The sequence below is a fragment of the Vulpes lagopus genome, chromosome 10 (assembly GCF_018345385.1).
Source record: "Vulpes lagopus strain Blue_001 chromosome 10, ASM1834538v1, whole genome shotgun sequence".
Taxonomy (NCBI): Eukaryota; Metazoa; Chordata; class Mammalia; order Carnivora; family Canidae; genus Vulpes; species Vulpes lagopus.
In genome coordinates, this window is record NC_054833.1 from 112846285 (window position 1) to 112918373 (window position 72089).

The window sequence follows — 72089 nt, forward strand, 5'->3', positions numbered from 1 at the left end:
GTACTTGACTTCCCAAATCACCTTTCCTCCCAAGTTTGCCATAATTTCCTTTTCTTCCCAGGCATGTATGGCTTTTCATTGATCTTGGTTTGGTTTTGTTCTTTGCACCTGATGCTCTGCCCATGATTTGTTTCTCCATCTCTTATAGTTTGGTAGTAGGACTCAGCCCAGTTCTTCCTCCACACCTATCTCATTACACTCTCCCTATGAAGAGCATTGCAACTCAATTCGCTTTCATGCCAGGTGTAACTCCTAGGTACTATTTGTTGACAAGTAGAAATAAAATATTTATTCATTAATCGCACATATATTGAGCTCATGTTTTTTTGTCAAGCACCCATATTTTAATGACAGCAGATTCTCTACTTATCTTTAGTTGCACATGCCCCACTCAACTCTCAAAACCTCACGTCAACTTCAGATCAACATGAATTTCCCAAAAACATGCCTTTTCATTTATGTATCCAATAATACATAAGATGTGTCAATGTGAATGAATGCACCTGAGGGCATTAGTATATTTCCTATTGGTCTAAACTTGACACTAAAACTTAGAAATGTCTTGTTTATGATATTACTTGGTTTTGACACAAGCCTTATTATGTGTTCAATACAGTTATGGATGTACAAATTATGGGGGCTTATGAAAAATCAATTTATACAAATTGACTCTATACTGTAGAAAACCCTCTTTTTCACTACATGAGTTATTCCATAATGCATATGCATGTACAAAGACATCTAAAAGGTTTTTTTTTTTTTTCCAACCCCACTTTTCAAGGCACTCAACCGTTACACTCAAAGACAGCTAAGCTCCTGGATGCTTAGGTCTATACAGGTATCGTATTTGTAACATTAATATGCAGACAGGAGATGATTAAATGCAGGCATGATAAAATGTGACACCCCATAATAAATGAGAATGAAAAAATGAATTTGTAACCATAAATCATGTATTAAAATTTATGTCACAGACTTACATTGATGAAGACAATGTAGAAATAAGAAAATATGAGATAGACCTATTTAAAAAATTATAATGAAAGACATTTAAATTTTATGATTTTTTTCAACTCTTTATCTTAGGGAGAAAATTTGACTTCTTGCCCCTGACCATAGAATACTTGAACTTTGTGGTTTAGAATAAGACATTGGACAGTTACCAGTTTCATTATAATGCAAATTTTTAACTTTAGCATTTTAAATATGAGTGCTCTTATGCATCCAAGACAATGTACTCTACCATCTTTGCAAAAAGGAGAAATAAAAAGTATATTTTTAAAGGCGTAAAATTATTGAAGTTTAGTGTTACTGCATACTTTAAAAAGAATTTGACTATACTATTGTATCCCTGTTGTGTACAGTTTTACAATAGTCATAAAACTTTTAATCATAGAATTTTACCTTTCAACTTAAAGAGCAGAACCTCAGAAATTAAATGATATGATCTTTGATTAGAAAACTTAAACGCAAAACTGAAAATTTCTAGGAATCCATAATATAGTCAGAAACCTCATTTAGAAAGCTACAACATCCAGAGCATAATTATAAAATAACAGGACTTAGTATTTCTTTTTTTTTATTTTATTTTTTTATTATTTTTATTTTATTTTATTTTTTTTTAAGACTTAGTATTTCAATAAACCAGCCATAACTTGAGTTTCAGATGGATGCTGTTTCTTCAAAGGTATCCCATTTGGTAGAATGTAAAATTATTCCAGTACTATTAAAACAACTTTGGAAGTCAGTTATACCTGCAATACTTGGATTGTGTTACATTTCAGGAAAAAATGATTGCCTTGTAATTTTGGGAAAGTAAAGAAGTCACTCCTACCATCCATTAATACCTTGCTACATTGTCATTTTTCTATATTTCCTACATCCAAGGGCTGTCTTGTACAATGGAGTAAATTAGGGGTCCATCCAAGGAGCTTTCTTAATATAGGATGATTTTCTGAAATTGCATTGATTGCCTCCTGTTATGAGAAGAATTGTGTCCCACCAAAATAGCTATGTTGGAATCCTAGTACCCAGAAGTACTTCAGAATGTGTCCTTATTTGGAGATAAGGTATTTACAGGAATAACTGAATTAAAGTAAAATCATTAAGATAGTCTCTAATTCAATATGACTGGTGTTTTTATTAAGTGGCATTTTGTCTACAAGGACACAAGGAGGGGATCCCTGGGTGACTCTATACGCAGCGGTTTAGCGCCTGCCTTTGGCCCAGGGCACGATCCTGGAGACCCGGGATCAAATCCCACGTCGGGCTCCCGGTGCATGGAGCCTGCTTCTCCCTCTGCCTATGTCTCTGCCTCTCTCTCTCTCTCTCTGTGACTATCATAAATAAATTTAAAAAAAAAATTAAAAAAAAAAACAAAAAACAAAAAACAAGGTCACAAGGACAGACACATAGAGAAGGAAGGTGTGAAAATACAGAGAGAAGACAGCCATTATACGCCAAGCAGAGAGGCCTGGAACACATCCCTCCCTCACACCTCTCAGAAGAACCAACCCTGCTGACACCTTGATTTTGGACTTCTAGCTTCCAGAACTGAGACAATACATTTCTGTTGCTTCAGCCAACCACACGTGGTACTTTGCTATGACAGGGCTAGCAAACTAGTACTCCCACCGTCATGCAATTATAAACTCTTTAGTCTATATTTTGCTAAAATAGTCACAAGGTTACATGACATCTCTTTGTTTAGTTGAGATCACTCTGTGTTATAAAAGCCCCTTGGAATGACCTCAAGTTTGCCCAGTCGGTCCAATACCACTGGCTAGGAAAGAGTAGATACTCAGGAAATATCTGTTAGACCCAAATGTCAAGTACGTGCCCTGCCCTGGAAAGTCAAATGAATTCTATGAAACACACGGTGTAAACTGCAGGTTACTCTTACCAACTCTCCAGAGATTTAGGGGCTAAGGAAAAGGGGAATGGGGTCAGCTGTAATTCTCCCTTTATTCCTGAGTTCTTGCTTCTGCAGATCAGATACATAGCTTGTCTTGTCTCCATAGTTAGATCTTAATTGTGCCTGGCATTTCCAACAACATAATGTCTTTTCCTAGAATATTCCCCATGATATTACCAGATAAGGCAGTCTTAGAGTTTAAGGCAAAAGAAAAGAATTATGACACACAGAATAGCATAAAGAGCCTCAACCGCTAAGCCACCCAAGCATCCTTGCCCCTCCCATTTAAAGAACAGAAATAGATTTTAGGTTCCCATCATCGTCTTTGCCCCCCCTAATTTCTCTGTGGTTCTGTATCTTTTCTGTATTTTTCCCTGTGTCCATCCCGTTGTGGACTGAATTTTGCCCCCTCCCCAGACTGGTACACTGAAGCCCTAACCCCCAATCTGATGGTATTTGGAGATGGGGCTTTGGTGAGATAATTGGGTTTAGATGAGGTCATGGTGGTGGGCCCTCATGATGAGGTTAGTGCCTTTTTATGGAGAGACATCAGAGAACTTGTTCTCTCTCTTTCTCTCTCCTTGTGCGCACCCATTTAAGACAAGTCCCACACAGAGAGATGGCAGCTGTCCACAGCCAGGGAGAGAGTTCTTACCTAGACCTGACCATACTGCTGCTCTGATCTTGGATGTTCAGCCTCTAAAACTATGAGGAAGAACAACAACAACAAATAAATAAATAAATAAATAAATAAATAAATAAATAAATAAATAAATAAAATAAAACTATGAGGAAGAAAATACTTGTTTAGAAAATCCCAGTCTATTGTGTTTTGCTGAGGAAGCTCCAAGTGACTGAGATAACTCTTTTCTGGGTTTATTGGAAATTCGGTTCCCTTTACTCCATTTTGCTAAGAAACTTAGTTCTGGGGGCATCTGGGTAGCTCAGTCGGTTGAGTGTCGGTGTCTTAACCTCAGCTGAGGTCTTAATCTCAGGGTCATGAATTCAAGCCCTGAGTCGGGCTCCATGCTGGGCATGGAGCCTACTTACTACGCAGACATCAAAAAAGAAAAAGACAGAAAGAAATCTTGCCATTTACAAAGATGTGGATAGAACTGGAGGATATTATGCTAAGTGAAGTAAGTCAATCAGAGAAATACAATTATCACATGATCTCACTCATATGTGGAATTTGTAAAACAAAACAGAGGATCATAGGGGAAGAGAGGAAAAAATAAAACAAGATGACATTAGAGAGGGAGACAAACGTTGAGACTTAATCTAGGAAAGAAACTGAGGGTCACTGGAGGGGTGGGGTGAGGGGACGCGGTAACTGGGTGATGGGCATTAAGGAGGGCATGTGACATAAGGAGCACTGAGTATTATATAAGACTGATGAATCACTGACCTCTACTTTGAAACAAATAATACATTATATGTTAGTTAATTAATTGGATTTAAGTAAAATTAAAAAAAAAGATAAGAGTGAAAACAAACTTAGTCCTGGAGTCATCATTGTACCTGCTTATGCAAATCCAAAAGGCCAAATAAGGAGTTCTACTAAGCAACGGTCATCTATTTTTGGAGTTATCTCTTAGCCAAACAGAAAAGAAAAAAAGACTTCTAGCTTTCTGCATTCACTTCTAATTCTCTATAGGGAAGGTAACTTAGGAGCATCATTTTATATATAAATTGTGCTACTTTGCTTCAAAGTCAGGATTGACTGAGTTAATTTGAGTTTTCAATAGAAACTCTTTATATATTTGTTCAACAGCTACCCTGAAGAAATGAATTAGCAAGTAAATAGTAATGATGATTTAAACGGCAGGTAAATGATAACAGATGGACCCGGATTCAAATTTGAAACATGCTGTTTATCCCCTTTGTAATTTTTGGAGTAACTTTCATCAACCATTTTTTCTCTTTTGTAACATTAGGTTAAACATGTTCCACTCAAAGTGTTGCTGAGAATTTGATAAGCTATCACACTTACTGCTGTTGTCTGACTAGTTATACATGTTCAAAATCAAACAAAAAATAATTATTACTTGTCACAAAAAGTCCAATCTTCACCTTCCTCATTTATATTCACTTTTAGTGCTAATGATGTAAAATCACATAAATGTGCATATGCATACACACACAAATATGCGCACATGCATGTATAAAATGCACATGCATGTGTATATATGCATAAGTAATACACATGCACGCACCATATATATCTATATATACACACTGTTTTCTGTCACTGTTTTTATTTTTATGTGGGACAAAAGGAAGAGAGGTGACGAAAAAAAATAAAATACTTCAACAACATGGGCTCACGCTTCAGACTTGTATGAAGGTATGGGTGGGCGGGCATACGTGCATGGGGAGGTTCATGAAGTTAAAAAAAAAGTAAGGAAGAAAAGAAGATGACATCCTTGCTCTACTGTGTTTACATCTATGCTTTCAAAAACATGATGCTAAAGCTGATATTAGTTGAGCAAAACAATGTTATTTCAGCTACTCTGAAAGCTAGTTGACAATAAGTGGTCCCTTGAGGCAAGATTCTTCCCAGCAGCATTGTTCACTACGATATTTGCTCAAAACTGAGTAGTGATTTGTAAGATCTGTCCCTCCAGGAAAAAAGTGATATCGATGCCATGTAGCTAATGCAGAATCAAAAACAAACAAAAAACCCTAAACCCTCAAACCAGCAAATTGATGAACATATCATCGCTTTCCATTTTTCCTTTGAGTGAAAGATTCATTTTGTAGCATATGAAGTAATTCCCAGTTGAGATAGAAAAAAAAAAGAGTAGAATTTCATAGAAAGAGATGTGTAGTCTTTGTGCACACTTATTATCATTTCAGCCTTTTGAGCTCTCGGGTTTAATCAAATATAGAAGTCCATTAGCACCTGTGCCAAGTCTTGTGTCAGACAATGAAGGAGTCGTGCCAACCGTGCTTTCTGGACATCTCCTGTGTACGGTTTTCCCTGCTCTCCAAAGACAGGGTATTCCCGTGAAACCCCTCATTAGCTAAAATAGTGTAAAGTGAACAAGCGACTACCATTAATTTATAGGTAACATTTTTTTTTTTTTTTTAGCATTCCCAGACCCAAAAAATAGCCTCTCTTAGTCTTTCCTGATATCTCAGGATGCATCTTCCTAAAGGATGCACGAAATCAATCAACATAAAGCGCAGATGCTCACAGACACGGTTCAAAGGAATGGCAGTTTGACCCTGAGCTCCCAGTTGGGAGCTGGGAGGTGCTCTGCCTGCTGGAGGTGCCCACCGCAGTCCCAACACTGAACACTCTTCGCCTTTGCCTTTCGTCATAAGGCTGGAAATCCCCTTGGGGAGGCTTCTGGCTAGCAAAAGCAGGTCTTTTGGCAAAGTGAAGTGGGATAACTCAAACTCTTGAAAAGTGGAGGGTACCAATCCCATGTGCTCAGGCACCTTGTTATTGTTGTCATTTGCATTCCTGCATTCCAGAAGAGAAACCAAGGGTCAGGTCATTTAATTGATGTCCCCGTGGGAAGACCTCTCATAAGGTAGAGACCTGCAGCTTCCTGAGTTACTCTGAGGGTCCTGTGGAAAATAACTGCACGCATGTCCTACTTATTTTTTTTTAACTCGCCAGTTATTTTCCTTTTTCTTTCTTTTTCTACTTAAACATAAAGGCATTGACTGTTTAATTGCATAATTTGGAATGCAATTGATAGCAATAACCAAGGGTCAAGCCATGATTTGATTAGGAGCATTTTCAAAGTAACAGTAAGTTTTTCTTAAAATGATTTAAACCAAAAGTGATTTGTGTGTGATTTAACAGGAAGTCTGTTGGTAGATGACTGCTGACAGCAGCTGACTGGTTTATTGACAATACGTGGTACAGGCTGGCAATTCTGACTCTCTTGGACTTCCCTTGTGTTTGTGCTTCACATAGTCATAATATGACTGTTATGGTTGATGTTCTAAGCTAAAAACAGTGAGGGGATGTTTTATGAAAAGAAGATGGTTTTCCATAAACCCTCACGGATTTCTCTTTACATATCATTGGCCAATACTGTGTCCTGTGGCCTTTCTCATATCTATGAGGGAAAATGGAAAGTTAACCTTAGTATTTCACTTTCTTGAACTCTTTCTCTTTTCAAGAAAGAAGATAGTAATGGTGAGTGATTAGGCAACTGAACATGTCTATTATGATGGTAGGATTTTGTACAAGAACTTGGATTTGGCCCAAGTTTACAGAATAAGTAGTCAAATTTGCAGTGACAACCAAAAAACATGATAGAACTTTTTTTTTTTGAAGATTTTATTTATTTATTCATGAGAGACACACAGAGAGAGTCGGAGAGATAGGCAGAGGGAGAAGCAGGCTCCATGTAGGGAGTCCGATGTGGGACTCGATCCTGGGACTCTGGGATCACGCCCTGGGCCAAAGGCAGACGCTCAACCGCTGAGCCACCCAGGCGTCCCCATGAGAGAACTTCGAAGAAGGAAATCATTTGTAATGCCAGAATCATATAGTGAAAGCTGTATTTTAAAAGCTAGGCTTGAGGTGCCTGGTTGGCTCAGTTGGTTGAGTGGCCAACGTGATCTGAGTCATGAGTTCAAGCCCAAAATGAGCTCCATACCTGACATGGAGTCTACTTCAACCAACCAACTAACCAAATAAATAAATAAAGAAAAGCTTGTGTGAATCTCTACAGATATAAAGTATAGAAAACACAAACCCCCCATGTGCCAATGCTCATCAATTGATAGAAACTGCCTGGATCAATGCAGTCATGAGTGTTCTGAGGTCTCTTGAGGCTCAGAGAGAAAGAGCATTTTGATCCATTATTGATGGCAACCATTGGTGAGGGAGCGATGAGGGATGTTGGTATTATACGTATATAATTGGGGGGTTTTACCTCTATTTAACTGGGAGTCTATTGGCAACGCACTAGCTCAATACTTACAGCAATTGACCATCCGAACACCACCACGAAAAATATAATGCGATGCACTACAAGTTAATACGATGCAACACAGTCATTTTGCTCTGGATTGATCTTCTTGATTTTGAAAATACTGAACATTTTCAGACACATATTCAAAGAAAGCTGCTCTCTTCCTGATTGTGGACATGACAAAGAAGGAGCTAGCAACTATGGCAGATAAGACTTGTCATGTGTAGCCACATGAATGGTTTGGGAAAACATAACCCTGGTGCTCCAGGAAGAGGAGAGAGAGAAGTTTGCACAGTAACTTGGGTAATTGCAAGTCTCAAATGCTTCTCCTCAAAACTCCACCTTAAAATTTGGAAAGATTCTACCTAACCAAGTGCTTCTATCTTTGTTCCTTGGCTATTGTTTCAGCCCCACAGTCGTGTTGCCTGACATGGTTTTTACCAGACCTGTTTGCTGAGGTTGTCCCTGGGCCTGTCCATATCGCTGCAGAGTGTCTCCTCCAAGGCAGGACCCCACCAGAAAAGCCACAAAACCTGGGTTTGTTATGCTGCTGCTAGTTTCTTCGGTTTGAGGATATTTCGATTTAGCACCCAGGACGTCTTAGTCCATTCAGGCTGCTCTAACAGAGTATCATAGAGGACGTGGCTTGTAAGCAACAGAAATTTAGTCCTTATAGTTCTGGAGGCTGGGATGTGCAAGAGCAAGGCAGTAGCAGAAACGGTGTCTGGTGAGGACCCACCTCCTCGTTCCTAGACGGCTATCTGCCTGCTGTGTCCTCGCATAACCGAAGGGACAGGGTTGCTCTCTGAGGTCTCCTTTATGTGAATCCCATTCATGAAGCTCTGTCCTCATGATAATCCTCTCCTGAAGGTCCCATTCATGAAGCTCTGTCCTCGTGATAATCATCTCCTGAAGGTCCCACTTCCTAATGTAATCTCAGTGGGGGTTATGTTTCCACATATGGATGTTGGGAGGACGCTCAGTCCCCAGCACAGGGTCTAGCAGCTCTGTGCCACACACAGTAGAAGGCCTCACAGGACGTACATACTCGAGGAGCAATTTCAGTCTAGACCTCTGAACCCAAAGCATGTTCTCTTTCGATCCGACGTGAGATTTCAAGCCTACAATGTGTGATGGACACACACACGCGCACACGCATACACACAACTATTTATATCTGAGTTTTCATCTGAATTGTAAACTCTTTGATGACAAGAGAAGAATCCTGTTCATGTTTTTATGTCTCAAAATGCCTAACAACATGCTCAATAAATGAACAGTCTCAATAAATAATTCAGTTCTAACGTGTTCCAATGTGCAGTGTAAAAAATCCATACTCTATCTGGTTACATGAGTATGTTCAGTTTGTAAAAATTCATGATACTATGTGCTCATGGGCTGTGCATATAAAGTGTGCCTGTTAAACATCGATCAATGATTTTAGAGGCATTCACATTCTGAAGTCATTTGCATATTAACAATAAGAGTATAATACACCACAAAAAAAGACCAATTTCAGGTTAAGAAACAAACTTCATATCTGCAATGACATGTGCAGAGAAAATGACATTAACTGTGGAGTTCTTAAAATAACAGGCTATGAAGCATAACCAAATCTGTAAAGTTGGGGGAAATTTACATTCTATAAAAACTGTTGAAGTTGTTTTTGCCATAAATATCTATGAATATCTTCAGTAAGACTGATATAAATGTGTCAATTTATCTATTTTGGATTTATATGCCATATACTGCCTCGGAGAACTTGAAACAGTTTACATTGTTAACAATGCATCTCTGAGAATCCTAGCTGTCATTAGCTTGCTCATTAAATCAGCAGAATTCAAGTTTTTGACTATGACCCACAGTTAGAAAATATTCTCTATCTGAACCCAATGCACACGCGTGTGCGCACACACACACACACACACACACACACTCTCCATAGTAACAAATGTTTTGTAAAAACAATAGTTGCTGCTATGTTATATCCTTCTTATCCCTTCTGTTTGTTTCACTTCTTTTCTCTTTTAATTCTTTTCTCCATTTTGTAAGAATGCTGGTCCAAGCCCTCAAAATTAATTTCATGGCTCACAGAAGCAAGAGTTAGCAAACATTGTTCTTTAAAGGGCCAGTGAGTAAATATTACAGGTTTTGCAAGCCATACTAATTTTTGTCAGAACTACTCAACTTTGCTGGAACTGCCCTCGTAGTGTGGAAGCAGCCACACGAATAACTGGGCATGTTTGTGTTCCAATAAAACTTTATTTGCAAAAGCAGACTGTCACTCAGATTTGGCCGACGAACAGTAGTTTTTATGATTGTGACTAAAGGATCATGAGGCTCAGTTTGAAAAATATTGCTCAAAGAGTAGCTATTCTCAAATATTTGGCCTCAGGACACCTTTGTGTTCTAAAAATTATAGAAGCAAACACATTTTTATGTGGGTGATAGCTATTGATATTTATCATATTGGAAATTTAAAAGAGAAATTAAAACAGAAATTTAAAAAGATATTTGTTGATTCATTTAAAAATATTAAATTCCATGCTCATGTAGTGACCTATATTAATGAATGAATAATTATTTTCCCAAGCAAGAAAATTGCTGACAAGAGCATTATGCTTTTATGTTTTCTTTTTAAGGCTTTATTTATGTATATGAGAGACAGAGTGAGAGAGAGGAAACATGCACCTGCTAGCCAGGGCGAGGGGCAAAAGGAGAGAGAGAAAGAGAACATCAAGCCGATTTCCCACAGAACTAAAAGCCCAACACAGGGCTCCATCTCATGATGCTGAGATCGTGACCTGAGCTGAAATTAATAGTAGGTGGCTCAACAGACTGAGCCACCCAGGCATCCCTGCTTTTACATTTTAACAAATCTCTTTAACGTTGGTTTAAAAGAATGGAGCTGAATTCTTATTTCTATTTTTGCACGCAATCTGGTAAAGCATAGCATATTATTTTGGTTGAATTATATGAAGAGATGCAAACCTCACACTGATAATGTGCTAAAAAAGAGAAGAATATTTTAATAGACTTATCAGATAATTATGGATATTCTTTTTTGATACTATACCAAAACTTGATAAGTGGTAGTTTCTTAAATGTTAGTTGTAAGTAAGATTCTTTTTTTTTGTTTTAATTTTATTTATTTATTCATGAGACACACACACACACACAGAGAGAGAGAGAGAGGGAGTGGCAGAGACACAGGCAGAGGGAGAAGCAGGCTCCCTGCAGGGAGCCTGATGCGAGACTCAATCCCGGGACTCCAGGATCACATCCTAGGCTGAAGGCAGACATTCAACCGCTGAGCCACCCAGGTGTCCCCAGATTCTGAAGATCATATCAGTGAACACTGATTAATATCATCACTAATCTCTCCTGAAAAGTCTCTCAATATTGGGAAACTGTCACTCATGGTAGTAGATCCATATTTTCAAAAGTCTAACGTTTGCTTGAAATTCGTATTTTTATTTGGTAACTCATACTGTCAGTTATTTTCCTTGAAGTGACAGGAGAGTGTTACTCATTCTTGAGAAAAGATCTGTCAAATACCCAAGTCAGAATTACCATAGTTTTTTTTTTTTTTCAATGTGTTGGAAAAAAATTTAGCCTGGCCCCAAAAGATATTTGACCTATGTCCTCAGGTTCTTAGAGGTAAAATCCAAGTCCTTGGAATGTCATGTCTATGTGAGTCTCTTTGTTTACCTGGGGGCCTTAAAGTCTACCAGATAATAACAGTGTGATTTAGGGTTGGGGCTTTGGGCTACACAAACAATGTGATTTAGGAGAATTTGAGACATACCACATAAGCTTGACCTTCAGAGGGCTGGACATTGAGTTAATCCATGTGAATAGTCAACCAAGTTTGTGGGACCAAACTCCAAAAAGACTGGATACCAAGGATAGGGTAAGTTTCCCTGGTTAGAAATATTCCATTAATATTGCTGCAAATTGATGCCATAAAGGAATGCTGCTCATGACTCCACAGGGAGGAATTTTGCGTGTGGATTTTTCCTGCTATAAAGCCTCTTCTGTTGGCTGATTTTAATCAGCTACCCCTTGGCTTTAACTGTAACCATGAGCATAACAGCGGTCAGTGCATTCTTAGAGTTCATCTAGTAAATTTTTGAACCCCAGGGTGGTCTTGGGGACTTCTGAACTTGAAACTTGACTTAGAAGCTGAGTGCTCTTGTTCTTTCTAACTTTGCAATTTGTCAGTCATTCTTTCAAGTAAAAAACAGTCTTAAAACATGATAAAACTGCTAGCACAGATCATAGACAATTAATTACACAAGAACTTTTCCTTGGGGCAGTCATCACACTTCAGAATGCAGTAGAAGTGCTTTGTATATCACACAATATATTTTAGAGACCCATGTCCAGTGCTTTTCCTAGAAACTTATCTTTTAAACTCTAGATGAATCGTAACAAAGGCTACATTGGCCACTAATAAAGCTGGGTCTGTGCTAACATTCCAGTAGTATTACCCCTTATTTCTTTTGTGCCATCAGGGCAAGACAATAATAAAAATAAAAAATAAAAAATAAAAAAATAAAAAAATAAAATAAAAAATAAAATAAAAAATAAAATAAAAAATAAAATAAATAAATAAAATAAATATAAATAAATAAATAAATAAATAATAACAAAATAAAATAAGTAAAAAAAGAAGAGAATGATGACTTAATATTATTATGAATATAAATATCAACTCAAAGACACCCTGTAGTAATATCAGGACCCTTAAGCATTTATGTACATTCCTTTGAAAATTATTTCTATAAAAACTGTGCTACATATATTATACATATATCTCAAGAATTCTCTACTTAATATTCAGGATTTCATTTAATTACAAGAGAGAAGCTTAATTGGAAGCACTTCCATTAATTTCATGTTTCTGAACTTCTTCACTACTGGTCTGGGTCTTTCATTTTCTGGAATTTTCTTAACCTGACTCAACACTTTGTACCTCCACTTGCAATGCTCTTCTCTTACCTCCCACAACATTGTGTTTTCATTCATGCATATGTGATCTCATGTGTATACACAGCCTGTCATACCCCAACACATTTCACAGACTTTTTTCCTCTCGTTCTTCATGTCCCCTCTTCACCTTTAAAGAAGTCACTTCCCTAAAGCCTCCTCAAGGAGGCCTTCTGTAATTATCTTACTCCCTTTTTCTTTTATTCATTGCTACATACCCCATTGCCTAGCATGATGCCTGGTAGTCTGGTGCATAAAATCTAATGGACTAAGAAAAACTAGTGATTGATCCGAAGACCCTGATAAATTCAGTTGTTACCTATCATTTTGCAGCCCAGTGAAGTGTTATGAGATCCAGCACACCACTCTCTGATTGGAGCTCTATAGCTTAGGTATTTATGCATAGATAGACAGATAAACTAATACACATATATACCCTTTGGCTGGCACAAAGTGAATATTCATTACAAGATTATTGTATTCATAATACATGTATGCCTCAACCGTCAACAAACATGCTTCTAGAAGATTTTTAGGTATTTCTTGATCTTCTGTCTTATAGAATTGGACTATTCTTAACTCATTTTTGCCTTAAAATACTTAAACAGTCAGGAGTTCACCATCTTTTTTTTTTTTTTAAGATTTTATTTATTTATTCATGAGGGGGGGTGGGAAGTAGGCTCCATGCAGGGAGCCTGATGTGAGACTCAATCCCAGGTCTCCAGGATCAGGCCCTGGACTGAAGGCAGCAGCTTAACCGCTGAGCCACCCGGGCTGCCCCAGGAGTCCATCTTCTTATATAGACTACAGACTTCCTTTACTTTGAGAATTAACTCCTAGTTAGCAAAATTCTTGCCTTTAGCCTTTCTTTTTTGGAATAAGTGTGGGAGGGAGGAGGTATGGAAAAGTGTGGGTTATTGGAGTTGAAGAAACAAATGGATAGAATGGTCAAACATCAGACATCATCAGATCTGTAAAAACAAAAAGCAAAATCAATAGAGGGATCACAGGGCATATAAAGGTAGGGACACCTTTACAGGTTATCTAATCTAAGTCCCTAACTTTATAGTTGGTGACACTGAGGCCCGAAAGAAAATAAGTCCACTCAGAAAGAGATAAAACCCATGTCTTTGATGCCTCATCAGAGCTAGTATTTAGTACTAATGGTCTCATGTGCTGCATTTGTTATACTAACTTCATTTCTACATGAATTTTCATGTGATAGTTTTTTTGTTTTTTGTTTTTCCTGAGGCCCTGAGTCCTGGCTGCCTTGGGATGAAGCTCCAGTGTAGCAGGTAAAGACATGCGCTATCCATCCTCTAAACTTTCCCTAAGCTGACTATAGTGGAGAGAGCCATCCCGGGGATGCCTGGCATGAGACAGAAGACAGCCGGTGGCCCTCTATTTTTCCATGTGAGAAGGAAGCCAGAGAACCAGGTTCGGAGGAGACACAGGACGACGTAATTAATGCGTGAAGTCTAGGTTTCTCTGACACCTCTCCACCAGCTCTTGGGATGTCTTGCCATGAAAATAAAATAAAAATCTCCTGTTACAGGAGAGACGGAAAGGTAAAAATTTCCAAGAATCTGTCTACCGCTGGAAAGCTGTTTTGTTGTCCAATTTTTATCTTCAGATGAGTAATTTAAAGCCCAACATTATGTAGCCAACCTAGTACCCGATTTTTTCATTCCTGGAAGAGTGCGCTTTTCACTTACCCCAACCTGTTGATGTGTGATCAAAGACTTGGACTTTGATCTGTTGAAGAAGCGTATTCCTCAAGTTCTTTCTTACTTTGTAATCTCTACAACCCTCTATTACCCAGAAAGGGCAAAACCTTGCATTTCGGATAATAGTATTTTAAGTTTAAGTCAAGTTTTTATTCCCATCTCAATTAAAAAACTGAGGCAAATCTGGGCACCTGGGTGGCTCAGCCAGTTAACATCTGACTCTTGATTTTGGCTCAGGTCATGATCTCAGGGTCCTAGGATTGAGACCCTTGTCATCAGGCTCCAAGTTTAGGAGGGAGTCTGCTCGAGGATTCTCTTTCTTGCTTTCCCTCTGTCTCTTCCTTTTTTTTTTTATTAATTTTTATTTATTTATGATAGTCACAGAGAGAGAGAGAGGCAGAGACACAGGTGGAGGGAGAAGCAGGCTCCATGCACTGGGAGCCTGATATGGGATTCGATCCCGGGTCTCCAGGATCGCGCCCTGGGCCAAAGGCAGGCGCCAAACTGCTGCGCCACCCAGGGATCCCTCCCTCTGTCTCTTCCCTTGCTCACATGTGCTCGCTCTCTCTCTCAAATAAATAAATCTTTTTTGAAAAATTGAAAAAAAATCAAAATCTTTAAATTGCAATCTATAGCCATCTGCTTTGAACTTTTTTCCTTTTTTTTTTTTTTTTGCTTTGAACATTCTTATCCTGATTAAGTATGTTATTATATGTTCTGGGACTTACTTATGGACAAATAAAATACATGGACCTGTTTGCAATTTTTTTCATATTTCTTGTCTTGATTTCCTCTTAGTTTTACTTATTTGTGACACTTCCAAAATACTTTGTCAGTAGCACCTACATAACGCGAGTTTCATCCCTTGCAAACAAACACACACAACTTTCACATCCTGCTTCTTTGCACCATAAACTCCAAAGGAATCTCAAAGTTTATTTGTTTCTTCTATAAAAGTTGTGCAAACAATGATAATTTCTATAAAAATAATGCAAAGGATCCTCAAGTCTAAGAAAACCACTGCTAGAAGTAGATGCTCCGAATTTATATAGGGGTCTCTGTCTCATTTTAGCTAGTTCTACCCTTATAAAATTACCTCTCTTCTGATGTCTTCTTGGGTGATAATCACTCTTTCTATGAATTGTGAGAAGTGGGGATTTTCAGCATAAGTCTCTGCATATACCTTATCAAGTCTAATATGCAGAAAGATGGGTATTTAATTTATTCTCTCTTTGTGACTGTTATATAGCTCAGCCCAGCTATCAGATGTGAATGCATCCAATGATCTTGCTAATAGTTAACAGAATTTTATTTTCCTCCTCTGTTGGCACATTTGTGAATTATTCTAACAAATTTGCTGTTACCACATATAACTTATTAAGAATTTAAAGAGAGTTGGTATTGCAGCCAAATGTATCTGTAGTTCATTACTATATATATCCTTAAGTTTCTGTGACATGAATATTCATGTCTGGTTGTTATTGCCAGAAACTGTGTGGTCACTGGGGGTGCTGTCCATGGTGCTGAGGTCAAGATATCAGAAGTCCCAAGACTGCAGAGAACAAGGTAGTGTGTGTGTGTGTGTGTGTGATATGTATGTATATATCCCCTAGAAAACCTGATGTAACAGGAAAGCCTAGGCTATGGATAAAGAGGTATCTAACATCTGCAGGGAGACATTCTAAACACCACGCTGGAAGGTGGTGTGCTAGATATCTTCCTTTCAGGGCAGTTGCAGGATTTACTGAGAAGCAGGAGAGAATGGGATGAAAGAAATCATACAGGGACGGTGGTTCAGAACTAAATACAGCACCAGAGGGCCGGTGTCTCCCTTTTTCTGTATTGCCTGAGAAGAGGTCCAGACTATTATGCAGGACAACTGAAAGCTACCCAAGTGGCCTGGACAAGTATATCTGGGAAGGGATGCTTGTGACAAATTCCCAAGAAAAACGTTAAAAGGATCTCTGTTTTCCAAGAACTTGCAGTTATGAACACAGAAAGGAATCGAATCATATGGTCTTGTCATCTCTATCCCTTGCTGAGTGGATTCAGCTTGATTTATTTTATTTTTCCAATACTGAGCAGCCATTTCGTGTGGGCTCCATTTGGCTTAAGATCATTTCCTTGGCCCGTGGATGGATGATGTCACCAAACAGCTTCTAAACCAGTCGTCTCTAAACGCTACCCCACTCTGGTGGGAAATAATTCTCATCATTCCTGTTAAGGTACTTTGGGGCCTCCCCAAATCTGCCTACCAATCTGAGCTCTGTGTATCATGATTTTAGATTGCTGGAAAAGGACAACTCCTTCAGCAGGCAAACAATAATGTAATATACTGAAATGGAGCTTTGGGGTAGAGAAATTTCCATAACTGTTGAAGTGATCAGACAGGGAACAATAAACTGAGCAGTTTAGGCTGGATGGTGTGCTGTATTGGATGATCTATTCCCCGTTCTCCCACCATGCCTGCCCCATTAGCTGTGGCCATGAAAGTGTAGGGAGCCCTCAGGAGTTTCATGGTTTTGCATTTATTGCAGCTTGTCTTTATGAATTGTATTTTGTTTGTTAAAAATGAAAAGAAACAAAATATATCCTAAATGTAAACAAGGCTTACAGTGAACGGTTCTGGCTGGCAGTATTATAAGTATTTTTATATTTGTGTATTATCTGCTTTCTAAGATTTTTTTTCCCTAAGATTTCTAAAATGAAAATGCGTTACTCTAATGCCCAAGAGTAAAATGAATAAAATTGAAAACAAAATTAATCAAGACAAAACTTCAAAGCAGAACTTTGGTGTTTGAGTAAAGTCGTTGTCGACACGGTGTGTCCCACTCCCAAAATGAATATACTCACATAGAACCCTGGTCTGTAAAACTGATTATCCGTTATAAGCTGAGGTAGTGCCTGAAACTATTGTGAGGGGTTTTAAGTTTTCTTGTGTTGACGTAAATTAGATAAATGCCTCTTTCATGTATTTATTTTTGAGAGGGATGATTCCCCTTTCCAATGCTGTTTGAAAGAATACACTATGGCAGCACAGGGTGCCCTGAGATCAGGCTGGCCCGTGGGTGGCAAGGGGGCACCTCAAGGGCTGTACATTAGACTGTTGCCTTGAACTTCTCTTCCTAGACTCATCACTTCACTTCACTTGTCAACCCAGTAACTTTTAGAAAACTTCTTAATATCCTTCCTTCTCGAATCTATCATTTGAAATGAGAAAAAATATTTGCAATGCATGCAGCAAAGAATTAGCACATTTTCATATGTATGTATGTGTGTGTGCATGTATGACTACCTATGCATGTATGATTATGTTATTTTTTTTAAGATTGTATTTATTTATGAGAGACACAGAGAGAGAGAGAGAGAGAGAGAGAGGCCAAGACACAGGCAGAGGGAGAAGCAGGCTCCATGCAGGGAGCCCAACGTCAGACTCAATCCCGGGTCTCCAGAATCACGCCCTGGGGTGAAGGCGGCGCTAAACCACTGAGCCACCTGGGCTGCCCTATATGATTATTTTAAAAGACATAACATTCAGTACCAGAAAAAAGTGCAGAAAGGAAATGGAAGGATCCATAAAACGAAAGGATGTTAACTTCCTTGGTGTGATAGATTTGCACACCAAAGGAGTCCACTTTGTTTGGCTCATATGTTGGGTAGATTGCAAATTTGTTGCAACATTTGGATGATTCATTTCTGTGTATGATAGGCTTAAAATAATACCTAACATTAAAAAAAGTGGTTTGATAAGTGATTTATCCCTTTCAGAAGCCTTTGCGAAGAGGATCTATATTGTCCAACCAGTATTAATGGGCCCAGCGGTGGGAGTCTGACTCTTGAGAAGAAGAGAATGGGTTGTTGGCAGGGGGCAGTGGGAGGGTGATGTGCACATTTTGGTTTCCAGGACAGGACTCTTGGGAGCTCCGCAGAGTCTGAAACCAAGACAGAAGTCCAGTTTATACAGTGATTCATCAAAGTATAAGTTCATGTCCTAGTACATTAATAAATACACATCTTTTTTCCATCTCTTTTCCTTCTTTACCATTGCGCCCTCCCCATTCCGTCTCATGATTATCCATATATTTTCCTCATATTACCTTTAATCGTGTACCTTATTCTTTGACTTGTACTGCATATTCGGCCACAGTAGTTAGATTGATGGATCTATTGATCTGCCTGTATCAGCTATCTTGCAAGAAATATAATCATAGAAATATAATCAAGATTATCTTGCAAGAAATATAATCATGAAGTCACAGTCCAGAGTGGTTAATCCGGCTTCTTGAAGTCACTCAGTAAAAAACAGCGTATTAAAATCTTAATATTTCTGGGGATCCCTGGGTGGCTCAGCAGTTTAGCACCTGCCTTTGGCCCAGGGCATGATCCTGGAGTCCCGGGATTGACGCCCACGTCAGACTACCTGCATGGAGCCTGCTTCTCCCTCTGCCTGTCTCTCTCTCTCTCTCTTTCTATGTGTATCATGAAAAAATAAAAAATAAAATAAAATAAAAAAATAAAATAAAATCTTAATATTTCTGATACTAAAGAAAATTATTTTAGGTTGGAGAAAACAATGTGGCTCATCCCCAAACCCCCATAGCAGTGGGACTCAGTGCAGAACCCAGCCACAGGGGAGAAGGGACATCCTGTTACACGTCAGACTTATTTCAGGAATAGGATGCATCAGGGGCCTACTCTGGTTTCGGGGGTAGAGTGAGGGGGCCCCTTGGGCACACTAGAAATCTCAGCCCTCTGCCAGCTGCAGACTTTCTCAACTTCTGGGAGGAAGGTGGAATTTTTATTATGTTCTTCTTCAGGAACTTAACAAATCTTTGTATTCTTTCTTGGACATATGTAAACTGATTCTTCGAACCTGTAAGCGAGCCTGGGTAAATACTTACAGAGTAGCAAGCAGAAAGCAAAGAAAAGGGGAAAATGTCAATCCCTTACATATGAAAAATAAATTTAAAAAAATCTTTTAAGACATTATAAAATGTTGCCATATTAGCAGCTCTCAAAACTGGAGTTAGTTCCGTTAACCTATGCATGCAGAACTGGAAACATATTTCCTGTGGTGCCTTCCTGCTGTTCAATGGCAGGAGGAAAGGGGAGAAAGCATCTCACTTACGAGTTTGCAGTGGGAATTATTTTTAACTTAAAAAAGTATGCTATTGATAAAATTCTAAATTTTCTTTCATTTTTATGCACGCCCCCCACGTACCCTCTGCTCGAGCCACAGACTATTTCTTACCATTCCCCAAACACGCCAGACTCTTTCATAGTCCATGATTTTGCACATGTTGGTTTTTTTTTCTAACACAGATACCCTGAAAATGAGTTTTGCCTACTGCAGACTTCAAAGGCAGCTGAAATGTCTCTTCCTCTGTCAGACCTTCCCAAAGAGCCTCAGGACACTGGACGTACTTCCCTCTGGTCCCCCCTCTGCTGCAGCATGTGTGTGTTCATCTTTACAGCAGACACAGTTCAGTTAAATCTCACTCCTTAGCCTGAGCCAAAGAGGGTGATTCTCAAGCCTGAGAAGTCCGTCTTCTAGGTTGTCCGTCTTCGGGGGCCGACACTGGTGTGAACTCCATGTACGCACACACACGCACACACAGATGGGCTCTCACAGATAATCCTCAGCTCCCCCCCTTCCTTGCTTTCTATTCAGGAAACAATTATATCTTATAAGATTGTCGTTGTGAGCCAAGCTCCTTCACAGAAAGTGGGAGGACCTCAAAGTACAAGGAAAAAAAAAAAGTCATTCCACTGTGTTTGCAATCTCAGAAAGAGGGGACCCTCTTGCCACCCACGAAAGGTAATAACACCGTCCTGATTCCACAGATTATTGTTACTCTTCACAGCTGTGAGTTCCAGTCCTACTTCTGGTCTTGGAAGCTGTGGGAGCCTGGCTGGTTCACCTCTCTCCCCTGACGTCTAAGATCTTCATCTATAAATTGGGAGTGGCTGTGCTTATATCAGAGAGGTTCTGTGAGGATGAATGGGCACTTGGTACACGGCAGGAGGGGAACACATGGCAGCCAGTAGTGTTGCTGGCACATTCAAACCCTTGGCTTCGCCACTAAGTCCTGGAATTGGGCACATGCTGATGAATCCCGTGATTAGCGTCCCCGGAGGAGCGGTGTCTGGTACCACCGATCAGGCTGCACAGTGGTATATCTAAAGAGCACTGGATTAGGAGTTAAAGGTAGCTGCTCCACCTGACAACAAAAGGGAAAGGGTCTTTCACAAAGCTTTGAGCATATGAGCATTTATTTTTTTTATTTTTTAATAATAAATTTATTTTGTATTGGTGTTCAATTTGCCAACATACAGGATAACAATGGGTGATGGGCACTGAGGGGGGCATACGAGCATTTAGATTCTAGACCAGCCTTCTCAGAAACCACAGTGTGATCTTGGGCAAATGAGCTCTCCTTAATGTGTCTATTTCCCCACTTGTTAAATGACAATCATAATATCACACTCCCAGCGATTTTTTTTTTTTTTGTTCATTAAATCATATTGTTATCATGTTGTTTACTGATTGTCTTCTGCATGTCAGACACAAGGTTAAGCACCGGGCGTGAATCATCCCATTTAATATCACAAAAAGTCTATGAAGCAGATGCTCCTCTCTCTTTCCCCAGGAGGAGATTAAGCCTTCGTGGAACGGGAGTCACATGTTCAGGGAAACACGGCCGGTTTACCTGTATTCAAAGTGCATGCTCGCACCTACTAAGCTGTCTTATTTTCCCTTAAATTTATTTTACTCTGGACTTACAAAGGGGAGGACATGGAAGTTACAGGAAAAGCAAAGTCTCTGCTTTCGTGGAAGTTGCATTCTAATGGAAAGAAACAGAGAAAATCACCCAGTTTCCATTAGTGATAATGCATTTGAAGGAAGAAAAAAAAAAAAAAAAGGCAGGAAGATGTGGTGGCCAGATGAGACAGGAGGAGCCCTTTAGGTGTCATGGCCAGGGGAGGCCTCCCTGGTCGGGAACATTTACTATTGGACCTGACTAGTAGAGGGCTGTGTGTGCTGAAGGGATTCAGTAGCATCTGGGGCCCAGCTCAACAAACGTGTGCTCAGTGTAAGCAGGAATCAGTCAATGAATCAATCAGCTCGTCTGCCAGTCAGCCAGGCCCGGCTACACTCGGCCCTTCTGCTACTGGACCGTAAGACCTAGCAGGGCTGCAGCAGAGGACTTGCAAAAGCACCAGTGTCCCAGGGCTTCTGGCTCACCTGGTCTAGGGTGGGGCCCAGGTTCCTTCATGTCTACAGATTCCTCAGGTGATTCCGATAATCATCACTGGTTAAGAATCACCGGTCTCAGGAAATACATTTTCCATCTTCAAGCCTCGTTTTCTTCATCTGAAAGATGAGAAGGGGGAAAAATATGAGCAGTCTCCAGTAGAGCGGAGACCTGTGCTGTTCAAAGCGTGGTCCTGGGTTGGGCAACGCCTGCCTCACTCACTAGGGATTCAGGCCGTGAGTCTCCGACCACATCCAGATCCGGGGAACTACAGTCTGGATTTTGGCAAGACTCCCAGGTGAGTTCTGAGCACACCCAAACTTCAGGTGTGCTGGACTAGATTTTGCCATAAACTAAAGCTGCCAGATAACCAGCGAGAGGGGCAGAGTCAAAAACGCTTGTCCCGAAATCGAGGACACACGTGGCCCGCCTCTGTATTGTCACCGTGGCCTTCTCCTATGATAAAGCCAGGAGAGCTTCCACGGGTTGCCCTGAGACTAGATGAGTCCTTCTGGGTTCCAGAATTCCTTCTCACGTGTACCAGGACAGGCTTGGTATAGATTTGATTTTCATGCTTCAAGATACTGCTTTGAACTTTAACCAAAACTCTCCTAACTTAAAGATTAAATTATCAATAAGGTCATAAATCTCATTAAAATCTAATATTCAGCAAAAGCTGCCTGGTGTGTATACTATGGGAAATTGGATTTCGCCGTGACTGGAGCCCTACGTACAATATTGCGAGCTAATTACAGAGGTTAGTTTTTCAACCCGTAATGATGGCTTACACAGGCTCAGCCTCTGCGCTCCTATCGGAATTTAAGTGCCCTTAAGAGACCAAATTTAATAATTGCTCACCTATTCAGGTTCACAAGACTGAGCATCCCCTGAATAAATAGCAATTTACATCTTTTTGGCCCAGATGGAGCTAACAGGTTAATCAAGCCTTGGTGCGCACAGCCAGACAAAGGAAACGGTGCTTCTTCCCAGGTACGTTCAGGTGGGCTCAGATGAGCTGCTCTCACCGTGTGCTTAGCCGATCATCTAAAGGGTTGGAAATCTTGCCATTCCTTGTTGCCCAGGTGGTCCCTTGGGGTGTCTGCACACCCCTGACTCGCAAACGGTGACTTCACCTGTATTATCTGAGGTGATGACATCATCACAGTAATCGCATTGTCTATGCAGAGCACAGTCGAAATTGTGAAGAGTCATGGGGCGGGCATGAAGGGATCGTGCTTGTTTTGTCCTTTCTGAAGGGACCTGAACGGTGTTTTCCTCTTAAGAGGCAGCACCTGTAATGCCCTGGACACGCGGAGAAAGGCTCTCGGGTGTGCACCCGCACCCGCACCCGCACCCGCACACAGGCTCCCAGACACCTCCCTGCTTCCCTTGGCGGGGGAGAGCACCAAGTGACAGAGTGCTGCGTCTATGTTCTGTTTCCTCGGCTAAATAAGTTTTCGGTTCCCGTTAAATCAATATACTAAAGGATAATTTAATGAAAAGAAGACACAAATTACGTTTTCTTGTTTCTCTGAAATAAATTAATTCACAGGGTGCTTTATCTTGTTTAGAAGTTGTCTTAACCCAGGAGATATCACTGAATAATCTTTAATGTAGAAAAATAAACTCGGCACAGTGCAGATATACATTTAAATAGCATTGATAAATCAAATTTAAACATCGATACTTGTTAGCATTTCTTTAAATGTGCTCTCCTTCCAGCTAATGAAAACCGAGGAGAGACTCCAAGGGCCCCACCGCTATTGATTCCTGAGACTTCTAATTTCCCTCCTGAGATTGTGCTTTGGCCAAAACTTTCACATTCATATTTTCCAACCAAAGAAAGTAATAATTATAAATTAATGATATCAATCCTATTGAAATGCAATTACTGCAGTTTCGCTGAGGGGAGGTAAAAAAGAAAAAAAAGAAATTTTAGCTTTTGCAAAGTTTCAATCAACATCTTGATTCCACAGACTCATTTTGTATTCATGGCGAAATGGACTTGGAGCTATCGGAGATGTGCACCTGGCTTCTCCAGTTCATCCCACTAGTTTTGCTTACCAGTGGTAGAAATATTAATGGGTTCCTTCTGAAGTCATAATGAGAGATTAGGCAGTTGCTGGTTTAAATAATAAATAAAGAAGCTAATGTAATATCATGTCCTTAGGCAATTGTGCAAAAAGCCACCATTAGCGTGTGTGTGTGAGTGTGCGTGTTTTTTAAGATAAGAGGCAGACGGTTTTGACATAAGAGTAGAGCATCACTTAGTCTCCTGCTCGAATCCTGGCTCTGCACATTCTGGCTCTGTCCATGCAAGACCTCCTTTCCGGGGAACACGGTTTGCACTTCGTCAGTGTTTCTAGATCTTTCACGTGTGCATTCTAAGTGGACATTCTGAGAAGTCAGAACTATTATTTTCCAAATCCAAAAATTCATCTGCTGTGCTCTTCAGGTACAAAGTTCCTTCAAGCACTTTCAATCTACAAAGACATTCAGCCTTATTTAGCCTCAAATCCAATTTTTAAGGATCCTCTAAAGTCAATATGAATATGTTAATTTAGTTTTATCATCATAACCACATAAGTGCTTATAAATATCTGCAGGATCCACGTGTAAGCATACATATTTTAACATTATCGAAAGCCTTCTGAAGTTGTCGAGTTCTTAGAATTGATTATAGTTTCCAAAGAACTCTGAATTATGCACAGAAAAAAAAAAACCCACAATCTATTAGAATTCAATGTTCTCCAAACTATAATTATTATGCTATTAGTAGCAGTTTATGTATTTAATGTGGGGCTAATAATTCTATTAATATGGCACCATATATTATTACACTATTGCAGATTGCAATGTTTTATTTGGTAACATTTTTTTTTTCTGAGTATCACAAATTCTGTAAACCCATTTTAAAATAATTTAGATTTTTGGATGCATCCGTCATTCCAAGTTTATCTTTTAACAACTTTCCTCTTTGAAATAACCAATGCCTTTAAGAATTAAAAGATATGCTAAAAATCTTCCCGGAATTCTTTTGCTTTTAAGCAAACCCGATGAAAAGGGAAGAAACCCCAACTTGTGTATTCCGCTTACACTTTAGGGCAGTATGACTTTCGTGACATATGTTTACACTTTAAGACACCATAGCATGTCAATTAGCAAACATGCTTATGAAAATGCCCATTTAAAGGAACATTCCTACAATGTACACAGTCTTGTAAATCTCAAGATGCTGACAACATGATATGCCAGCTGCAGACAGAGAAACTGATGAAAACGCAGTAATTCTGAATTTTAATATAATATAAACCATGTCAGCAACATTTTGAAGAGCAGCTGCCAAGATTTCAATCCAACTGAATGGATAATGTTATTTTTATATTCTGTTCTCTTCTGGCAAATTAGACCTTCCCCCGTTTTTCCTCATGAGAAGCTTCAACTTATCAACAACAACAAAACTTCTGACTGAATATCATGCAACGAATTATCACTGTGTTTAAGATGAAAGACTAATTATAGTGATGAAAAATAGAGAGACCACAACATTGCCAAGGAGAGAGACTGCAACAAAATATTATTTGTTATTTGAAATTTGATATATTCCATTGCAAGGAGAAGTAACATTTACCAAAAAAAAAAAAAAAATCTGTTTTCTGTTCAAATTCAAATTGCAATACATGGCATCTTGCTTACTAACTCAATTTCTTGTAAACCCAAGTGAAAAATAAATTTGACAGAATATTTTGTGTTGAGTCAGATTTCCCCAGTGTTAAGCCAGTCTCCTGGGAATGTCTAAAAATGAAAAATAAATGGACTGTGGCACCACAGATCTGGCCGAAGTATTTGCCACAGCTATCAGGCTGTCAGGTTGTGCGGTGTCTCCGCACAACCCCACCAGCTGACCTGGGCCCCATGCAAGCGGAGCGGACAAGTCCTACTGGGTGGTGATTAGTGATAATGACTCTGCTCATCCTCACCCCTCCACTCCACCCTCCACGGTGCTGCTGCCATGATCTTCCCAGATCACAGGCAGGTGCCACACACCTGTTTAGAGCTAACCTTCATAGACTTTGTAAGAAAATCGAAATCCCTTAGTTCTTCATAATTTGGCCTCCGCCTACCTTTCATCCCAATTTCTGTTGCATTACCCTGAATTACCAACAGCTATACTCTCACTGCAAGGAACGCTTTTCAATTTCTAAAATTCACTTTTCTCTCCTGCATCTCTGTTTCGTTGCACAAGCCTCTCTTCTGGAAAAATCCTTCTATGTTATACATTTTTAAAATTCATCTTTTCCTGATGCAGCGTCCCCACAAACAGGATGTGAGAATCATGCCCCAGCGGCCTAGGTGCACCAGTGTGATAAGACTGGCCCCTCCCACAAATTTCCTTCTTGCCCTCCCTTGACTATGGCTCAGTGGCACTCAAAAAACTGGCGAAATCCCCCCATGCCTTAGACGTGTGTATCCTCTTCTGATCTCCCATAAAGGCACTTGCTTGGGGTTAGACATATGCTTGGTAAATCCTGCTTCCTTGGTGCTCTGCTCCTCCATTACGGCCCCCGATGTGGAGTGTCATGCCTCCCCCTCTCCTAGGATTTGTGAGTATAATAAATCCTTCAATTTCATATGCCTCTCCACATGGAACTTCCAAGGCCATATGGAATGATCCTTATAGACCACACAAGGGAACTTAACTCCCCTATTTATAACATACCTTCCCTTGATTTCCTAGAATCCTCTCCTCAGGCAAGCCTCTCTTGAATGTCAGGCTGGATCCGTTCCAAGTACCATAGATCCCACCGTTTCCTCTGTTAGGGCACCTTTCGCATCCTGTTGCTCATATTGATTACTATGTGGGAGTTCTGTGGTTAAGCACGTAGGGTAGGGTTTCCACATGTCTTTGCCATATACCAGCCTGTAGCCTTAGCAAAACCATTTAAACTGTCTAAACCACATTTTTTTCTTATCAGAAAGGAAAAAAAAAAAAGAGGTTAGGGATCCCTGCGTGGCGCAGCGGTTTGGCGCCTGCCTTTGGCCCAGGGCATGATCCTGGAGACCCGGGATCGAATCCCACATCAGGCTCCCGGTGCATGGAGCCTGCTTCTCCCTCTGCCTGTGTCTCTGCCTCTCTCTCTTTCTCTCTGTATGACTATCATAAAAAAAAAAAAAGAGGTTAAAACTATCTTCCTTGATGTCGTTATTGGGGTGACAAAGATTGAGATCATCCCCGTAAAGCCTATGCCAACTGGTAGAGTAAATGATCCCATACTTTGGGGTCAAGCTATTGCCTATTTCATCAAAACCTGACATTCTATGTAAAAATATTTTCACACTTTAAAAAAAAAATCAGATTGTTTCAGACTGCTTTTTTGGGAATTGGCATGAGTGGGTAAAAGAAAGCATAATTATAGGTGGCGGATATAGATATATACATACGTACTCAAATACATAAACCCAAACACAAAACTAATATGGAAATCCATGGGGCACCTGGGTTAAGCATTAGACTCTTGATTTCAGCTCAGGTCATGATCTCAAGGTTGTGAGATTGAGCCCCATGTTGGGCTCCACACTCGGCAGGGATTCTACTTCTCTCCCTCTCTCTCTCTCCCTGCCCCTGCTCATGCTCTTCTATCTCTGAAATAAATAAATCTTTTTTTTTAAACTAACTTGGAGTTCCAATAATGACATATAGCCATGTTAACTTGAGCAAGTTATTGTATTTTATGGACTTTATTTTTCTTTTCTGAAGGTAATGGTCAATCTAAAGATTACTTGCCTATGTTTCAACTCTGTCATGAGACCAGAGTAGTGAATTCAACATATAAGCCTCCCAGGGTGCACGGGCGGCTCATTTGGTCAGTGTCTGATCCTTGGTTTCAGCTCAGGTTATGATCTCATGGGCCGTGGAGTCGAGCCTCCTGGTAGGCTCTGCACACAGTGGGGAGTCCACTTTCAGATTCTCTCCCTCTGCCCTTCCCTATATAGGTCTTCCAATTACTGATCTGAAAAGCTTTGAATTTCTTACTATTTAATTTGTGATAATTTGCAGAGGGTAAAAATTACTGCTCTTTTTTTTTTTTTTTTCAAATTTACCATGAGCAATTTTGATTTAACAAAAAATAAGGCATTATTTTCATCCTTACGAAGGGTATATTTTAGTAGAGTGGCAAATCTGTTCAAGTTTCCTCATGTTGAGAATAGCAGCATGTTGGGTCTGGAAGTGGGCAGTTTTTAAGAATCCATAGGATTGTGTATCTCAACGGCTTTCATTGTGGCTGTTTTGCCCTTCATCCAGGAGGGCAGGAGAAAACTGGTTTTGAATACAATTTAAGACGACTTCTAATAACAGCTCGGCTGTTTTGAAGGGCATTTATTGTGCCTGTAGCACTGAGCGAGAAGGCCCATCCCAAAGAGCCTTGTATGATGTTCCAGTTCCCAGTGCTCTTAAAGAGACAGCCTCCTCCCACATTAAACCTAAGAAACGAATCATTCCAGATTGCATGTTAAAATGCATAAGAGCTTCTGCTGATAGATGCTTTTCCTTTGGAGCCCAAGCCTCTAATTTTACTCTCAGATGTTCACTCGTACATCAATCACTTACAGCAAGCAGGCCTTGAGTCTCCTTCCACCTGTAGAGTTGCCTCCGTGTGTCTTTTCCAAGTTCAAACCCAGCCTTTCAATTAATGGAGTAGGTAGGTATTCCAGGTTTCTGGATTGAGATATTTCCATTCCATCAACAAAATGAAGGAACAGATTGTATGATACCTCCTTTTTTTTTTTTTTCCAGAACTGGTTGGTTGTTTCAGTTCAGTTCAATTTGATTTGGCCAAACTCTGATTTTTTTTTTTTAATATATATACATAATCTGCTAGTCTGGTATCAACTGTAAATAATTGAGGAAATATACACCATCCACAAACAAAGCAAAAATACAAACACAATTTGATCACAATGTCATATCTTCATATGTAGTTTATGTACCTGGTGCTACAAGAAAACAGAGGGATGAGGTAGCGATATAAACTGGCAGTTTTGTATATTCAGATTGGGATTAGGGCATGTAGAGTTTGCTTCAATAAAGACGTTACTGTCTGGGCCTTGACTACCTCTTCATCCCCATCTCTGCCTTCCCTTGCCCTCTGTGCTGTTGTTACAGTGAACATTCAGAGTTCTCTGAAATCGCCCTATTTTTAATGTCATGAAGCCTTTATGTATAGTCCTCTCTCTACTGGATTGCACACTCTTAGTCATCCATTAGACACACTCCTCCCCAAAGGCTAAGACCCCGGTTAAATGTTTTCTTGATTGATACAGAGATCTGCCTCCCACCAAAATTGCGAAGGTGAATCATACTGCATTCATTCCTAGGAGTCTACAACCAACAGGTTGCCTGGGAGCACGTAGGCATGCAGTGATAACCTTTTTGTAGTGAATGGTTGAATAAATGAAGAGCATTGATTGAAGGGAAGAAGAACAAGGATGCTCAGCCTGAGGGGTAGGACGGTGGGGAAAAACGGTGTGAGAATAGGTGGGTCTCTTACACAGAAATGGACGGGAACACAACTGACAAAATTGGTGTGCAAGGCTGACGACACACAGCGGGAGACACGTTCGTAGGGCCTTTGGGGGAAGTGAAGCTGCATTTAGGATTAATGTATTGAATTCTGGATACTCAAAGAGGATTCTTGAGCAGGTAAAAGACAATAAATGAAACATTATTATTTACGGGGAACCCATTGTTCTACTCTAACAAAGCCCTTGACACTACAAAGAAAATCAGACTTGTTTAATCTAATCTGAAATGGGACGATAAGAAAATAGTAGGGTTGATATCACATGACACTCGCCTTAGTCCTGTTGCACGTAGAGGGTGACGCCTGCTTTCAAGGGGTTCTCTATAAAATGTTAACCCCGAGACCTGGATGAGTGACTGTCACTGGCAGGCCACAGAGGCTGCACTCTCAGACTCTGTCTCATTATGGCAGATAACAGAGCAATGAAGGAAGTACAGAAACGTTCGGCTCCTGGAAGTCAAAGTTCACCAGCAAAATGCCTTCATGTGTTTGTCGCTGCACATTTGCATTTTATATATCATTTTATTTTCCACTGTGCTTTAATAATCATTTTGGCTATTTACCTTTACCCATGCAAAATTCACAATTTGCATCTGCAAATATCTACTCCTAGATACATCTGCCCACCTGCAGCATAATTAACTAACTGAAATTCTTTGACATTCTGAGATGTAAACAGTTTCCTAGCCCTGATGTTGGTGAGTTGGCAAATATTACAAGTTGGTGTATGATCGTTCCTTCCTTCCTTCCTTCCTTCCTTCCTTCCTTCCTTCCTTCCTTCTTTCCTTCCCTCCCTCCCTCCCTCCCTCCCATCTTCCTTCTTCCTCTCCTCCTTCTTCTCTCCTTATTTTAAAGATACAACATTATCTCTGCCACTTGAACACTTAAGAACAAATTTTCTGGTTGTGGTTGCAAATCTGAAGACATTTAGGAAGTGCACTGGGTGCTCCCATGTACAGTCTAGATCTTTCCCTCATCGTGGAAGCTCTCCTTGCACCAGCTGATGGCAGATTGCTGACTGACAGCCTGTAGCTAAGTCCCTTCAAAAAATCGCTCCCAGATGACTTATCCAAGTTTGTGGCATCTTCCCAAGGTCACACCTTTTGCCCAGGGTCATCTTGTATCTCATCACTGTTGGATGAAGTAGATAAAATCTTTGCTCCCCGTCTCGGTTCAAGCTGCTCTAACAACAAACATACAGTGAGGGATGGCTTCAACAACAGACATTAAGTTCTCATAGTTTTGGAGGCTGAGACATCCCAGCTGACGGTGTAGGGAGACTGGTTATCTGGTAAGGGCCTGCTTCCTGGCTCGCGGAGCTCATCTTCCTGCTGTGTCCTCACATGACTGAAAGAGAGCTGGAGAGCTCTCCGGGGTCTCTTTTATAAGGGCACCAGTCCCATTTATGAAGGCTTCACCCTTATGACCCAGTTACATCCCAAAGGCACCACCTCCTAACCTGATCACATTGGGAGTTAGAATTTCAACATACGGATTATACGGGGACACATCCAGTCCCTTGGGCTCCCTTTGCTCCAATCCAGGGTAATTCCGCAGGAACAGCCCAGCCCCACAGCTTTCTACTGTAAAGACTAAGGCCTTGTCTGAGTGTGCAGTGCAACCCTTGTTCTGCCCTGAATCCTGATTCCCTTTACTTCCCACGTTTGTGGGGAAGTGAGAAAACACTACCTCCCGTGACCTACATACTAATCTTCATGTCAGAGTCTATCTCCAGAGGAACTGAACCTTCTATGGGAAAAAAGTAAGGATATGTCAAATCATCCTAAAGGATTTTAATCTTAAAAAATCTTGCATGCTGACTTCATGCACCACAAGTCTCACGTGAAGGCTGCCCGTCCCTCCATCCCTCCATAGGGGTAATCAATGTAAGCTAAATTGTCATTGCTAGTGGCTTAAAAGGACTCTGAGGAGTGTCTTACGGCACAGTCATAATGGTCATTGCTTGTGTCCCTATTCCCACTTTTGTGCATTTATTTTAGGGGACACTGAACAATATGACATTTTATCATCTCTGGTGTTTACACGCAGTACAATCAAAACTGTTAAAGATTACACAACTATCTTTTAAAAAATAGGCATTTTCTAGATTAGACAACTAGATCACACTTTTTCACATCTGCATGACACTTTTCAAAACGCTTCTTCTTATGTGATACCCCATTAGATCTGTAACTGTGAGATGTAGGCAAGATGAGTGTCCCTCTCCATTGTACTGATTAATAGAAATATTTGCAAAAGTAAATTATTTTCCCCAGGTAAGTGGATGAGTAAATGCTAACCTGTGGTGATTCAAGCCTTTAGTGATATGAATTGATATGTAAGATGATCAGTAAAAAATTAAAGAAACATAACAAGTCTCAGATGAAGCACTTCTTCCTACTTCAGGGATATCGTTTGCCGATCTTCCCATATGTGCAACATTCACTTGCTTTTTAGGTGGTGCGCTGCCCACCAAAACCTAGCACAAGGGAAGGGCCTTTCCTGCAGCCAGGAGCTAAAGGGTACAGCCGAGCCCAGGATGCCTTTCTTTGCAACTGCTTGCATCTCATTAAAATGCAAAAAGAGAAGCTGACTAACTTTAAAATGAATTTTGTAAAGACTGAGCACCGCCCTCACCTGTAACTATTTTTGCCTCCAAGACCTCTGAACCTATTTAGCTAGTGTGAAGGATTAACTGTTTCTGGATCATGTGTGCCACTAGTTAGGGTGGCCAGAATCTGATCTGGGTAAACCTCATTTCACTCATAAGCAGGGAGAAATTTATTTATTCTTTTTTTTTTTTTCTCTAAATTCAGAGAAATCAGAGTTAGGGTAATTACCAGCTGTAGTGATCATCAGCGTATCCAACTCTGCTTTTTTAAAAAGACATTTTTTAATTTTTTTAAAATTTTTATTTATTTATGATAGTCACACAGAGAGAGAGAGGCAGAGACATAGGCAGAGGGAGAAGCAGGCTCCATGCGCCAGGAGCCTGAGGTGGGATTCGATCCTGGGTCTCCAGGATCACACCCTGGGCCAAAGGCAGGTGCTAAACCACTGCACCACCCAGGGATCCCTAAAAAGGCATTTTGTAACAGATACCAGTACTCACACATCGTAAAAAGAAGAGATGAAAGGAACAGGATGGAAAAAAGAAAAGAAAGAAAAAAAGAAAAGAAAAAAGAAAAGAAGAAAAGAAAGAAAAGAAAAGAAAGAAAAGAAAAGAAAAGAAAAGAAAGGAAAAAGGAAAAGAAAAGAAAAGAAAAGAAAGAAAAGAAAGAAAGAAAGAAAAGAAAAGAAAAGAAAAGAAAAAGAAAAAAGGGATTTGCTTAAGCATGAGGTAGAGAACTTTACTCTGACTTGCTGCTGTTTTCCAAAGACAAGGAAGTCATCCCACATTTTTTTTTTATTTTGTTTTGTTTTTTTGTGGAGGTCCAGGTGTGCCCGTGCACCTGGAGCCCCCCCATCCCACATTTTTGGAAATCATTTCTCTCCAAATAAGGAAGCGTAGTAGACAGCCTCTGTCTTCCCACCTACTAACTTCCCTTTTCCTAATTTGATCAATCATCAAATTATTTTTCTACAATGTGGGGACAAGAGTAGAGCATATCAGTTCAGTCAGGGTCAGTCAGGAAGAAACAAACCATTCTACGTATTCCAAATAGAGGAATTTAATCTGGAGAGAAGAAAGGCGAAAGAAAATCCAGTAGAAACCTAAACTTGCTGAGCCTTGGATTATGTGCCCCACCCCTTCCGCTTCCATAGAGCGTGCCATTAATGCACTGAGTTCATAACACACGTTTTCTTCTATTTTTGACTTTTTAGTTTAAATCCCAAAGAAGCATTATGTAAGACTCTTTTTTTTTTTTTTTTTGGTAGCACTAGGGTTTATTAAACTGCCCCAGTACAGGCTCTGGGGCTCGCCCCTGGGGCTCTTAATGCCTAGACATACCTAATCCTCCTCACACAGTGATTGGCGGCTAAGTACATGCACTCGAGCTCATCGTCTGGCATCTCATGGCCAACAGCCACCGCCAGACCCGACACCTGCTTCCCTGGAATTTGATCATGGACTTCACTTCATCCACGTTGGCCACCATGCTCTCTGGTGGGTCAGCAAGGAAGGACCTTGCCAGGTTTATTCAGGCCTGGGCCCAGGATTCCTGGGACCTGCTGAGCAGAGATTCTGAAGCCAAAGAAAGCATCATCCTTCTTGGCCAGCTTCTTGACTAATGTTTTATTCTTGTTGAGTTTCTTCAGCTCCTCAATGTCCGTGTGCAGAAGAGCTGCAGCCTTGGCCTCACCACAACACCGCTGGTCCCCCAAGCACGTGTGGAGAACCTGGGGCGGGCAGTGGACTCAAGCCTTAAGGTGTCGGGAAGAGTCTGTCCTCCTGAAGGTCGGAGTTCTCCAGGCAGGTGTGCAGCTCCTCCATCTCCAAAACCTCCCGGCGCTCGTGCAGGAAGGGTCTGGGCCAGGACTCCCCTGCACCACCGCATCCACGGTGTCACTCGACACTTCGCTGCTCATGCTTGCTCAGGCTGCAGTAACGGGAAAGAGCCATTTAGGACTTTTTAAATTGTAAATCACATTGTGAATTTTTGTCGCAAGCAACAGCAACATCTCGGTGGCATGCAAGAATAACCATTCATTCCTCCCCTTAGAGCGTGGCCTGGTCAGGACTCCGACCCAGGCCACAGTCCCATCAGGTGGAGGCCCCTGCCCCGTTCTGAGGCTTCCCCTGGACAGACAGCAGCTGCGGGGGGCACGGTGCCCTCGTGACAGCAGGGGGCCCTCCCCGTGGTGCAGACAGAGACACGGGTACCCTCAAGTCCACATGTGAGACAGGCGCACTGTCCCTCCCGCCTTCACTGGGCCGGCCCTCGTCACCTCGCCAGTCCCAGCATCTCAGGGGTGGACAGGGAGAGGGAATGTTTGCAGAAAGAGCAATCCGTCCACTATAAGGAAACAGGGGCCTAGAAAAGGCCACAGCTAGGGGCACCCGGGGGGCTCAGGGGTTGAGCGTCTGCCTGTGGCCCAGGTCGTGACCCCGGGGTCCCCAGACTGAGTCCCACATCGGGCTCCCTGCATGAAGCCTGCTTCTCCCTCTGCCTGTATCCTTGCCCCTCTCTGTGTCTCTCAATAAATAAATAAATAAATAAATAAATAAATAAATAAATAGCTCACACATAGAAGAAAAGAAAAAACGAGAGCCAAGTAATCATAAGTGGAACACTCCAGAACCTGGAGACTCTGCTCCGAGACACAGCAGCTGACGCCCTGCTGGAGGGTCTTGTTCCCACGCTCCCTGTGCCCTCTGGTCCCCGTGGCCCCTCGGGGCACCTGTGGCCCCCACGCACTGATCCCTTTGCTGCCTCAGCTTCCACCGCCACACAGTTTCCATTCACTGCTTCTCTCTGACGGTCATTTTGCTTATTCTCTTGATTGACCTTGGTTTCTTTACATGTTGTTTCTCAAACTGGCTGAAAATGAGAATATTATTGGTTTAGCTTATCATCAGTGTTAACACTGGGCGAAGCTCGGAGACTGCTAACCCCCTGAGGACAATCTGCCCTTCGGTGCTTACCTGTGGCCCAGCCTGCTGTATACTGGGGGGTGGTCCCATCATCTGGGGGACGGAGGGGGTCTGGGATAGCGGGAGTGAAAATTTCTCCCATCACTTACCTTCCTTACTTAATTTTATGTCGCTTGAGTCTTTGTCCCTCTCTCCTGTTCTCCTGGACACTTACATACTTAATATATACTTATTTTGGGGACCCTTCCCGTATTTGAGAAACCTAAGGAGAGAAAGGTTTGAACCTCAAAGGATCCAAACAATGTATTTAGACAAAATATCAACAGTGAAACATCTGGAATCCTCAGGCTGAGGCTTTCTCCAGATAGTGGCTGCCTTTCTGCTCCTGATTTTCCAGATCTCCAATTCCTTTCGGTTCTTCGCCGACAATACACATTGTTTCTCTCAGTGCCTGTTGACTGCAATTCTGATTCCTGGTCCAACATGGGTCTCTTTTTCTCTGCATTTTCATAATTCTGTAGCTGCTTTTTAGACCCGTCCATCTGTCACTGAAGCAACTATTTGGCCCCAGATGCTGTCTTGCAGGACTTAAGATGAACATCGTAAACGAGGATAAACAAAGCCAAAATCATTGCTATTTAACAATAAACAAAATGTGAATGCGATGTCCCATTTATCTGAAAATTCTGGAATTATCTGCCATAAACAAATCGCCAAATTTCAAATATAGACATATTTAAACACATCTTGTTTGTAAAATAACAAGATTATGCTCATTTCCAATAATAAAGGCAATAAAGACTGTGTATGAATGGGTGGTTTATATGTGCCAGGAACTATGCTTGCTGTTCTGGTACATGATCCTATTTAATCATCACGTGATACGTGGCAGTAACTGTAATTCTCATCCTAAAGATCCTGTAACTGAAACAAGGTCAAGTCCAAAACTACGTCAGGTCTACTAGGTGGTAAGGCTGGGAACATGTGGGTGTTTGATTATCACTTGCATTTAACAGATGATCGAATAAGTGAATAAAGGAATTCTCGAGTACGCCTGAAACACAGGGTTTGAGGAGGCAGGCGCTGGCATGTATACCTGAGAGAATTCTGGGGGTCTTCACTGTGACTCTATTGAATCTTTTATCATTGTTAGACAGCGTAGTAGGAAGTTTTTGAGCAGTGACGTGGCAACCTCAACATTTCTTTTCTGAATAACCAGAGAGCATTGCAGTCTATGTCCTGAAAGGAAGAGAGACTTGAGCCAGTGGAGTCAGCTGGGAGAGTCTTTCAAAAATCAACCCAACAGTAAGGGTCAGAAAGGGTAAGGTCACCGTGAGAATTCCGCACAGCGTTGTTCATGTCCAGACCTGGGTAAATAACCCGTCAGATGCAGCAGCTAAGGGAGATGAAGGAGTTAACAGCACTAAAACTGCCTTTTGCGTAAAAAAAAGCATTTCAGAATGTTCTATCGCTGTAGGGCCATAATTTTGAATATTAATTTGTTACACTGTAGGGCATTTGCTTATCTGGCAAGAAAATATCCAAATGCCTGTAAACTCTTGATTTGGCCAGGGCCAACTGAGTTTTTTGTATATTAATTTATATTTCAATATGTTATCTTTTGGGGGAAAAAAGTCTTCATGCTTACAGTGCCATATACATATTATTACTTTCCCAACTCCCTACTCCTGACCCAGTGATCACCCCGACAAAATGTACTCCATGAATAATTGTTCAAATGAAGGAGCAAGGAGATCTCAACAAGTACACAGCTCTCTGAGAAAGGTGAAAACTTGAGCTTTCTTTTATTACAGAGGAGATAGTTTGAACAAGTTGCTCGTGTTTTTGTTTGTTTGTTTGTTTTTTTCCCTGCTCAGCAGGGAACCCACCAGGAATTCAACCCAGGTAGCTTCCTCTGAATTAAAGTTTCGCTTAAGTGCATTATGATGTGTGATTAATCTGAAGGAAACCTTCACTAAACCACTAATAAAAATGAACTTTTTTTTTTTAATTCAGTCAGATAAAACAGGGAAAAGAAGACAAGCAGAGGCAGTGCTCTAGGGCTCAAGTATTCATCTCATGTAGGTGTAAAACATGCTGCTGCACCTCACGCTGTTTTGCGGGGATGAGAACAGTGGGCGACGCGTCCCCCTGCGCTCTGACAGGTCGGGGCAGGTGTTCACCTGGGTACCCTCCAGGTGAGGACCTTAACACCTGCAGCCGGAGAGACGCAGAGCAGCCCGCTGAGGCTTACAGCCACTTCTCCGCCTGAGGGGACGGCTGCCTGCGTGTCAATTCAGAAGCAGAGGAGCCGCAGCAGCGTGTGTCTAATAGGGAACCGTCCACATTAAAGAATCTTTCTTTGAAAATAATGAAATTCCACAACCCACAACCTGTCCTCAGATGCCTTGTGTTTACCATTGTGCTCTTTGGAACAGACATTCAAAACAACAACAAAAAATCTGTGTTCCTAGAGCCGTGATCATATTATAGGGAGGGAATAGGATGCAAGGCCTATAGACCCTGATTGCCTCTAGAGCTGATTACGTGCAGAGCTGATTGCTTCTAGAGCTAATTGCTCCTGGAGCTGATTGCTCCCGCCATCCATTAATGGCTGTGTGGTTTTAGTTGTATCTTAATATTTTTGAGCCATGCTTCCATATCTGTAAGTCGAGGACAGCAAAACGAGATTATTTCTGCTCATTTTCTTCTTAAGATGTTCTGATTCTGACTCAAAGATTAATTATTTATTCTGTTGATCGAGGGCTTGGCGCTTAATGCAAGATGGAAAAGGATACTAGATACAGAAGAAGTGCTAATATGCAATTGTGCAATTAAAATAACTGAATGAGGGAACCCCGGGTGGCACAGCGGTTTAGCGCCTGCCTTTGGCCCAGGGCGCGATCCCTGGCTCCCGGTGCATGGAGCCTGCTTCTCCCTCTGCCTATGTCTCTGCCTCTCTGTCTCTGTGTGTGACTATCATAAATAAAAATAAATAAATAAATAAATAAATAAATAAATAAATAAATAAAATAAAATAACTGAATGAGCATTATAGCAAAGTCAGCAAGGGAATAAAAGGTGTTACGTCTTCAAATACTCCATTTACCTCCTTGCCCCTACCCAGTAGATTCTCTCTCTCTCTTTCTCTCTCTGTCCGTCACTCATTCATTCACCATGGCTCTATCTGGATCAGAAGTGGAATGAACTTTAAACGCAACAATACCACTAGAAAGCCACCCAACTGTCTTATGCTATGGCATAAACAATTAAATATTTATTGCACAATCTGGGATGGTTACTACCCTCAAGTTCCTTCCAGGTCAGAAAGATGTAAAAACATGTGAATAACGCCAAAAGCGTAGATAAGTGATGCCAGTTAAGAAATCGTGTCGTTTTAAAAATCAATTCCCTTACGTTATAACATCAGAACAAATGAGTCCCGTGGCCTTGCCAATGACAATTGTCCTTTTGCAGTTAGTTGGTACTCGGTGGAAGCTAATCTACTTGCAAATTATTCAAGTTGGTCATAGTTGCCAGAAGAGGGAATAGAAGAAATTAGAGGATTTTAGTTACTTGGAGAGCTTATGAATGATTGAGCCCAACTTCGAATTCTATGCCCGTAACCCCGGCACGCGTGGCCTCAGCCCCAGCTGTACCAAGAGTCAGCATCTGTCATTTCTCCTTTCGAGTTGGTCCCCAAACACGTAAACTCGGCAACAACATAGCATTTGCTGAAAGCTTCTACTGGAGGACCAGCCCTACTTAGATTGTTGTTACTTTAGCAAATGTACTGCAATCAAGGCAATTAAGCAGACAGACCGAGCCGTGCAGCCAACCACCCTGGAGGGCTTCTCCTATTGAGCTTATAATAACATCAGAATCACTTAACTAAACTCCAACATGCTTGGACATTTTTACATAAAGAAGGTGTAATTAGGACAGCCTTCCTAACAGCCTGCTAGATGGAAGATTCGAGAGGGTAGACCTTCTATATAATCTTTAGTGCATATCAATTTTTTTTTCTTCTTATTTACCATCTGGTGAACTGTAAAGAAGAGGAAAAAACTGAATGTTTTGATGAACCCAACAACCTCTGGACTTCTGTGACATCGCATAGGTGGAATAGATCAGTCAGTATTAAGCCGGGACACTTTGTGAAACATAATCCTTTGAATATGCATGAGTTTTGCCCAGGAAGATAAAGGCTTTGTTAGAAACAATGCACCTTGAAAATCTGTCTAATTGTGATTTTAATAAACTAAAAAAAGATTAAGCAATTCATTTAGCTATAATGGCGAGTCTGCTCTAAGAAAATAAATGGTAGTTTCAAAGACTTTACCTAAGGTTTCCGGGTTCTAAGTAATGCATAATAAATCACACACCTTTTAAGGAAAACTGTGATTTCCAAATTAACACTAAAGCCTTGTCAGCTTGGACTGAAACTGCAATAAAGGAACTTTTGAATAAAATTGAACAGAAGAAGATCCAGGATAAAAGTATAGTCAGATACAATATTACAGGGCAAACAAATATTCAGACTAACTTTATTCCTTGATACATATTCTTTTAACATGCGTACCATGGCCGTCTTCTCAAGAGCCCCAGTGGACTGTTTTAGAAATAGCACTCTAAAAATACGGCGTTTAGCAGTAATAATAGTTTCCGCACTTACTGAGCATTTACTATATGTCAGGCAGTGTGCTCTGGGACATGGTCACATTAAAGATCACATGACTCTCGAGAGTGGATATTCTGATTTTATAGTTTTATAGGTTGGAGACACTAAACTTTGCAAAGTATAACACAGTGTATGTAGGTGGTGCCGCCGGGACCTGGGGTCAGTGCTGACCTGCCCCGAATACCGAGCTGTCGTTCTCAGGCCTGCCAGCACAGCCTTCTTACTAGATGGCGTTTCGGCTTTCCCTGCTGGAGGGAGCTGATTTGCTATTGGACTCTACCACCAGGGAAAGCTCAACTTGTTTTTCTGACCTAGCAAATCACCTGCTACCTGGAGCCATGAGCGACGTAAGGAGCCACCCAAATGCCCAGCGGGCCTTCAGGCCATTCTTGAACTCTCGGGGACTCCGAGACAACAACCACCCTGCCCACTCTGCCGTCGTGCCCACTGTGCCAACACTTAGACTTTCTCCAATGGCACAATCGGAAAAGTGAGCCTGAAAATGCGAACCTTTCTGTGTGAAGTGGGCCCTGGTTTAGAGTTCAGGTCACCTGAGTCCTAATCCCAGACTAGTATGTGACCCTGAGCATGTCGATTCTTTCTCCGACCTCCCGTGGTGTTCCAGAGAAGACTTTTACAGGCTCTTGGGTGCAGATCGTGTGCATCTCTTTCCAACTCTGCTCTCATTGATTCATGTGGGTAACTTGGGATCTTGCCATCCTGAGAGTATCTGCATCACAGAAATTGCCGAATGATACAGAGGAGTCCACCTTCCCCTCTTCAACCAGTTGGTAAATGTTGGCAAGCGCATCTCTCATCGGCTTCCTTGTTAGAAAGAGATTTGCCCGGGTGCCTGGGTGGCTCAGTCGGTTAAGCATCTGCCTTCACTAGGGTCATGATCCCGGGGTCCTGGGATCGAGCCCCGCATCAGGCTCCCTTCCTGGTGGGAAGCCTGCTTCTCCCTCTCCTTCCCATTCATGCTCTTTGTCTCCATCTCTGTCTCTCTCTGTCTAATAAATAAAATCTTTAAAAAAAAGAGTTTTGCCCTAAATTAGAGGTGACAATCAACCTACAATTCTAAGGTAAACTCAGTTTTTTCTGGTGTTGGTGACCAGATTCAAATAAGAAAGAAAGAAATGCAATTAAGTAATAATATTTGCCAAAAGAAGAGATCTGTCTTCTCCGTCTACCAGCAGTGAGGTTTGCTGCCGAGGCCTGTGTCGCTCTGTAACCAGGAGGTAGTTGTCACAAGGCTAATGACAGAACCACAGTTCTATGTCAAAATCTTTCTGCAAATGGTGCCGTTGCTGCTAAAATCATTGGCATCAATTTCTGCGAAAGTGTAACAAAACCGAGGTTCCTGCCCTGCTTCTTCCCAAGAGTGGGAGAAGCTGACCTGAGTTACTATTTAAACAACTATATTTATTCTCTGCTTCAACAAATTTGTCGAATGGTGAAAGTGCTCATTATCTATCCTCTGTAATCTGTACACTGCTACTCAAACCACAGTCCCAATGTTTTTTTTTTTAAAGGGCACATCTACATCAGAGAAACCTTAGTTCAGATTCTGACTCATATCACTTACTACTGGTTTAACCTTGGAGAAGTTAATTAACATCTATAAATTTTAGTTTATTACTCAGCCGTAGTAAAAAATGATGATATTGACTCTCCGTGTATTTTGGGAATTAAGTAAGGGAGTTCTTAAAGATACTCAGCAATATCTGCCATAATAAAAATTTTATCATTACTATTATTATTAATTTATTTGATAGGAAATACTTCAACATTTCATCAAATATATTAATAAAAAGGAGGAATTTATGGGGGTGGAAATGGCTGAGGGAGTTTACAGTATACATGAGTCATGTATAATATCAAGTTTTTACCTGACTTTATTTTCTCTTCTAATCTCAGTATGACACCAAGCCTTTAGTAAAATTTTTCTATGTACAACAATTTGTATTAATGCTGCCTTGGAAAGTAAGGGAAGATATTTGGGGGTGGGGGGTGTGGCAACATGGGCAGAAAGCAGATAGCAGCCACTATGAGGTGAACCGAACGACCCTGGTAATATAAGGTACTTTGAAAACACACTCTCCACACGGAGACATCCTTAGAAATATTGATTGCTCGATTGACTTCTAGCAGTCAACAGCATGGAGTTATGAGCCATTTTCATTGAATATTAAAGCAAATGATGATTCCAGAGAGCTGAAATAGTTGGGGTTGCCAGTGCAACAGGAATGTTGGTTGAAAAGCTGCCCATACACACACATTCTGGAATCCTATAGTCAATACACTCGAAATGTACCTCATATGAATAACAGAACACAGATTCTTTCAAGATTATAGACTTTCAACACGGGAAAGAAAGGAGGGGAGTTAGAGCAATCAAGGACTTACTTCATAATTTTGCTGAGTTCATTCACCCTGTTCTTTTTCTTAATGTTTGGCCATTTGCTATTTCCTTTCTCCTCCCCTCCCCTAAGTCTGGGAGTGGGACAACAGTTCGTGATTATTTATTTTTCTGAGAAATGGCAAAGGGACATAATGACCTAGATGACCACAGTGGGTCTGGGTAGGAGGTTGGGTGCTCTTTGATAAGGCAAAGATAATTATAGAAGCTTAATGATTTGCTCAGGTTATAAATGTGGGGGATGCTCTTTGTTGACCTCGCTATTTTATTTTGGATTTGAAAATAATGAATAATTTGTTTTAGGGCATCAAAGGGTTTAAATGTCAAATCGAAGACTCTGACCCTGTCATTTTTAAGTGCCTGGTTAGATAGAATAATCATTGCTGAGGCCAGTGGGCACTTTCCTTAAATTAAAAGGTTTTCAGAATATGTTCAAACTTGATAATATTTCCATAATTGTTGTGTGAGAAATATTTTAAAGAATTATTGTTTTAATAAATGTTAAAGATGAAATTAAAATGTGCATTCTTATGCAAACTGAACACTATGGTAAATTCTGTCTTATAAATGTCACTTTTAATGGAGTATTCTGTTGAAAAAGTGTAGTTGTGATTACATAAATACTCTGGTTGCAAAGGTGTTGCATTTATCCATGTTTGTTTCATGTCATTGGATAAATATATGTCCTTACTGTTAATTTTTTTAATTATTCATTCAGTCTACTTAAAGAAAAGATTTGAAGTGACTCACAATGTAAAAGAAAAAAGACAGTAAAAGCAGGCCTTTGAAATAATGAGAAAAAAGGCAAACGTGTACAGTTGGAAAGCCGGGAAACTGGGGGCCATAATTATAACAGAAATTTTTTCCGAGGATGTTGACAGCTAAGAAATTAACACAAAATTTATGACAGCCAAAGACAAACGGAAAACGTGCTGGTTGTTGTGTTTTCTGTTGTTTCAAGCAAAACAAAACAAAACAAGACCAGATTTTCAAATAAGGTTTCTATATTCTGAGCTCTAAGACGTTTTGTTGCGCATCCTCTTACGTAAGGGATACAGCAGTTAATGCTGACATTCGGTCCAGAACCTTCTTTACAAACTGGTACCCCCAACCCGGAGCTTCCTCTACCTGCATCTGTCTGAGGGATTTCCTGTTGCCGCTGAGAATCATATAGCCCAGAAGGTCACAGGGGGTGTGATGTTAACTTCTTCTGAAATAGTTCATGAAAAGTAACAGCCTGATAAAATATATAAAACCCCAGCCCCCTCCCTGCCTCTTAGTAGGGATTTTGTGGAACAATTCACAATCCAGAATCCCTTGTGAGACCAGACTGAGGCTCTCGGTATGTTGAAACTCCATGTGTCCCCCCTTCTTCCCTCCTGCCCAGTCCTATTTCCTCTACTTTCCACAATGGTCTCTCTCGAGAATACTCTGTCAATAAGTCATTTGTCCACGAACCACCCCCCACCCACACACAAGACAAAGTAAAATCAATTTAAAAAATAAAAGGGAAGAAAATCTTTTTCAATAAAATATTGTTTACAAAATTGAAAGAAGCATTTTCTTTCAATGGTCGATTCTTGACTCTTCCTTAATAAAACCTGAGGGAATAATAGTAATTCATAATTTATCAAAATCTTGGCAGCAAATACCCTTACTCTTGTTTCTAATTCTTAGATTTATTCTACTTTTTTTTTTTTTTTTACATAGTCCTCAACATGATATTTTCTGGCTTTGACCAAAGGGAAGATTGATTAGCATTTGTCCAGAATGAAGATAATCTGAATATAGAAATCCAATAAAAGCGAAAAAAGAACCAGGGTAAGATAGTTTATTAGAGAGTTTGAAGAAGGCAGGGGATTTTAAAGGAAAATAAGTGTAAGGAGATCTCTAGACCTGTGTTTAATCTCAGGAATCCTCTCCATATGGCACATGACTTTCAACAAATAAAATAATCTCTGTGTAGTTCATTTTCTCCATCATTAAACCAGGTGATAATAACACTTGCCTGCTTGGATTGTAGTGAAGATTAAAATGTATTTAGAGTCTCTCCCAGTGTGAGTGATGAATTGGCTGATTAATAGATATCAGTTTAATTATTTCCGCAAATGCCGCTTCTTCAAGTGAACACACGTAATATTAAAGAACATAGGGGATGGTTGCAAAAGGGGTTTCTGAGATAGAAAAACCCGTATGTGGGATATGTGTCTTAGAGGAAGGAAAAGCAAAGCATGTTGGCGGGGAGAGAGATGAAGTCTAGAATGAGTTCATAATGGCTCTTGATTATATTTGTTTAAAGGTTCAGAGATAATAGAAGCGACTAAAGCGATGAGGTAGCTATTATTTAGTAAAAAATATTCCACACAAAGAATAGCAACATTAGGGAAAGAAGGGGCGAAAGTCATGTTTCTAATTAATAAAACATAGCACAGGGGACATAGATATTTCACTCATGGCTCCCTAAAAAGTGTCTTAACAATTAGCTGTTTCCTAAGTTAACAATTAAACAAATCTCTTACGAGCTATTTTGAGTGAAATAGTTGGTAAGGTATTTGTTTAGTAAACAAGAATACTTATATCTAGTGCTAAGCAGAAAGGTTCGGATAAAGAAGCCAAGTAGTTGGATATTGAAGGAAAAGCCATTCATTGCCTGGCTTTGAATTAAGCCACAGCAGTGGCACAGATGATGTTGTGCGTAAAAAGCACTTGGTCCGATAGCTTGTCAAGAGCTCAGAAAGAATTACGAATTCAACAATTCCTGGAGTGTGTCTCACGAGATGGTTTTTTGTGTGTGTGTGTGTGTGTGTGGGTTGTTGTTGTTGTTGTTGTTGTTTTAAAGGGGGCTCCATGATGAGACCCTTGGAACCTCAGGACTGTTTATTTGGAGGTTTGCGATGCATGTGAGAGCCCACGCCAGCATTTTGAAGGCTGTGAGAAGATACTCTGTATTAAAGGCCAATTGTAACTGGAGCTTTCTTTATTGCTCTGATTGCAGATCACACCTTCCCTCACTCTGTGCTTCCTTATGGACCCAAGATTTTTGAGAGCTTAGAAAGCATCCAGCCTCGGTATAGGCTGCATCTCACTCTCGGTATAGCACGTAGGTACATGGGTGCAGAAGGGGGCCCTTGTGCAAAGTAGAGCTTGAAGGAAGGAAATGGGCAATCCCAGACCCTGGCTCCCACAGCAACCTCGGTGTTTGTTAGACGTTGCCAGGTACTGTCATAGAGGCCGGTAGTTCTCGTCGATAAAAGTTCAAGAGCTTGTCAGCTATCTAGTTAAGCTCTTTCAGTTCCCTCCCTTACTATTTCCAAAGATATATTTGCTGCCTTCGCATAAGGACAGCACCTCAGGCTTTATATCCATTGTCCTCAAAATTCTGCTACGGGGATGCTTGGTGCATAGGATCCAGACTGAGGAGCGCTGAATCCCCCACTGTGGGGCCACAGGGGCTCAGAAAGCCAGTGGCAGGTGATTGTCTCTGGTGGAGCACACGGGGCTGCTCAGCCCAATGTCAGGGGTTACGCTCTCCAGCAGGTCATGGCCTACCAAGCTCTGAAGATCTGAGCATACCCCTGAGCTACTCCTACCAGAAGGCTGACGGTGGTGGACCAAGCCGGGAGCTGCTTTGCCCTGCCATAGTGAGGGCCTCTGAGTGGCAACTGAGGGGAAATGTTACCGTCCTTCAGAAGCGCTTCATGCACCAACACCTAAATTCCAAATATTATAGCTCTTTGTCCTCAGCATTTTGAATTCACATATAAAACTACTTTTTTTTAAGTGCCACCCAGCCCTGAGAGTGCCTCTGTCCTCATACTAGGGTCAACTATTTCACAGACCCAAAACACCCCCTCCCCACCCCCCCCCCACACACCCATTTATTGCTCCCTCATGACCAAATTCTGCAAGGTAAGAATCGTCCTTTTTATTTTGTTCTTTGTTAATCGCCTAGAAGATTCTTTTCGGCACTGTTATCTTAGGTGGGTGAAGCCAACTAAACTTGTACTCAAATATCTAAGAAAAGCCAATTCGCTTATTATTTGGAAAAACAGGAAGTCTGTTTTAAGGGTATTTTCTATCCTTGCCCTTCTGTGAAGACTTGACAACTCCTCTAGCTAAGAGAGATTTAAAAAAATAATAATCTAGCATATCTTTTTTTAGGACCCCCCACATTAGAATTTAATTATATTTAAACTAGAGTTTTCCAAACTTATTTTGGCCCTTTTAATATCCCTTCAAGATGCGGTTCTGCAGAGCGTAATCTTTTAAGTGCTTGGCTGCGAGGTGCATTATTTGGTATTTGCATCTTATAAAACTATGTAAAATAGAAAAATGAGAGCAGATAACTAAACTTTCCCATGCCTCATTTCCCCCATCTCCTAAATTGAATTAATAGAATCTGTCATATTTCTTTCTGTCTGTGACCTTGGGGAGTTTCCAGTTGAAATGGCCTATAAAAAGTTTTTATATTTTGTATATTCAGTTACTCTTTCAGACAGGCAAGTAAGGTAAAACAAAACAAAAAAAAACCAATGTATTTTACTTATGAAGCTTCTTTAACCCTTATTAAATCCTGAATATTTCAGACAGCTTTTTAGAAGCATGATTTTGTCAGGGAAACTGAGGCACCGAGTATTTGTATGCTCAACCCAAACTCCTAGCCGACAGAGAATGAATCGACACAATATCATAATTCCCTGCCGATTGCTGAAGGCCAAGTGTCGGTGTCATTTGAAGTACACCTAGAAATGAAAACAAACATGAAACAAAACATATTTGCCAAAGAAACGTTTAAAGACTGTGTTGCTTATCTGATTTATCCATTCAAGTAGCAGAATTGTGACAGAAAAGATTCCTCTGTCCACACACCTGCACACCTTAATGGCCCTGAGGCTCATTCTGCCTCAGCAACGGAGCCTCACCTCCTAGGCCTCTGTCCTGCTTAAGAGCAGTCTGTCTCTCGGAGTTTCCGGAGCTCTGTAACTCAGCGTTCTCTAATTCTCTCTCCTTCTTGATTCGTGCAAGCTCTACTCAGAGCAGCGGAGACCCAGGCATTAAAGGAAAGGCCTGGGAAGGCCACCCTGGCCGTCGCACTCACTTCCCTGAGTTTCAGGAATGTGCAAACAGGTGGTGATAGGAGATGGTTCCCTTTCCGTGTCTCTCCGTATGCGCTTGCTCAATCTTGGAGGCACCATGGAAGATCCTAGCAGAGCTGCTTCTCGTGTCTAAGTGCTCAGCAATAGAAGGGTTTGGAGACTTCTACTTGGTCCAAAAAAAAAAAAAAAAAAAAAGACCATACTTTTGTTGGCTATTAAACAATAACATGAGACCGTAGTACAGGGTTTGGGTTCAAGTTAGGGTCTGGAGGGGAGAAGGGTGCCTGGACTTTGATGAATAAACCAAGGCAAATAAAACCGTCCAGAAGAAGGAAGGGTGATGGAGGATAGGTCGCAGTTTATTTTGCAAACACTCCCTTCAACCAGGAACATTTTATCCCATGATTATGATAGAGATCCTACCTACTCTTCATCTGGTCTTGATCAGGGATCATTCAAGTCGTAGGTTGAGATAAAGTTCGTGATACCTATGATTATTTAGAATTTAAGCAGTTAGACATCGATTCTTATCATCATTAGGAGTGAATTTTGTACCTGGAATCAGTGTACTACATGCAGTTATCAAAATAATGCTTGTGAAGAGAAGAACGTTTATGTCTTTCATATTAGATTTGTGCTACTCAATTTTAATGTTCTGCAAGGTGGCGTTGTTGATAAGGAGCAAAGGGCAAGATATTCAAATGATTGATTAGATTGAAGCTTAAAAACCGCCAAGTATTTTTACTTTTTATTTTTTTTGGTTATTGTTTTTCTTGCCTGTTTTGTATTGCAGAGCACAGGTTAGTCTGTGTAACCTAAATGAGCGGTAGCACGAGTAGTTCCGTGTGTCTGTACAAAATAGAGTGACTGTCATACGGAGAGCTCACAGATCATGCATTCTAGGTAATAAAATTCCTGGGACGGTCTAAGTATTACGTCTTTGGACTTCTTACATTTTAGTCTCGATTTTCTTTTTCTTGTGATATAAGCTTAAGCTCTTATAGGGACCCATGTTAAAGCCTTGTCCCTTTTCCACCATCTCCAAAATGAAGTTCCCAGGATCACCCACAGTTCATTCTTTTCTATTAAAACACAGACATGAAAGTCTACCTCTCAGTATCTCTGGTTCTGAAATAAGCCTTGCCATTGTGCTGGAGCCTGATGGGAGAGATCCTTGAACAGCTGTTTGTCTTCCAATTATTCCTGTTTATCTCCCAACATCGAATCATTTAAATCTAACGTAACACTGCTTGTTTGAACTCGCTTTATTCTGGTCTGTCTTCAGCTATTTTGAATTTGAATTTCAATTTGGACACATTCCCACGGATGTGACATGAAAAGTTTCTGGAATTAGCTACGTCTTTTTTTTTTTTTTTTTGTACCGTTCCTTAGTTGCGATTTTACAAATCTACCTAGATCTTATCCTTTACAGATGGGTCTTACCATTCAGGATGTGAGCTAGAGACGTAGGTGGGGACAAGACTCTGAACATCTTCATATATCTTGCTAAAAGAGCACCTCATAAAAAAGAGGTCGCAGGGTTTGGATATCACGACAGACCAAACTACTACGATGACAAGGATTGCCCACTATGAAAACGGTTTCAGGAGATATCCGTGCTATGGCACACTCCGCGTGCCTCCTACATGTGGCATACTTGATGCTATATCCTCTTTCCCACCTACTTTTGAGAATCTAGAGGCTGTGGATTAGTCTTGAAAAAAATATATAGCAAAGGGAATCCTAGTTTCATGAATGGAACCGAGGGGTGCTTACTTACCTTTTTTTCTTTCCTTTTTTTTTTTAATGATGTTTTTTCTCTTATCAAAGAATCAAGACCTGTGTCCACGGAGTTTTCTGTAGACACTTCCAACATGGTTCTAACCTACCACCCTTATCCCAAAGTACACTTCTATTAAATAAGAGTTGATTCACACTGTTTTGCAAGGTGTATAAATGCACATTCCTTGGGCATAACTGTCTGATGAAATGGAAGAATGTGTGAGCGGAAAGACCACAGGAGGCAAATCTTTATAGTTTTCTGCAGTGTTATATACCTAGTAAATCCTCATCACAGTATTATCCAAATGAATTTAAGAGAAAAAATCATTTTTACTTTAGGTTTTTAAATTAGATTTGCGATTGTCACCTAAACTCTACTTCCTACTGGAAAACATTACATTTTCTTTTCTTTTTTGGAAAACAATTAGTCATTAAGAATATCAAGCCCCCAAGGGCAGGAAAAAATTATTTAAACCTCACCACATGTGGTTTGAAACAGGATTTTCTAACTGGGGAGACTAATCAAGCACATTGAATATTCTAAATGTATTTTCTATTAAACAGGGACTGCTGTAAGGCCAACTGCTTCACACCCGTGTCTTTAGACTCATTAATTAACTAGCTGCTGTGAGAAATTCACTCTAAAGAAATAAGTTAACATAATCCAGAAATGAATTCTGTTAGGAATGCAGCCCTTGCATTCTCGCCCTAGGTCCACATTGTGAGGCCGTAGGAGAACCTGTAAAATTAGTGTTTTGTGGACATATATATGACCGAGACTGTCTATCTTTTGTGATGCTTACTTCATCTAACACAGATTTTACCTTTTTGATTCAATTCAATTCAATTCTTGGTTCAATCAAAATTTCCAAGTTGTTTTCCTTACTTAAGTAGATGATTAAGTCATTTAAAAATGTTGGAACCAACTCTGCAATATGAATTTCAGTGAGTGATTCCAAAGAAAAATACTAATTGTGCCTGAGATTGCCTGTGTATTTCCTCTTGTGCAATATTTCAGTCCTTGTCTTGTTTCCCTATTTTATAGATGATATAGATTCATAAGTAGAGGTGCTAATGAGTGTACCTTCTCATAGACATACACACGAAAGCCAACTTTCATGTCAAATCTGATCAGAATAGAATATTCGACAGTAGTCTTCCCCTTACCATCTAGAAGAACTGGAGACGAAGCCACTACGCCATGTACTCGTAGACAGCACAGAGAGACATCGCCCTGGGGTGGCTCCTTCTGCTCCCCTAGCCCTCAAGTCACAGGACCATTTTTCTCTCTTCCTCTATCTTCCATATCATTCTGATCTGCACTGTTTCTTGACCCTGGCACCAGTCCCTAAACCAAAGTTCTCTTATCTTTAACTTTGTTGACTGAGATTTCAGTAGCTCTTATTATAATGAATCCAATAAGATTCCAGTGTGTATGCGTGTGGTGGGGCGCAGTGGAGGAGGAGTATATCTGGATGTGCAGAGATGTAAGGAGATTAGAGATTTAATTGGACTCCTTGTGTCGCCATTCCTGGAGTCCTACCGTGAGGGAAGCGAAAACTATGTCCTAAAAGTTTTTGTTGGCGCTCTCAGATGATACCTCGTGGTAATGTAGCTTGCTTGATGCTATATCCAGAAACTGGCATAGCTGCCAGTTGCAGAGCTGCTTTTACTAGGTTACCACCTTAGAATTTGCATATGATATATCCATGAGAATAAACGTTGTAGCTAGTCTTGATATCATCCTGTTTCCTTTCCTTGGATCGCAATTTCCAATACTGGGGGCTTTCAAAATCTTACTATTCAAGATGAAGAAAAATAAAGTCATAACAGAACATATATATGCAATACCAGATGGGATGCACTTTCCAATATGGTAACTTTCTTTTCATTCTTTGTCCTCACACTGGCATTTAACTCTCCTAGACACAGAGGTGTGAATCACCATCACCATGTGCTATCTGCCTGAGGCAAGTGTAAGCTGCTTTTACATACATTAACTCATTTACAGGAGACTATACCAAGTATTATGTAGGTCTTTCTGCGTGGATTGTCTCATTCATCTGTAGACTACAACGCGCTTTTATATGCAAGATATCCCTAATCGCAGGAAATCTTGGTTAGACTTTTCCATTCATTTTCCATATGTCTGCATCACTCAGATGCCCCTCTATTGCGTTCAGGAAATGCTACTTTAGAAGTACGGAGAGTAACAAAAGGGAGTTGGAATAACAGAAGGACAGAAATTATCTGGAACAAAGCAAAGAACGCAAAATAAGTAGGGGCAAAGAGGTGAGTGTTTGGGGCAATAGAAGTGATTATTTCTTAATGCTGTTCCAAATGTGGTTAGCAAATTTGAGCCTAAGTCACTTATTAAAGTAAAAGGTCTCATTCATGACAGTTTCTCCATTATTGCTCATCTAAGAAGGAAGTGCCACAATCATTTAAGAAAATAATATATTCTACATGAATATCAGCATAACTCCTGATTTGATACACATCTATGCACACCTATGCATGTGTGCACAAGCACACATATACCCCACTTTCTTCTTCAAGGATTTTTTTAAATCTTATCATAGAAATATATGTATTTTAAAGATTTTACTTATTTATTCATGAGAGACACAGAGAGAGGCAGAGACATAGCAGAGGGAGAAGCAGGCTCCATGCAGGGAGCCCGACGTGGGGCTCGATCCCCGGACTCCAGGATCACGACCTGAGCCGAAGGCAGATGCTCAACCACTGAGCCACCCAGGCGTCCCTCATAGAAATATTTTGATAGCAGGTTTTCTATGTTTGAAAAGTGACAATGTTCCTTTTTTGCCCCACATTCTTCAGTGGTTCCCAAATGAAAGACAGTATTTAATATCCTTCAAGATGTTCTATTTTTAAAAACTGTATTTAAATTCAATTAATTAACATATAATGTAGTATCAGTTTCAGAGGTCAGAGCTTCATCTGTCTCATATAACACCCAGTGCTCGTCACATCCTGTGCCCTCCTCCCATCAACCAGCTTCTCCATCCCCCACCCCCCACAGCAACCCTCAGTTTGTTTCCTGTGATTAAGAGTTTCTTATGCTTTGTCTCCCTCTTTGATTTTGTCTTGTTTTATGATCTTCAAGCTCACTATTCATCCAGCCTCTCCTCCTGAACCTACTCCTTTGTCCACATCTCACTTCAAACATTTGTATCCAGCTATGCTGAATACATTTCTGTGTAACTGAACAAAGATCTGCTCCCTACCTCTACACTTTTTGGTAAACTTCCCTGTACCTAAAATACTTTTTCTCTTCTTGTCCAGGTAGAAAATTCCTACCTACTTTCAAAACGCTATTCAAATGCTACTTCTACTTTAAATCTACTTGATACTTTCAAGATTACGTGCTCCTATTTTGCAATAGGTCTATTTTAACCAATTACCCGGTATTTGCTGTGGTTTTAACATTTGCATCTCTGCCTCCCCATGAAAACCTAATCCTGAATAATGACACTGACTTCTTATCTTTGAATCTCTAGGGTCTGATACTGTCTCTAGCATATCATAAATGATTTATGACTTATTTTTATTTAAATAAATGAAAAATGGATGGATGGATGGATAGATGGATGGATAGATCATGGCTTTAAACATACAAAATAGGTGGGCCTATTCAACAGGAGAGTTTTGTAGAATAGGAGATTATTGTATTTGTTATCAAAAATGGACAGACCTGTGGAATAGTTATAAAATTTCTAAACTTGACAAGATTGCAAAAATCATAGATTTCAACATTATGAGAAAGAAGAAAAGACAGGGATAGCAAGTATTTTCTCCGTCATAGCAATCCCTTGCAATTAAATTTAATGCTATATAATTCTATCATACTAGAAAAGGAAGATATTGGGCACTTAAATCTTAATTTCAAATTATTTTTTTCTATATCTGAACTGAGAGCATATATCTTCACTAAAAGTATTTATTATTTATTTATTTATTTATTTATTTATTTATTTATTTTACTAAAAGTATTTTTAAAACAACATGGCAAGAAGTGTTAAATAGCATGTGACTCTTTCCTTGAAATCAGTAATGTATCTGAAAATGTAATTAATACTAAAAATTATGGTAGGGATGTTCATTTTAAATCATGATAATGCACACTGCAATCAAGATTTTCTCTTTTTTTTTCTCTCAACAAAATTTTGTTTCATTGCCTCTTTGGCCAAAAAAAAAAAAGTAAAGTGCTCATTTTCCTATGATTCTTAATTAGTTTGCTTTGAAAAACCTTTTTAAAATAAGCATTCTAGCTGTTTGCAATAAGTATACACAGAAAATGCATGTGAAGGTCATTCTCCAACATCTGGAGATGGAAACAGAAATTTTTGTTAATTAGGATAATTTACAGATGAAACAAAATCTACTTTGTAAGCAGGTATTTGATAGTGGTGTGGGATCAGGGGAGGGGTAGAGAGGAGAGGATATAAAAGCGTGAGAGAGAAGGGGGTAAGGAGATCCTTAATCTGGGTGGTTTACCAAAAAAAGGCAATCTTCAAAACCCTGGTTTTGGATAGAGTGGGCGATGTTTTTTGAAAACGCTGTCCTCCCAATGACCCTTTCCCCCTGGAGACACGGCTACGTGTGTGATAACACTGCATACCCAGGAGGACCTGGGTGTCGCAGACTGTCTTGCTGATGCAAGGGCGTCAGCCAATCCTTCTGCAGGAGACTCAAGGTAACAGGAGCCCACTAGTCCTCCTTCAGTCAGTGACTTTGCTCCGAGGGCCTGCGGCAAGCCTGGATTCGCAGTCACTAACAGGGGTGTGTGTCACTCCTGGGGTGCACTCTGCCTCTAGCCCAGCAGCTGTTGTTTTCTGATAGATCAGTGAAGCAAAACATTATGCAGTGATGAAAAATAGATCTTGAGTCACTGGTCTCATTCCTACCCCTTTGTTCTACATTAGCAGCCAACCTCTGGGATTCGGTTAGCTGTAATCATTTGTTACCGAGGGGCAACTGTCTCTTAGACAATGATGAGGGAGTCACCTTTGAAACCACTGCAAATGAGGAGAAATCATTTTCCAATATACCCTCCTAGGATTGCTTTTGATAAAACGGCGCTTATTCAGAGATGCTGCCCAGAATGTAGATTTTATTCATCAGTAACAAATGAGAAATGTTGCCATCTTTGCTCTCTTTTTTTTTTTTTTTTTTTAATTCTCCATCCCCAGGAAGTTAATTGGCTTATCTTCTGGAATTTCTAATAAGATTTAATTCAGGAGATAAGGGATCTGGAATAAGTCACAGATGCTTGAAGTTTCAAGAGGTTCTCTGATAGTGAAGTCCTAATATATTTTCTGAGACCTTTTTTTTAAATTTTGCTTTATTATAGTTACATTGAGGGGGAATCCTGGTTAAAGCTTATGCAATGCACTGAAAATACAAGTTTTGACTATGGTGTTCTAATTCCCTTAGGTCAGTTGTTTGCAAATTTAATAGGAATATTTCCCCTATGCTCATGCAACTCTCTTAAAAAGTCCGTGACTTTGGCACAATTTTTTGGATCTTAATATAAGCAATTTCCAACTCAGCCTTGGAATGACAATCAATATTTTGTGATTTCTTTCACATAATTTAATCCATTACATTTATTGGCAGTGCCAATGCCAAACATCAAACCTTTAATAAAAATGAAGATTAATATTTGGGTAAGTAACCTCAAATCAACATATGTCTGAAGCATTTGTGTTTCCTGCATTGAACATTGATTTTTCTAGCCTGAAAATAATCTCGCACAGTGGAGAACACTTGCCTGAATCATATTGCTTTTCACATGAGTTGGGGGAAAGCGCTTTGCAACAGGCATGAGGGAGCAGGGTCTCTCTGGATCTCAGCGATGCCTAATGGTGCAATCCCAGGTTATAAGGTTACTTTATATCTCACATATGTGATCCCTTTTTCTCCCAAAATATCTCATTGAGTTAGTTAAAGCAGACATGATTTTGTTCTAACTTGCTTTATCATGAAGAAAAATATAAATATGTATGCACATATATTTTATATATTAAATATAAAGAATAGGGATCCCTGGGTGGCGCAGTGGTTTGGCGCCTGCCTTTGGCCCAGGGCGCGATCCTGGAGACCCGGGATCGAATCCCACGTCGGGCTCCCGGTGCATGGAGCCTGCTTCTCCCTCTGGCTGTGTCTCTGCTTCTCTCTCTCTCTCTGTGACTATCATAAATAAATAAAGAAAAAAATATTAAAAAAAATATAAAGAATATTATATATATTTACTAATTTTAAGTGTACAATTGGATGGGTTTTGACAAATTAGACAGTGGTGTAACCACTACAGCAACCATGATATAGACATAATTTCCATCACCCCCGACTGTCTCATCCTGTCCCATTTGCAAGGTGTCTCATCATGTCTCCAATAACCTGGGCCGTGACAAGGAGTGCTGTCCTTTATATCACTATAGTTTCACCTGTCTAGAATTTCATATAAATGGAATCATGCAGAATTTGATATTTGTGTCTGGTTTTGTCCACTTAGTAAAAATACCTTTAAGATTCACCTATGTGGTTGCACATCTCAGGAGTTTCTTTGTTTTATTGCTGAGCAATGTTCTTTTACATGGATGTACCACCGTGTTTTTACCCACTCTCCAGCTGATGACATTTTGAGTGGTACCACGCTTTAGCTACTACAAAGAAAGCTGTTATGAATACAAGTATTCATAGGGTTTTAAAATGTCTTTGGGTAGCTACCCAACTTTTTGTATTTTTTTTTATCTTTATTTTTGTAGCTTTACTGAACTCACTCGTAAATTCTAGTACAAATTTTGGATTCCCTAGCATTTTCTACATAAATATTTTCTACATAAAACATGTCATTTGTGAGTAAAGACAGCTTTTGTGCTTGATATCAAATATTCTCTTTATTTTTTTTTCCTATGCTTGCTAGGGTGTTTAGCACAATGTTGAGTAGAAGAGATAAAAAGAGGTACCCACTGTATTTCTTGATTATAGGAAGATTGGATAAAATCTCCCACCATTAAAATGATGTTAATGGTTGATTTTTCAGGATTACCTTTAATCAAGTTAAAGAATCTTATTTTTTAGCCCTTTGGTGAGTTATGCCAGCTTTTTTTTTTTGCATTAATTGAGATAATCACATTCTTTAGCATGTGAATATGGCAAATTACATTGATTTTAAATATTAATTTGTTCTTCTTTGGAGTAACTGAATTGTTCATGATTTATCTTTTTGCTATACTACTGGATTTGGTTTGCTTAAATTTTGTTTAAATTTTCTTCTTTGGGGTGCCTGGGTGGCTCAGTCAGTTAAGTGTCTGCCATGATCTCAGGGTCCAAGGATGGATCCCGCATCAGGCTCCTGCTCAGCATACAGTCTGCTTCTCCATCTCCTTCTGCCCCTCCCCCTGCTCATGTTCACTCTCTCTCTCTCAAATCAATAAAATCTTTTTAAAAATGTGTTTTCTTTTGTATTAGCAAGGGATATTGATCTCAAACTATCTTAAAATTATTTTGCCTAATCATGGTATCAGAGTGACCATATCATAAAAACGGTTGAGCAATGCATCTTCTTCTAGACTCTGGAAGAGTTAGTGTACAGTTGGCACTAGTATTCCTTACATATGTAGTAGAATTTGCCACAAGTTTAATCTCTGGGAAAGTTGTGGGTAGCGATTTAGTTTGCTTAACAGATATAGGGCTATTTCGATTATATCTTCTTGAGTTAGGTTTGGCAGTTTGTGTCTCTTCAGAATTTTCCATTTCATCTAAGTCACTGAATGCGCTCGCAGCCATTTATTCACAGCATCCCCGTGGTGGCCTTTGAATGTCTGTAGCATCTGTGGTTGTATGTGTGCTTTTATTCCCGATACTGGTCACTTGTGTCTTCTCTTTTTTATTATCTTGTATTATGGTTCAAACTATGGTGCATCTTGGTGAATGTTCTATGTGCAATTGAAAAGAATGGACATTTAGCTTTTTGAGGTGCTATGTTTTTAAAATGTCACTTAGGTCAATTGGACTGATGCAGTTGATTAGGTCTTTGAAATCCTGATTTTCTGTTTATTTATTTTACCAACCGCTGCCAGAAGAGCACTGCGATTTCCACTTAAAGTCACGGATTTATCATCCCTCTTTTCAGGTCTGTCATGTTCTGCTTCCTGTTCCCTGATGCTTTATCACTAGCTGCATACATATTTAGGTTTGTTCTCTTCTCTTGATGAATGCACTTTTTATTTTATCATTATGAAATATCATTCTTTATTCTTGATAATGTTTCTTGTTCTGAAATCTACTGTTATTAATGTAGACACTCCAGCTTTCTCTTGTATTCATATTTGTGTGGTACAGCTTGTTCATCCTTTCATTTTAACCTATTTGTGTTAAAAGTGGTTTAAAGTAGATGTTTTTGCAGACATCATGTTATTTGGTCTTGCTTCTTTATCAAATCTGATCATCTCTGTTTTCATGTGACCATTTATGTTCATATTCTTACCAGTTGATTTTAAATCTGTCATTTTGCTTCCCCCCCTCCCCATTTATTCTCTCTTCTTTCATGCATCTTCTTTATGTGTCTCTTTGCTTCTTTGGTTCCAAAAGAAGGAAAAAAATATCCAGGTGACTCTAGTCCTTCCTTTTTGTGGATTAATACTATATTTTTATTCCATTTTATCTCTGCTATTCACTTTTTAGCCATAACTATTTTGTTTTGTTTTTAATTGTTTCTCTAGAGTACACATCATACCTCTTCAATTTATCATAATTTCCCTTTAGAAAATATTGTACCATTTGGTATGCGGAATAAAAACTCAGCAGAGCAGACTCCATTGTTAACTCACAAGCATGCAGAGATTAGTACGCAGCCAAATCCTTCTTTCTCATAGCTTCTGGCCAGTAGTTTCCTATCCTAGGCCTTGCCTTGCCACAGGACTCACTTCTGTGTCTCAACTCAATGAAACTTCTAGACTTTGTATGAGTTCACACTATACCTATGCTTTGGCCTATAAATTCTCTCCCAGCATTAAGCTGGGACAACTGTAGGGCTTGCCTCTTTGTTTCCCTTCCCTAAGTGTCATTGTTTATGCTCCTCGATGTATAATGCCTAAAAATATTTGTTTCACATATTTCATTAACCAGGTTTCTCACTTCTGTAATTCGATGCTTTAACATTGGACTTACATGCACATATTGGACATGCCTTGTTGTGGACAACTTAATAGTATGCCTCGTTTACCTTGCCTTGACCTCCTAACTACCTTGCTACCTCCTGCCTCTCCTGAGAGGAGTCCTCCTTCCAGGGGTTCATTTTTCAAGTAGAATCCAACCAATGCAGAAGTCACATTCCAACCCCCTCCTACTATTGTCTCTTACTTTCTGGGCCAGTATCCACCTGTCCTAATAACCTAGATTCACTTACTAGACAACTAGGAACAACTCTTAGGTCTCAGAGCCCACAAAAATCATCCAAACCTGCAAATTCTAAGCCTGCTTATCCCATTCCACCTGTTTCTTTCTGAAGAAACCACCATAAAGGCTCTTGTCCACAGTTCCTCCTCTATGGCTGCCACCAAGAACTCTTGGTCTTGCTATTCCTTAAAATTTTTCATTAACGCATTATATTTCAAAACATATTTTTTGAGTTTTATAACTCTTTAAAAACTTTAAAAATTTTTATTTTATTTTTTATTTTTTTTTATGGTAGTCACATAGAGAAGAGAGAGAGGCAGAGACACAGGCAGAGGGAGGAGCAGGCTCCATGCACCGGGAGCCCGACATGGGATTCGATCCCGGGTCTCCAGGATCACTCCCTGGGCCAAAGGCAGGCGCCAAACCACTGCGCCACCCAGGGATCCCAAAAACTTTAAAAATTTTTAACAGATTTTATTTATTTATCATGAAAGAGAGAGAGAGAGAGAGAGAGAGAGAGAGGGGCAGAGACACAGGCGGAGGGAGAAGCAGGCTCCACGCAAGGAGCCCGACATGGGACTCGATCCTGGGTCTCCAGGATCATGCCCTGGGCTGAAGGCAGATGCTCAACCACTGAGCCACCCAGGCACCCCCCCCCCCCCCAGTTTTCTAGCTTTTAAGGAAGGAAGGCAAATCCAGTTACTCTGTCATGGCTAGAAGAGAGAAAAGACACTACTTTGCTATCATTTTAGGGTTAAAGAAAACGCTATTCAGAGAATTTGTCAACTACCATAGCCTCACAATGAACTCAGAAAACTCAATATGTTTGGTCAGTGTTCTTATTAAAAATATATATATCTACCATAGATTAGGTTGTATTATCGTGTTAGTTTCCTGAGGATGCTGTAGCAAATTACTCTGAACTTGTGGTTTCAACAGCCCACATTTACTCTTTTATGGTTCTGGAGGACAGAAGTTTGAAAGTAGTATCACTGGGCCAAAGTCAAGGTGTGGGCAGGGACACTCCCAAAGGAGGCTCCAGAGGACAGTCTCTTCCTTGCCTCTTCCAGATTTGGTGGCTGTCAGCATTCCTGGGCTTGTGGTTGAACCATCCCAATATTTGAGGTTGGGATTTTCAATTCACTCTACTGTGTCTGCTCAACCTTTGTGTGTATAGTCAATGTCTCTCTGTCTCTTTCTTATAAGGACTCTTCTGTTGCAGTTAGAGCTCACCCTGATAACCCAGGATAATATAATCTCAAATTCCTTAACTTAATCACATCTAAAAACACCTTCTTTTGTCCTATAAGGATAACATTCACAGGTGCAAGGGATTTTTTTGGAGGACTCATTTTTTCAGCCTAGCACAATTGCTTTGTTCTTATGTTTTGTTTCCTTTTGGCAGCGTTTCATCTTGCCCACAGTCACCATCAAGTACAGAATAAAACATACCCTCCCCTGAACAGGCATACTGCTCAGTAGATAAATCTCTGGAGATTTGAAAAGAATAAGGTAACAGTTGAAAATATTAAGAATTCCCCAATAGATTAGAGTAACAAATTCAAACCACTTCAGCTTCCATTTCTCAGTTTTCTAAGTTCCAAGCTCTCAGCTTCCTGTCTGTGGCTATGGGAGAGGATGGAGGGGACAAAGTAAGTTGTTCAGTTTAATAACAATGGCAAAAAAAAAAAACACCTTAGAGTTCCTTCTCAAATTTGGAAGACTATGTGAAGGAGAGAATCCTTGAGTAACAAAACTATATGCAAAAATCTATGTTAATATCATGTGTTTTCAGTAAAATGAGAGCCTAGTACAAAGTAAGCACTTAATAAATATACGCTTTGAGAAAAGGAGCGCATGATCTAATATGTAAATGACCAAAGCAAGATATTGCTTCCTATAAAGAATATGTCTGATATGTCTATCATTCATAGGCACATGTGGGTAATTACATAATAAATATTTCCCTAACGCTGGGACTCTAGCATGTGATTACAAAATTTTCCTGGTAAACTCATGATTTACCTGCAAAATTTTCAAGATATTTGCAAACAGACTTGTGATTTACTCTTTCAAAAAAAGTGAACATTCTTGAAAAGAATGCAAATGTTTTCCAATTAGCTGCCTCTGTGGTTTTCTTTCAGCAACATTATAGCTATATACAAAAGTGTACAGCACTGAGAACAAATTTAATCATTCTCCCCAAATTGCTACCATAGGCATATAACTAATTGTGCATTTTGACATTCACAGATTCTAGGAACCAGAAAAGATGAGCCCAAATATGACATAACTAGTCAATTCATGCTCGGGAATTACAATGCGATGGCAACATCTCCCTTTACCTAGCATGGCTTAGAGATACGACTTTGTGGTGGGCTCTAGGACCTGACCGCTAGGCCCCACACACACAGACACTTGTTGGACATGTGACTTTGACACCATTTTTTAACTTTTTAAAAAACCAATTTATATTACGGTGAAAGTCCAAGCCTTACATGCCTCAGAGAATCGTTTCTAAAGCAAGTGAAGAATAATGCATTATTAGTTCCTGAAGAACTAAGCATTGGTATTCCCATATCCTGAAAATATTGCACAGTACCTGAAAAACATCGTAGGAATGCAATATGTTATAGAGGGAAATTCCTAAATGGTTATACAAACACAAGTTGTGATTCTGAACTATTCCAAAGCAGATAAGGAAGAAAAAAAATCACATCTCTCTGGATTTCTCCCACCTCCTGCAGATATGGCAGCAAAGCTTCAAAACCCAACCAAAATCAAGCAAACAAAACGTCGATAAGAGCCAATGGATTCCCTAGTGTGGGAGTAGTGATAACCAGAGAGAAGAGCCAACGTGTGGGTGTTCGATGAGGAAGCCACAGTGAGAACATGGGGTGAACCATAAGCAGATATTAAGTGAAAAAGTCAGGAGCTCATCCTGTAAATGGCATCTGGGGGCAAAAGCCAGAGATCAGATGAAGGCAAGCAGAGACGGAAGCAGGTTCAAACAATTAAAGGTGGACATTGAAAACTGGTAAAGAATTTAGAGGTGGGTTACGGGTAGTCAGTGTGTGAGGGCTGGTAGGTGTGGTGTTCTCCTGGGCTGGACTGAAAAATATGGCAGCAAAATGGCTTATAGCATAAGACTAACAACAACCATGAAAATCTATTTAGCCAAATTAGCCTTTGAAAGATTAGAGTGATTAGGGTTTTAGAGAGAACCGAAGTATGATATTCCTGTCAAAGCTCAAGTAACCACAGGATAAAATGTAGAATGCTTGACAGGGCGATATTACAATAGAAAGTAGTACTTCGCTTAAGATAAATTCCTCCCCTCCCCCCCAATACAATCCCCTTTACAACTTGAAATAGATAACCCCTTGTAGAGACATTTTGAGTGGCAGGTTTTGTGGCGCTATTGTAGATATAGGGGGGAGAAAAGAAAGAAAAGACTGTCAATTCATGTAATGTTTGGTTAGCACATAATGGCCTTGCAGGTGAGCAAAGAGTGGGAGATCAATAAGATCCCCTGCCACTGCAAAAACTCGGGTAGAGGGTAAATTTATTTTCTTCACCACATGGATTTCAAGTTCATTTCTCTATATGATGCATTAAAAAAAAAATCCGGTGCAGTAACTTGCATTGTACGTACATCCTGAAGGAGAAAAACTTAGCAAGAAAATGAATAGTTTCCAAATTTAACAAATGACTGGTTGTGAATGGGCTGTATTTCTAAAGAGGAAAATGTCGGAAATTTTAATACTCAATTACTGAAATAGCAGATTGTGTTTCATAATTAAAATAAAATCTACCTCCTTGCAGGAGGCATTAAAAACTCATAAAAATGTATACGTCGATCTATATTTATGTGCACATATGTATCTGGTTACATGTGTGTATGGATAAACATTTTATTTAGTTTTCTGTAGTTAGATGACCTCAACTATGCTGAAACTTATTTTTTCTTATAGATTATTCTGCAAGAAGAAGAAAAATAGTTTCACCATGCTAATTAATATGCTTGGGAGAGGAGGTATAACATCCAAAAACTTATATTGGGGTTATTTATATTTTAATTCACTCAGTGGAAATCCATCAACATTTCAAAAGTCACTTGAAAAACTGCAGAAGTGACCAAGGCACAATCATAGATTTTTGGATTTATTGTCTTGGTAGAGTACGTATTCAAATCCTTTTGTGTGAAACAAAACACATGCTCTAGGATTTCATAGTTCACTTTCAAGGGTCACTTGTAGAGTGAACAAAAGAAAACGGTTTCCAATGCAAAGATAGAACTGAATCTTCAAAAATTGGAAGGATTTTTTTTTTTTTCTGGTATGATTCCATAAGACCACTTATGTAGTGTTTAACCTTGAATGATCATGAGGGAAAAAAATAAGCAAATCCAGATTGTGAGACATTAAGAAAAGTGGTGCCAGATATTTAAAATTGTCAATGCCTGGCACCTGGGTGGCTCAGATGGTTAAGCATCTGCCTTCAGCTCGTGTCATGATCTTCAGGTCCTGGGATCAAGTCCCACACCAGGCACCCAGCTCAGCAGGGAGTCTACTTCTCCCTGTCCCTCTGCCTCCCCCCCTGCTAGTGCCCTCTCTGTCTCTCTCTCTCTCTCTCAAGTGAATAAATTTTAAAAACTTAAAAAAATAATTAAAAAAAATAAATGAAACAAAATAGTCAATACCATGAGAGAAACAAACAAGCAAAAGTGATGGAGATGGAGTGATTTCACTTAAAGTAAAAGGAGTAGAATATATGACCCTTGATTGCATCCTGGATTGGGGGAAAAATTTTTTTTCAATAATTAAGGAGATTTTAGCATGAATGAGATATTAAATAATAATATTAAATCAACGGTAATTTTGTCTGGTATAGGCTTAGTTTTGATTTTGCCAAGATGAGAGCCTCAGATAACAACTTGTGTTCAGGTAGTTTATTTTAAAGATGACCCCAAGACAAGAAATAGAGTGGACAAGGAAGAGAGGGAAGTCGAGTCCTCATATAAGTGGTACAGCTTTAATATAGCTGATGGCTCTGTGTATCTGGGTATCCTGGACTCCTCCAGGAATCTCTGATGAGCTGTGTCGATGCACTCCAGAGGGCATCTGAAAGACAAAGGGCTAGGAGATTTTTCCACTGCTTCAAGACTTTTATTGATTATTAAATACTGTGAGTATTCTGTCACCTGCATTTCCAAGTCCATGGGCTAAGGTACATAAGGGAGGAGGAAAGCATCAAAATATGTGCCAAAATGCATAAGACAGTGAGATTTCAGAGCTATCAAGAATCTAACATAGGAGTGACTAAAATTAAAACTAGATTGACAGGTGTAATAATATTATTGTGGTAATATAAGATAATGCCCTTGTTTTGATGAAACAAATATTGAATTATTTAAGGATGAAGTGTCAAAATGTCTATCACTCAAAATCAAGTGGATCTTGGGTGTGCCTGCACGTGGGGATGTGTGAAAGTACGTGTGTGGGGGGAGGGGTGAGAGCCAAGAGCATTAAAGCCGATGTAATAGAGTCTTTTGCACCATTTCCCCAATGTTAATATGCTTAGAGTATTTCAAAGTTAAAAATTTGGAAGAAAAGAAAGGGCGAGATTTTAATGGATGAATTTGGAATGGGAGAGGTTGTTCTTTGTTTGAGAAACCCTAAGACTGAAAAGAGTAAAAAGGTGGGAACTCTCAAAGTAGAGAAACATAAAACGGTGTGTATAGAATGTTTGGAACTGTCAGTTGGAGTGATGGGAGAATTTCAAATGCTTTTTGTAATCGTTGGTAAATACTTGGGGTGATAAAGAAGGACGGAAGGAACGTCTGCATATGATATGGGAGCCTTCTCTCCCTCCCCCTCTCCCTCTCCCGCCGTATGTGGGCTGGTGAACATCCGAGGTGCATCTGTAGTACTGAACCAAAGTGGGGGCCACTGGGGTATTAAAAAACTGAAGAATTAAAGCCTTGAGCCTGGATAGTAGCAGTAGTTTAAAAAAAAACTGAGATGAGTATTAATAAGAAAATATCATATGTGGAGAATCAACATCTTCTATCTAATCGGATTCCAAGATGGTAAAGAAAGAACATCTATGGCAATTGGACTTAGCAATATTTTGATCTTGGCGTCTCTAGGGTCCCGGGGCTTACCTGGTGGTCAAAACTGATAAAGAAAGGCATGTGGTACCCTTAGATAATAAGGAAGAGTTTCATAGCTCAAAAACATAGAAAAGAAGAGGAAAAGAGGGATTTCGGAGGAGAGGAGAAAGTCAATGAAGTGTTAAATTTTATAGCATTTTTCAGGTGATGTCCATCCCTTTGAATTTATTTTAGGATTAGGGTTTTTATGACGACTTTTGAACGGGGAACAATGTATAAGAATAGGAAGATGCTATTTAAACAGTGTTTTAGGGATCCCTGGGTGGCGCAGCGGCTTGGCACTGCCCAGGGCGTGATCCTGGAGGCCTGGGATCGAGTCCCACATTGGGCTCCCGGTGCATGGAGCCTGCTTCTCCCTCTGCCTGTGTCTCTGCCTCTCTCTCTCTCTCTCTCTCTCTCTCTCTCTCTCTCTATGTCTAATGAATGAATGAATAAATAAAATCTAAAAAAATAAAAAATAAAAAAAAATAAAGCGTTTTAAATGGACCAAGAGCTTTGGGGGTAACCCACTCTGGAACTTACTGGATGGCTGGGCTGATGACACGGCGGATGCCAAAGGCATATACGATGCACAGCAGAGGATACTGGATTGAAGAGGTGTCCCCACAAGTGGAGACTGAGGCAAAGAAGGGATCAAGCCAGGTACAGAAGCAAAAGTATCCGTGCGGCCGGGGAAGAGGGAGGACAAGATGGGTGAGGCTGCAGTTGGCTGTCTACGGGGCTCCTAATTGTGTAGACAGGTGTGTTGTGGTTACTGCGTGTGGCACACACGCCCATCACAGAACACCATCAGGAGGTCTCGGATTAGCACGTACAGGGTGAAGGAGCCCAGATGACCAGGAAGGGCTTGGGGGAGAGACAAGTGGGAAGGATTTTGTGGGGCCTAAGGCTCCGGTGTCTGTGTGCCCCCAAATTCAGTGGAGTTTGTGCACCACCCAGGTGGAGCGTGTCAGGCATCGTGGCTAGACGGTCGCTCTCATTGTAAACAGCCGTGAGCTTTTCTTTATCGCGGCAGCCAGACGTCAGGTAAGCAAAAGCAGAAAAACTAAGGGGGATTAGCATGAAGACCCAAGGACCCAGGAGGAAAAGGGGACACTTCTCACTGAGGACGACGCCAAACAGAGCAGTCTGTTCACTCTCCCCCTCGGGGCGCGTGGTAGACCGACTTCAGAAGAGTGGACGCCGCCACCCCAGTCTACACGATGTCACCCGGTGGCCTGTGGCTGCCCCTTGAGTGGGGGCTAAGCCAGTAGGTTGTGGAGCACATCGGTGTTTGAATCCTGCATCGTGCCCTCGCTGCTGCTGCGCTGGTAGGTCACGCGATCTATAGGCCTCGATCTACTAATCTGTACGGCGGGAATAATAATGGTACCATGACAGCGGGCACACGCACAGCTTTAGTTGTTTAAAAAAAAAACCCAACCCATGAGGCAGGCACAGCCGTTAAAGATATCTTGCATGTCAGATGCTCAGATATGAAGAGTCAAACTCCTTTTCTAAAGTCACACGCTTGTCGTTAGTGGGGCTGGGGGATGCGACTCGGTTTGCCTTGTTTCAAATGTCACTTTTGAAATTAAATTTATCATATGATACAGTGCTCTCTCTTAAATGATACCAATCGGTGGGGGATTGCTCAAGAAATAGGACAGAAAACTAAAGATGAGTCAAAGGTATGCAGGTAGACGGGACCCATCGAAGGACCCCTCTGGGAAGAGAGGGCCTTGGACGATGCGAGGCAAACAGAACAGGCCCGTTTGAAGGCGATTTCTGTGCAGAAGCAGCTGAACTGGGCTTGCTTGGCCAGACCTCACGAGAGTGGAAACACAGAACCCGCCCTGCTCTGCCCCTGATTCCTTACCCACCAAACCCTTTTCTGATCAGTTTGGCTTCCCAAACCACACCTGCCAACCAGAGTGGAATCGAGCCACCGAGCTCAGTTACACGTCACAGGTCATACCGAAGTGTCAGTATCCAGTTCCACGGACTCGTCCGAGAGCTCCTGCAAGAGAGGAACAGCCCCTCCACTCTGAAGCGACGCTAGGATGACGTGTCTGAGCCAGAAAGCAAGACCCACGCGTTCTCCGCCACATGGGGGGAGTCAGCCACACGCTAACCGAATGCGCTTTTCCTCATTTACTTTCGACAGAAGTTAACCCATTTTGCAGATCGATACTTATGGCAAAAATGGGTCAAGGAACCTGCTCAGTGCTATGGGGCTGTTCTGCGGGAAGACCTGTGTTTTGATCCCTCCCCTTTGGAACCCACAGTCCACCATATTTTTACTGCATCACAACAAGCGTTCAACAGAAATATGAGTTCTCGGGGTCGCTTTGGAGAGGACACTTACTACAGACTCGGGTCACCGGCTCTGTGGCGGGGGGTGGGCCATCACATCACATCACCGCTCGGGCCCCCGTGACTGGCAACCTGCCGAGGTCTGGTGGCCTGGATGCTCTGGGTCACTTATCTGCTCAGCTTTGGGGTCTCCAGCCCATCGCTGCCCCCCCAGAACCCGCATGGAGATTATAGAGCAATCACATCACCGGTGAAGGGCGTTCTTGGGCAAGACAAGAAGCTTAGACTTTGTACCTTCCCTGGCACGTGGCTGGTGCCACTAGCTCGCTAACTCCAATCTCGTGTGGAATCTCAGGCCTGCTAGCTTTTCCCCAGAGGAAGAGGCCCATGGGAAGGATCCGCAGGCGAGCACTCAGGTGTAATAGACTATTAACCAGACTTGTAACAAATATTTTTAGAGGGTTTTGTTCTTCTATTTTATCTTAGTTGTGTATTTTTTTTAATCGCCCAACCCTGGGACTTGGTCTCTCTCTTTGGAGAGAACACTTGCTACTTTCTCTTTTTCGTGACACCAATAATGGCAGACGGAAAGGCCCTGAGATACCATAGAACTGTTATTTTTGTCATAGTTAGAGAATATTCATATGAAATGCAAAGGCTGCCCCTTACGGGTTGCTGACTCTGTGATGTGGGCCCAGAACGGGGCTGGGGCCGTCCACTGGACGATGCTGTGTCCACACAGAGGCCAAATGGCCCCAGTACATAAGTCGCCACTGGCTGAGCCTCCCGCTCTCATGCTCATTCCACTCACCTTCTCGCTGGCTGCCCTTCCCAGCGTCTTCCCTCTCGGTCTCCCTCTGCCATCTCCATCAACACAATTGTCTCTCAGAATAACGACGATTCTCCTTTTCTTTCTTTTTTTTTTTAATTTTTTTTTGGATTCTTCTGAGTAGATTGACACACTCTGGGTACACACATAAGAGAGAGATGTAGAAACGTGCACTTGTGTGCCTTTCTCCCTTGCTCCCTCTTCTGTCTTTCCTCCCTTCCTTTTTTCCCTTATTTTCCCCCCTTCCTTCCTATCGTCCTTAGTTTTCTAACCCTGACGTGGGACTATATAATCCCTTAAGGCAAATATTAGTGTTTGGGATTGGGATTGGGTCTATAATTTCTACTGGTCATAGTGTGTATGGTTTCCAGTTAGGGATTGCGTGTATGTTTATTCTTTTGTTCTATGATCACCCCCACCTGCTCCAGCTCAGTGGCTTCTGCCTGTGTTCTCTGTGGCCCTAATGGCCCCATGAGGAAGGGCTAATACTGGGATGCTAACATAATTGGATTCAGGACAAGAGGCTGATTAAAATAGGAGAATTTGTATAATGTTTCTTACCAGTATCACCTGAAAAGCTTGAGAAACGCCAGCTCTGTGCACCCTGCCTCTTGAATTGCTGACTAGGGGATAGGATGGGGCCACAGAATTTCCATATCCCACAAATCCTACAGGGTGTTGATTCACTGATGCAGCCATAAACGTATCATTGCCTTAGTAAACAGTTGCATCCGGGGGGGTAAGTCCAGGGCCTTGAGAGTCAGCCTCAGTTCCCGCAGCTCATGAAGGTCAAGAGCCAGGACTAAGAGGTGAAGGCAAGAGGTCAGAGGTCTGGAAGTGGAGTGGGGAGCGGGCCGCATGGCAGGAGAGGCGGATCTTCAGGACTTGTGTTATTAGTGTTTATTCTCACGTTTAGGTGATTAATTAGAAAAGATGCACTTAAAAAATGCACTTAAGTCAGTCAACATATATGCAGCATAGCTAGGCAGAGGAAATTAAAACCAACCCAAAAAATCAGTGAGAGACCCAACAGCAGAAGCCCGGAGCAGGTGAATCAACTGGTTCTCACTGAGGCTGAACGTGTGTGCCTGTGAGGGCCGCCGGGGGCCAGCAGCCCAGCAGGAGCAAAGGCCTGTCTGCCGCTTTGCTGTTACCTCTGCGGATGCTGGAGGCACACGTGATGTCTGGCGCCACAGCAGCCGTCGCTGGAACGTGAGCACTGGGGAGCCTGTGTGCGGCCCAGTGGCAGTGGCGAGCTGGAGTGCACGCTGAGCGTGTCGGCCTCACTCTTAGCACTCCTGCAGAAGAGCCGTCCCACACTGTTCTGCTCGGTGACGGGAACCATGACCTCTGTGCCTCTTCCCCGTGCTGGCGGCACTGAGGGTTCTCTGGGCCACCGCTGTTTCTTAAGACACTTGCAGGTGCTGCAGAACGAGAGAGAAAGGCCTGGCTCACTTGCAGAGTAGTTTAAAGAAGGATTGCCTTTCAATTGACGTCCCTGGGTCTGACTTCCAGGAAGCTTGTCAAACCTCTAGGTGCCCGTTTCCAGTAGCTCATCCAGCGTGAGAAGTCACAGAGCGTCCAGGAATGTAAAAGTCACAATTTTCAAAGTTTATGGGAATCGTTTCTCATGTAACCTCCAAAGCGTTCCCTTTTTCTTCTCCTCTGATAAATACTGGAAATGGAAGAAAGGCCTGCAGAGGAATTTTCTCTGGCCATAGGGATGAAAAACAGAAACTACGTACATCAACATGTCCTGTCGGTACCCGCTTGTGCCTGGCTTAGGGACAATGTTTGATACCTGTGTGGTCTCTTGGGACTTTCACTCTTCATGATCTGATGGACTGACCTTTTCTGTGCTCAGGATGACATTTCCTTCCTTATGGTTCATCTGTCTACACATACCAAATGACAAGCTGTCTTGCGTGTAAACATGAGGTAGGTAAATGGGCATATTTGACTCTGTGGCGATGCCATCTTATGGGAAGGATGATGTACACGATTTCAGGCTGTGAGACACCGTCCTTTGTTCTGTCTGTGCGTGATAGGTGCTACCTAAATTGTGATCTGTATGGTCTTCCTGAAGGCATCCCACATATAGGGGCAAATATTAGGGTGTCCCCTTACTTACCTCTAATTTTACCTTGTAAATGAGAAGATAATTACCCATCTAGGCATATTCTCAAGAACCATTAGTATTTATAAAACTCTGTGGTCTCTTTTTCTCTTTTTTTTAAGATTTACTTATTTGAGAGAGCAAGCAAGTGAGGGAAGGGGAAGACAGAGAGAAACCTAAGCAGACTCTGCACTGAGTGTAGAGCCCTACGCAGGGCTTGATCTCACGACCTAGAGATCATGACCTGAGCTGAAACCAAGAATTGGGCACTTAACCAACTGCACCCCCTAGACACCCCTGAAACTCTGTGCTACCTTAAGAAAAATGCATTACAACGGGATAGTAAAATATTTAAGATGTTTTAAAGTGAGAACCATTGTTATCTTTCATTTTGAGTCAGCATGATTATTAAAAAAAACACAACTAATTACCGAGTTCTGAGCTAAAGAACGTCATCATGTAAAATTACTAACAATACCAAAACCAACAGCAAAAAAAAAAAAAATGTGTATGACATAATAATAGCTTCAGGACTTATATTTAACCTGTTTCTTCTGAAGAAACTGCACCAAGTACCTGCTATAAAACCTCAAAAGACCCTGTGACAATGAGTTTGCTTTGCAGAGATTCTTCTGAACACTTTGGACAGGAACCAGTGAGTTTCCAGAAAGCGGATTCACTCCTAGGTAGTAAGAATGTGTTGTGTGGCCTTTGCATAATTCCAACTAAGGCTTACATCTCGTTGGCACGCCCATTTGGGATTCACGGGCTTCTGAAGAAAGAAAGCTCCCTTTTGTCATCCTAGAGATTCCAGGGCCTACTGAATTTTTTTTTTTTCTTTGTCACCTGATCCAATGTTCTGTGTCTCAGCAACTGTACGGCTCAACAAGTGTTGAATGTGAAGTTTTCTGAAGAAGAGATGTGATACATGCTGTCAGTGGCTTCCGGTCTTCGGAGGCTGGTTAGAATGTCTGCAAAGTGTGATGCTTCTCAACGCTGAGAACATGAACCAATCATGTTAATACCAAGCTCGGTCTTCTGAAAACTCTGGAGAACATCAGGAAGGAGACATTTGTTCGTTCCCGGGTTTCGGCACCAAAACCAAAACCAAAAACAGAAAAAGAAAGGAGACATTCGGGTTTTGCAATCAGTGGGGGGGGGGGGGGGGAGGAAGAAAGAACCATTCGTTGAGAATCCACTCTGCAGTGTATACTTGCTGTCTGTACTTTCCATGTACTGAGTTACAATTATTAAAGTTGGCTTCATTCAAATGTAGGGGCCTGTTCCAGACTTCAGACTGTAGGAATAGGGAGTCACTGAAGCTCTAAAGTCAACGTCCTAGGCACACATCCAGCATATCTTTACCCAGTGATGGTTCTTAAATCGCTTGCTCTTCCCCTCACTGAGGTATAGTAACTATTTCTGTGAATTGTTTGATTTATTGGTGCTTGGAACTTGGCGAAGTATCCAAGATCTATATTGTAGGGTGGCTTTGTTTTGTTTTGTGAGTTGTGTCCCTCTGATTTGTTAAGAATGATAGGAAGAGGAGTTCTAGCACCAATGCTCTGACACCAACGAGGGGCCCTACAATTTATTTCGATTCCGACACTAAATAACCATAGTTAGTGCTGACCCCATAGGTTAGGGGCTCCATTGCACAAGACTGTGCCCCCTTCACACACTCACCTCAAGTATTCGGTGACTGCAAGCAACCTACATACATGCTTGCCCAGCTTGGCTACGAATTCAGAGGTTCTTGCCCTGTTTCCCCTGATTTGATCATTCATTGTAAGAGTAACTCACAGACCTCAGGGCTAACTGCTGTGGAGTCGATCCTTGAAAAACATGGGAATCAGAGGTGCTGAACCCCTATTCAGTCAAAAATCTATATGTAACTTTTGATTCCATGAAAACTTAACCATTAATAGCCTGTAACCCTGAAGCCTCAGCAATAACCTATGCAGCTAATTAACACGTTTTGTGTGTAACGTGTATTATGTACTGTGTTCTTGACAATAAAGGGAGCTGGAGGAAAGAATGGGTCATTAAGAAAACCATAAGGAAGAGAGTGTACATCTATAGTATTGTGCTGTATTTATGAAAAAAAAAATGGATGTGTAAGTGGACCCATGCAGTTCAAACACATGTTTTTATAGTGTCGAGGGTACCTACAACTGCCATTTTATTAGAATGGATTCAAATGAATAGTCGGAGGAAGAGACACACAGTGGCAAGGCCTGAAAGGGTCCTGAGAGCAGGGATTTCTGTCCTTGTGCCACTGTCCCTATGCCTCTGCATTAGTATGATCCCCAAGGAAGA

General features: G+C 40.8%; 1 pseudogene; it reads right to left on the bottom strand.

The window, feature by feature from the left end:
- Nucleotides 1-20698: 20698 nt before the first annotated feature.
- Nucleotides 20699-35093, bottom strand: LOC121500979 (annotated as a pseudogene).
- Between the last annotated feature and the right edge of the window lie 36996 nt (nucleotides 35094-72089).